Genomic DNA, 70,609 nt, shown 5'->3' with positions numbered 1-70,609 from the left:
CCGAACCCATTGATTTACATTAGCAAGAGACTTGCTGTTGAATTTGGCATGAATCTCCAGCCAATCTGGGACAGGCCTGTCTTTAGATTAGAAACCAGTGCTGTACCACGGTGCTGAGTCCCTTCCGCCAATCAGAGCCTCCAGCATACCCACCGGTCAGATGGGAGGGTTCTTCTGGTAGCCAGACTTCCTATCCGGTTCATCTCTCAAACGCCCTGCTACTCTCCTGTGGGCAAGAGCGTGTCACTTCGGCAGCCGCACCATGGTGAGTGACGTGATGTTCTCCACAGACCGGGGAGTGGCTGGTATTGGCGAGCGAGGGGCCGCTGTCCCCAAAATAGGTGGAGCGGCCCGCTGAGACTCGCGGCAGGTGTGGTGGGTCCTCCACTGGCTGGGTGGGAGCCAGCGGACAGACACAGGGTTTAGCTTCTTCCTGCCTCAGTAGTCCTAAGTGATCCTTGCAGCTCTCTACTGTCAGCCTCTGAATCCCTTCACTGCCCGGGCTGTGTCTTCACAGAGCAGAGCGTCGGAGCCACAGATGGTGGTGTCTGTAACGCTTATATCATCGCATGTGGAGAGATACCACCACATTCCCCAAACGCGAAAACTCATGGTCTCTCCTGGGTCTTCAGAAGTTCTGCACTTTTAATATTTAGGTTTGGGATCCATCTGTAGTTAATTTTGTGCGGCTTGTAAACAGTTTCTCCCTTGTCGAGTAGCGCTTCACTACTAAACTGTGATGTAGAAGAGTATAGTTGATAATAGAATTAATGATATAAGGATTTACCGGTTCTTAGGAGACATTAAGTCACACAAAGTAGAGTTTAAATGATGGAGGGCTGCATCCCAAATATCCAAAGATGACTAGTATGCACACCATGCCTGTTAGAGATTAGTATCATGAGATGCAAATGTTTGTTCACCAGGTTTAATCAGTCATTAAGGTATATTTCTATAACAAATGAGACAACCATGATTTACAACCAGCCAGAAGACCCATTTCCCAATCAAAGGCCTATGATCTGCTTCTCAGGGGCCATTATGGGGTCACAACTTTGTGTGCCAGGAGAGTATAATAATTCTAGAACAGTTGCATTTTTTAGCTTTTAGATAAGCAGTTTAGCATCAATGTCCCGTATACTGATTGAGGTGAACTTGAATCCTGTCTGCAGTACCACAGGGCATTGCCCTTGCTATCCTCCTGGCTAACCACCATAAATTTTTGGATTACAAGTATGCTGCACCACAGAGTTATAAAATTACTAGTTTGAGTCATATAGTGGATTGTCCATTGCAGTAACAGTAAAAGGATTTGCTTGTGGAGCATGACTTCTCCCTTCAAACCCAAAAAGCAGGAACCGTGTACTGTGTACACTGGAGGGGGTAAACACACTGGAAAATAGCTAGACTGAAGTTTAAGACTGTGGGCTGCAGGGGTATCCATTACAAAGAAAGACCTGATGGGGCACAGTGTGTGTCTTGGTTTATAATGTTTTTGATTTACCCAATGTTCCTCTTGTGCATTATTGTATGATTAGCCTCTTTCTGAATTTGTATACTTCCTTTTAAAACTGAACCCATTGATTTACATTAGCAAGAGACTTGCTGTTGAATTTGACTTAGTTCTCCATCCAATCTGGGATATGTCTATCTTTAGATTAGCAGCCAGTGCTGGGAAAACTGTGCTGTATCCCTTCTGCTTACCTGGTTCTGACATTCAGACCTCACTAGCCAATCTTAGCCTCCATCAGTGAAATGGGAGGGTTCTTCCGGGAGCAAGGCTTCCGGTTTAGTGCTTCATTAAGATATCACAGTCTCTCTCATGCACTGTGCCTTGGGCTTCCTTGTAGGGAGATAGTTTGTCAGCTTGGCAACTGCACCATGGCGAATGGTGCTCTAAACAGATTGGAGGAGCAGTGGGCCAAGGTGAGTAAGGGACCAATGTCCCCAGGTGGGGAAGAGGAGTGTCTGGCCTTGGTGTGTGGGGCTGTTCTCCCCAAGTGCCATGTGGGTGAGAGTGACTGGGCTTGGCGAGTGAGAGGCCCTCTGTCCCCAAACAAGGAGGAGCGGCCTGCTGAGCCTTGCGGCTGGTGTGGTGCATCCTTTCCTGGCTGGCTGGGAGCCAGTGGACAAACACAGAATTTAGTGTGTTCCTGCCTCATCCTAAGTAGTCCTAAGTGATCCTTTCAACACCCTGCTGGCAGTCTCTGAATAACTTCACTGCCTGTGCTCTGTCTGCACAGAGCAGAGCATTGGGAACCACAAATGGTGGTGCCTGTAGTGCTTATGTTGTCGCCTGTGGAGAGATATCACCAAATTTGCCAAACTCAGAGACTACTGGTCTCTCCAGTATCTTCAGAAGTTCTGCACTTTTAACATTTAGGTTTAGGATCCATCTGTAGTTAATTTTGTGGAGCTCGTAAACGGTTTCTCCTGTGTAGAGTAACACTCCACCACTAAACTGAAGTAGAGCATAATCGATAATAAAATTAATGGTATAAGTATTTACCAGTTTAGGAGGCATTAAGTCACACAAAGTAGAATTTAAGTAAGGGAGGACTGCATCCCAAATTCCCCAAAGATTAGTATGCTAACCATGCCTGTTAGATATTAGTATCATGAGATGCAAATGTTTGTTCACCAGGATTAATAAGCCATTAAGGTACATTCCGATAACAAATAAGACAACCATGATTTACAACCAGCCAAAAGACCTGCTTCTCAGTCAAAGACCTCTAACATGCTGCTCAAGGGGCCATTACAGGGTTACAACCTCTGTGCCATGAAAGTATTATAATTCTAGGACAGCTGCATTTTTCAGTTTTTAGAAAAGCAGTTTTGAGTCAATGTCCCCTATACTGATTGAGGTGGACTTGAATCCTGTCTGTAGCCCTACAGGGCATTACCCTTGCTATCCTCTTGACTAACCACCATAAATTTTTGCATTACAAGTATGCTGCACCACAGAGTTTTAAAATTACCAGTTTGAGTCATATCTTGGGGTGTCCATTGCAATAACAATAAAAGGATTTGTGTGGAACATGGCTTCTCCCTTCAGACCAGAAGAGTAGGAACAGTATACTGTGTACACTGGAAGAGGGGAAAAGAGTGGACAATAACTAGATCACACAAGTTTAAGGGACTGAGCTTCAGAGGTATCCATTACAAAGAGGGACCTGGTAGGGCAGTGTGTGACTTTCTGTGTAATTTCCCATCATACCTTAATTCCTTGCATGTGAATGAAGACAGACACCAGTGGGTGTACAGTTTAGGGAGGATAGCTTGAACTACTACATATTTAGTTTCCAATTAGTGAACGCTCCCATGCAGATGTGTTCAATCCTGGTTGACACAGTTAAGTCAGGTCAGATGTTTGAGACACAGGCCATTGACTGTAATTCAGTGTTTCAGCTTACAGCTCTCAGCAGCTAACATTTTACATGGGATAAAGTTTTGCGTTCTTGTACTAATGGCATTCTCCCTACCAGGGAAGGGCCTACTGTGTTTCAAAGTCAGTATAACTAAGTGTTCAATAATTTTTATCATTTTAAGAAGTCAATTATTGGTTATATTTTAGATTTTATTTCCTTCAAAGGCATTACTGCTATAATCTCTTTGTTCCTATTTTCCAATGTTTCCCAGGTTTTGAATTTCATTTCATTTTTAAGTGGTGTTTATTTATTCATCTTTTTATTTATATCACTTTATAGCAGTGATTCTCAAGCTGGTGGGTCATGACTCATTTTGGGGCATAAAATGAACCTATCACAGGACTGGTCTAATACCACCAGAAAGTACAGATATTTATATTCTCAATCATAACGGTAGCAAAAATATGGTTTTGAAGTAGTAGTGAACATATTTTTATAGGTCAGGGATTCACTACATCATCAGTAACTGTATTAAAGTATCACATGCCCATGCTACCTAGTGCTGCAAAGACAGTCCAGAAACTCCCACCTTGCTGGACCTTGACTGGTTTGTGTGAAGGAGAAATAGATTAGTGAATGAGTATCTCCAATTTCTATAGATTTTATTGTGAATTTACAAGTGAAGTGAACCTGTGTAAGAATTGAGTTCACTGACCAATTGTAAGGCCAGTGTAGTCGAAACAGAAAAAGGGATGGGCAAGAAGGAGGTTAAAAGATTTCCTGTTGTGATAGTAGTTACTGTCATTAGTAGTAAGTAGTGAGGTGATCAATTTTAGATGTTCAATAAATGTACTGACTGGCCATTACATGGGTCCACAGACCACACATACAAGAATCTATATAAAGAACTGAACTTATCATTAAACCTAATTACTGTAGTTACAGAAGTTCAAGTAATATAGAAGAGCTGGATAAAATGGTGTGACCCTGCCTACCATGATTTATTTTTCAGGTTTAAGATGTATACTCTGAGAGAAATGATGTGAGTAGTACTTGGTGTACTCTAATACAAATCCCTGGTCTCTGGAGCATATGACCAAAAAGCCTTTTTCAACTTTTAAACAGAATTTTTCAGGATTATAAATACATTATTTCCACTATCTCTTTCCTGCCTCTAAGCCCTCCCATAGACCCTTCATTGTGTTCTAATTTGTGGCTTTTTGTCTAACAATTACTGTTTGAATGTGATCTGTGTTTGGTTACAGGACCTCCCTGCTATGAAGTAAAGGGTTGGCAACACTGGACCTTGAGTGTGTAATGGAATATGTACACATAGAACCTGTTTTCTTGGAGGAGGAACACGAAGTGCTCTGGGAGAATAGAAGATTTTACTAAATTACAAATTTCCCAGATTATGATCTTGTCTGACCATCATGTGGAAGGACAAATCTGGAGGATTTTTGCTTACTGGGACATTTTATCTCTGCTCACCCAGTAGGGTAACTGCTAATGTTTTAAAGCCCAGCTGGGCAATTCTAACTAATGAGGGTAGGAGGTAGTTTACAGGTTATTTCAGGATTCTCTTGTTTTGCTCTAAGGAGCTGTAAGGAGGGCCACAAAGCCATGCCATGGTGAATGTAGAGGCCACTGTCCCCAGACCAGGAAGAGCTATTAGTTGCTTGGAAAGAAATGAACCATGATCCAGACAGGTTCTATTAGTTTGTGTCATGACCTGGGTAGTAGTCTTTGGCCTCTGAGTTTTGTTGAGTGTGCATTCTTTTGGGGAGGGCCGGCTCTGTCATATTGGTGTGGGAGACTATAAACTTATAATATTATTGTCTCATGTTATGTAATTGAAAATTGCTTTAAACACCTAATCTTGCCTTTGCTGCCCAGTGCTGGGTAGATAGTCCTGCATCTCCTTCAGGACTAGGCCTTGACTGGTCTGTGAGAAGGAAAAATAGACCAGCTAATGAGTGACCTTCAGTATCTCTGTCTTTTAATGCTTGCTTATAATTGAAGAGGGATCTGTACAAGAATTGAGTGCATATACCAAGCTTGAAGCTGATATATTCACAGTGCAAAAAGAGAGAGACCAGGACAGTGTTTGATAACTTTCCTACTTCAACAGTAGTTGAGATTAGCAGTGTATAGCGATGTACTAATTACCTAATTAGGAATTAGGTTACCAATTTTAGATGTGCCATAAATGTCCTGGTAGCCATTTCTTGTTGTCCACAGGCTAGGGCAATCAAGAGTCTGGATAAAGAGCTGACCTCATCAAACCAAATTGCCATAGTTACAGTAGTTCAACCAAAATAGATCTGAGGAAAATGTGGCCCTGCCTAACAGAACTGTTATTTTACTGGTTTTAAATATACACCCTGAGAGAAAAGGTTTCAGAAATCTTTGATGTGCTCTAATATAAATCCCTAGTTTCTGAAGCATATGGCCATAAAGCCTGTTTCAAATTTTCAAAATAGTTTTTGAGATTATATTATATCCACATTCTCTTTCCTGTCCCCAAGCCTTACCTTGACCCCTTATTATCTTCTAATTTATTACCTGCTTTTGTTTAACAAGAGTTGTGAATATTACCTGTGTTTGGTTGCAGGATTTCCCAGGTATAAGGCAATGTGCTGGCTATACTGCATATTGAGTGTGTAATGGGATGTGCACACAAAGGATCCTGTGCTTTGGATGAGGAACAGGATATGCTCTTTTAAAGTGGAGAAATGTCTACTAAAATACTAACTTTCTAGACTAAGGCCCTGTGTACTGGACTGGAAGGGCAGGGCAGAAAGTTCTGTGATATATGAGTAATTTGATCTCTTATACCCAGTAGGGTAGCTGATAATATTCTGAGGCTCAACAGGGTGGTATTAGCTAGTGAGGGACTCTAGGAAGTCTTAACAAGCAGGAATATTAGTGGGAGGTAGCTTACAGATTGTTCTTTCCATGATTCTTCTCTGCTTCTGTTGTAATGACTTGTAAGGAAGACCACAGCTATGCCATGGATAGTGTAGAGTGTTCAGAGAAGGTCTGTTGAGCTGTAATTTCTGCTGGGATTTGGATGGACCATTAGCCAGGCTATAGTTATGTTGGTCTATGTAGTGACCTGGCCATTGGTCCTTGTTTTCTGATCCTCCCTGATTATAGATTTTCTGGGAAGATGGAAACTCTGCAGCCCTGGTATGGTAGAATACTATACTTGTAACATAATTGTCTAGTGTTCACATAGGAGCGTGCTTTTAGTGTGCATTGTAAAGACAGATTGGAAAATTGGTGGTCTGGTGCCTAGAAGTTCTGAATATTGCATTTCACTTTCAAGTTTGCCTTATAAATATTTCAAATAGTTTAAAAGCTGGTAGAACTATGGTGATGTTGATTGTCTTTTGTCAATACATGATTAGAATGCTTCTAACTTTCTGCTATCACCAGCCACAATGATATGATTCAGTGATGTTTAGTGCCAGGGACAAAAGGAGCTACCAAGGTTTCTCAGGTGTGCATGGTGTTGGGGAGGTAGGTAGGGCAGAATCTATATCTTGTGCTATAATCCATGTGACAGGAAGCAGATATTAAATTATTCTATTTTTCTAAATATTTTTATAAATATTTATCCTAAATATTGTTCAAATTTTTGATTGTTATAGCTTTGTTGTAAGGGTTTTTTTTTTTTGAGTTTTGGGTTTCTCTGGCTTTGAACTCACAATGATCTGCCTGTGTCTGCCTCCTAAGTGCTGGGATTAAAGATGTATACCTCCACTTTCCAGTATGAAGTCATATTATGTCAATCTGTGTACTATTTTTTCATAATCTCATTGATCACTCTGAGTGTTTCCACTATGAATGTAGCTTTGTAATCAACGTTTCTGTTATAAATTGTTGGAAATTGTCATTGAATTGTATTCAGTTTATGCTGCAAATTTACTATACACAGCATAATGTTCCCAAGAATTAATTATATTCTTGTTCCTGTTAATCTGTTAAAGACTTTTGATTTATTGGCTAAAATGTCTTTGCAGGTGGTTCCTCATATATTCTGATTTCAGATACCAACACTCAAGTTGAGAGGCTCATAAATATCTACTATTCCAGATCCTGTATACATATATAGAGCATTCATTCTCATGTGCAACGATTTACAAAAAATAGCAATAAACTTATTTTAAAAGTGCTTGTGCCCAGGTGGTGGTGGTGCATGCCTTTATTTCTAGTACTCTGGAGGCAGAGGCAGGCAGATCTCTGTGAGTTCAAGACCAGCCAGTTCTACCAGAGCTAGTTCCAGGATATTTTCCAAAGCTACACAGAAACCCTGTCTCAAAAAACCAAAAGAAAAAAATGTTTGTGAATTATAAAACAATTATAAACTGAGTTGTTTAGGTATATACTGAATCTTTAAAAGTCTGTTTTCTTGTATTTTGTTTTAAAATGTTTTTATTTCCTCACTTTGAAATAGACTTATAGGCAATCATAAGTCAAAGTGAAGTGTCCAAGAATAAGAATATAAAAGTGTGGGTTCTAGAAATAGAAATGTAGAAATAAAAAAATATAAAGTTGTAAGCCTAGAAGAATGAGAACAGACTCTCAGCAGCTTTCTCTATAGCTTAAGATGATGTGAGAGTCCCCTCTGTATGCTGTGAATACCATTGGGTAATAACTAATATGTTTCAGGTACTGGCTTTGCAGAGTAGAGCCAGGCAGTAAATCAAACTGAATGTTGGCAAAAAGACTGTCAGAGTCGAAGAGAAGCCAGTCGGGGACAGATGCTGAAACTTTACAAAAAACATCTTGTGACAATATACAGATTAATAGAGATGGGTTAATTTATGATATGAGTTAGCCAGGAACATGCTTAAGCTATTTGACAAAGAGTATTACAAATAATAATCAGATACTTACATGGAGCTGACTGTGGTTGAAAGAATTGTTAGGGAGGGAGCTTTGCAAAAGCCCAAGGATCAAATGCCAAAGAGCAGTGCATAGGGTGCACTTAAGTAAGTTGGCACTATCTTTACTCTGTATCCACTCTACTATGATGGTTCAGCCTTCTCCAGATCTTCCACTATTTACTTTTTTGGCAACTCATGTAATTGCCGGTGTCAGCATGCTGCAGTCCCCATTTTGTCGCCTCCATGGGAATGTAAAGCTCTTTAGTCTCCACCCCATCTATTCCCAATACTTGTCTGCCTGGCAAGACTAAGAATTTTCCAAGATACATTTAAATTTCTCCCTTTGGCTACCAACTAGTGAAATAATACACACCATGAAATTCGAGTTTCCCTGGGAATTTTACTGGGGAAAAAGACTGACTCCTCCAGGTGAGACTGTGTCTACTGAAGAAACATTTACTCCTTATCTGACCACCTTACAGGAGAGACAGGAGCTGAGGTTTGGGGAGGGTTTTAGAGATGGGAATGTTTTCATTTTATGACTTAGTTTTATTAACTTAGTTGTGTATATCCTTTGCCATCTATCTAAACCTGTTAGGACCCCAAGGATAAATTAATCACCTTATATCTTCATCACTTTTCCAAATTAGTCACACCAAAAAATATCATGTTTATTACTTTTATTAATAATTTGCTCTTTTTTCTTTCCTATTTTTTATCTTAAATAATAGCCTGATTATGAATCTCTGGATGTCTTGGAACTCAGTGTATAGACTAGTATCTTGTAGATAATCAGAGAGATTTGGCCACCTTATCTCCAATGTACCTGGATTATAGTTAGGCACATCACAGACAACTAAATTAGTACATTTTTGTTGTTCAAGACAGGGTTACTTTGTGTATCTTTGACTGTGCTGCAACTATTGTTGAGGACCAGTCTGACCTTGAATTTATAGAGACCTACCTTTCTCACACTATGTATTTTAGAATTGTTTTGAACACCTAATCCTGCTTCTGTTGCTCGGTGCTGGAAAGAAAGTCCTTCAACTGCTTTAAGGATAGGCCTTAAGTGGTCAGTGAGAAAGAAAATAGATGATTGTCCTCCAGCTAATCTGTATTTTATTGTGAACTTGCAAATGAAGAGGGACTCACGTAAGCATTGAGTTCACTGACAAACTGTAAATCAGGTATAGTCCCAGCACAGAGAGGTATGGGCAAGAAGGAACATGAAAGCATTCCCCCTTAGACCATAGCTCAAATAAGAAATAGGTAGTGAGTCAATCAATTTTACATAATTGCTAAATGTTCTGACTGGCCATTTCTTGCATCCACAGAGTAAGGAATCAAGAATTGGGATAAAGAACCAAACTTATGAAACCAAATTACATTAGTTGCACTAGTCTGACCAAAATAGAACTGGATAAAATAGTGTGGCCCTCCCTAAAAGAACTGTTATTTTACATATTTAAGATGTACAGCGTGAGATAAAATGTGTTAATAATACTTGATGTGTTTTAATATAAATTACTAAACTTTGGTGTACATGACCATAAACCTGTTTCACCTTTTTAGATTAATTTTTGTGGCTTATAATTATATCATTTACATCATCACTTTCTTGACTCTAAGACATTACAGAAATTAGCAAAATCATGAATTTTGCTTTATCAAGGGTTTATGTTTGAATGTGACCTAAGTTTGTTTTCAGAATATCTGAGCTATGAGGGAAAGGGTTGATTACACTGGTCAGTGACTCTGTAATGGAACACACACACACACACACACATACACAAGGGACACCATATTTTGGAAGAGGAACAGGAAGTGCTCTGAGAGACTGGAAGTGTTTCTAGTAAAATACCAGTTTTTCAAACTAGAGCTCTGTCTTCCCCTAGGGTGGAATGGCAGAGCTGGGAAGGTCTGTACTGGCTTAATCATTTGATTTCTGCTCATCTAGTAGGGGAACTGCTACTGTCTTGAGGCTCAGCTGGGCAATTCTAGCTATTGAGGGATTCTGGGCAAGCCTAGCAATCAGGAGCACCAGTGGGAAGTAGATTGTGAGCTATGAGGGAGCCAATAGGGAGCCATGAGAGTTGTTTTTCTTTTTCCCTAAATTGTGTAGTTGATTTCTACCTCCAGTTCTTATCCCACTTTCCTCTGAAGAGGTAACACTAACTACCATTTTGGGATTGGGGCAATGACTGATCTGGTTTGTTTCAGCTGAATTTGGGGCATCAGGTGTTAGTATTATGATACCCTTCCACAGAGCTTCTTATAAAGACTAAACTCTCAGATGTAGACAGAGTTGTCTGGAAAGATGTACTGTTGTCTGGGAAGCACTGACTTATCCAAAGTCCATAAGACATTCTTGATGGGCTCACAATAGCTTCCATCTGTTAGAGGTTTCCATTTAACTTCTGAAGTTGGTCTTCAGACTGATGAGCCCACAACCAACTGTCACATCCTTTTATACCTGTTTCATCAGCCAAAAGTCAGCATGATGCTTTTCCCATGTGGCTTCTGGATAGGGAGAAGAGAGGTATTTAGCATTATTTAATTTGAGTTTAAAACAATCATGGGCCTGTCCTTCTTTGCTGTGTGCAGGTGCTCTAGGAGCCAAGGTCTGATGTCTCACATCTGTACAGAATCTTTTTATCAAGAAAATATTAGTGAGATTTGCTATTTAAATAATATCTCATGTAGACTTACATCTAATGTCTGTGGAGTGTGAACCCTTATGGTGTTACCAATCCTCTAATCCTTTGATTAAATTTCTTCTTGAGTACTGAACGATGTAGGTTGCCAGAATTAATCTTTCTTTTTGTGTTGTCAAGGCCAGTTGAGCATCTAGTCTTTAGAGGTCACTTGTCCTTGGAAGGAATCTCAGATTCTTCAAGTCTCTCTATTATCAGTTGTCCATCAATGTGAGGATAAGTCAAAAGCTTTGCTTTATGTACTGTGGCTTCCTTTGAAGCCTTGAAGAAATCTTTCCCACATTGAGCCTCCTTTTGTAGACTTGATAATGATTCCAATTCATTGAATGGGTTATCCATGGCCTCCATGAACAGCACAATAAATGATCAATAAATAGTCTTTGTTCCTAGGGACCTCACTGACCTTGTATAGAAATGAGAGAAATATTTTGCCTTTTGGTCCCTTTAATGACATTAGAATAGCCTCTAAAAATGATTATTAAACACTTAGAAGATCAGTTTTATACTAGTTTTGTACTTTTGCTACTTTATAATACTTCAATAGTCAGATACAACTTAGTAAACTTTGTTTGACATAACTTTTAGTCAGTCCTTGAAATAGCTGGAATCTGACCTTGCAAAGTTTAATAAGTATAAGATCCCTAAGTCTCATCTTATGTACCTTAAACAACTTACTCAGACCTTCATAGCTTGTAAAACCTTTCCAGTCTTCTTTATCCTGGAGCAATCCAGTCATAATCATGCTCATGTATCTAAGTTCTTTTCTACTATGGTCATTTATACATTTATATTATTCTAACATGTTCTTTTTATGTACGACTTCCTTTTACTAATACCATGAGAAGTAGGAACATTAACAAATATGTTTATGATCTGCTGTGAGAATTTTCTCCCCTGTGAAGTGGGAGGAAGCAATTTCTATCCTATAACCATAAGCCCCACTGAAGACACAAAGTTCAATTTCACCAAAGTCCATCCTGGAGAATCAATGAGTTTTTTGAGCTTTCTTATTGATCATGGTTCAAAAGGAACTTACAAGGGTTTTGATTCTGTGGTTGTTTGTATCAAAATGGCCCCCAAACTCCCATAGAGAGTGGCACTATTAGGAGGTGTGGCCTTGTTGATGTATGTCATAGTCATTTTCTGCTGCCTGCTGATTTGGATGAAGTCCTGATTAACATACTACTTTTCTTTGGAGTATTTCTGAGGCAGCCCTCCCTCAGTTAAGTTCTACTTGGTGTGACTCAATATCTCCTAAGCATTGGTCCATCCTTTATATTACCATTTCTACTCTTCTACATTGTGACTGAGTAGTGGAGTACTACACAGTACATGAGATGCCGATTATGACTTCCACAGATTAACTCCAAATGGACCTTACACCTAAACATCAAATGCTATGTGCAGAACTTCTAGAAGACACTTGAGACCAGGCCTCTCTGAGTTTGGCAACCTGCCTAGTCTTTGGGAGGTTTCTCTAAGGCCCTGATGTATAGAGCAATAGCAGAGCTCTGTCTCTAATCTTGGGAATACGCTGGGGAGAGCTGGTAAAGATGTGGGGCCAGGACTTTGGAAAAGGGTTGTTTCCAATCTTCAGACTCAGGACTTTCACAAAAGGGCGGAAACTGTGGTTATCAGTCCCGACACCACTGTGGACTTTGTTTATGATGTCCTTGAATTACCCAATGTTCTTCTCGTGTGGCGTTGTCTGATGGCCTCTTTCTTAATTTATATACTTCCTTTGAAAACCGAACCCATTGATTTACATTAGCAAGAGACTTGCTGTTGAACTTCGCATAAATCTCCAGTCAGCCTGTGTGGCACGCCTCATCCGCCAGCAGAAGAGACGACCACAACAGGATTCTTCTCAGAATGTACTTTTATTGGGAGTGCACAACTTGAGGTTGATGGCGAAGGACCCCGGACCCTGGCGCGCACGGTTTTTAAGCCGTGCAGAACAAAGCCTGAGATGTGTCCGAGTCTGAATGGCTCTGGCCGCTCCTAATCTTACGCATCAGCTCACGACTGGTGGCTGGATCGCACCTTTCGGGAAAGCGCACCAGGCATCACAATTGGTGGCTGGATCGCGCCTTTCGGGAAAGTGTGCCAAGCGCCTCGGGGCGGGGTCGAGGCTGCTTGGGAGGCAGGAAATGACGGCAGGGTTGTGGCGCCTTTGCGCCCTTCAAGCCTGGGACAGGTCTGTCTTTAGATTAGAAGCCAGTGTGGTGCTGAGTCCCTTCTGCTCACCTGGTCCCATCACTCAGACCTCAACAGCCAATCAGAGCCTCCAGCAGACCCGCCAGTCAGATGGGAGGGTTCTTCCGGCAGCCAGACTTCCCTTACAGTTCAGCTCTTTCAGGCTTTTCCGCTAGTGCACTCTTGTTGGCAGAGACCGTATCAGCTCGACAGCTGCTCCATGGTGAGTGAGGGATTGTTCTTCACAGACGGGAGGGGTGGCTGGGCTTGACGAGCGAGAGGCCAATGTCCCCAAATGAGGTGGAGCGGCCGCCGAGGCTCCGGGCTGGTGTGGTGGCTGGGTGGGAGCCATCGGATAGAGTTTAGAGTCTTCCTGCCTCAATAGTCCTAAGATAGCGTCTTTCTGCCTCAGTAGTCCTAAGTGATCCTTGCAATTCTCTGCTGGCAGCCTCTGAATCACTTCACTACCCGAGCTTTGTCTGCACAGAGCAGAGCACCAGGAGCCACAGATGGTGGTGTCTGTCGTGGTTATATCGTCGAATGTGGAGAGAGATCACCACATTCGCCAAACGTGGAGATTCATGGTCTTTTCTGGGTCTTCAGAAGTAATGCATTTTTTACATTTAGGTTTGAGGTCCAGCTGTAGTTAATTTTGTGTGGCTTATAAATGGTTTCTCCTGTGTAGAGTAGTGCTCCACTACTGAACTGTGATGTAGAAGAGTATAGTTGATAATTAACGTTATAAGGATTTGCCGGTACTTAGGAGACATTAAGTTACACAAAGTAAAATTTAAGTGAGGGAGGGCTGTGTCCCAAATTTCCTAAGATGAGTATCATGCGCACCATGCCTGTTAGAGATTAGTATCATGAGATGCAAATGTTTGTTCATCAGGATTAGTCAGCCATTAAGGTACATTCCTACAACAAATGAGACAACCATGATTTACAACCAGCCAGAAGACCCACTTCCCCATCAAAGGCCTCTGACCTGCTGCTCAGGGGCCGTTACAGGGTCACAACCTTGTGCACCAGGAGAGTATAATTAATTCTAGAACAGCTGCATTTCTCAGCTCTTAGGAAAGCAGTTGTATCTCAGTGTCCTTTGTGCTGATTGAGGTAGACTTAAATCCTGTCTGCAGCCCCACAGAGCATTACCCTTGCTATCCTCTAGGCTAACCACTATAATTTTTTGGTATGCTGTACCACAGAGATTTAAAATTACCAGTTTGAGTCATACAGTGGGACTGTCTATTGCAATAACAGTAAAAGGATTTGCATGTGGAGCATGGCTTCTTCTTTCAGACCAGAAAAGTAGGAACATGTACTGTGTACACTGGAGTGGGTAAACACTCTGGACAATAGCTAGATCTAAGACTGAAGCTTAAGGTCGTGGGCTGCAGAGGCATTCATTACAAAGAGGGGCCTGATGGGGCACAGTGAATGACTTTCTGTGATTTCCCATTGTACATTAATTCCTTCCTTGTGAATGAAGAGAGACACCGGTGGGTGTACAGTTTAGGGAGGAAAGCTTGAACTACTAAATATTTAGTTTGCAATTAGTGAACTCTCCCATGCAGATATGTTCAATCCTGGTTGACACAGTGAAGTCAGCTCAGATGTTTGAGACACAGGCCATTGGCTGTAACTCCATGTGTCAGGTTATAGCACTCAGCAGCTAACATTTAACATGGGACAAAGTCATGTGTTCTCTCATTAATGGCATTCTCCCTACCAGGGAAGTGCCTACTGAGTGTTCAATTATTTTTTATCATTTTAAGGAGTCAATTATTGGTTATCATTTTTTAGATTTCATTTTCTTCAGTGGAATTACTGTTATAATCTCTTTGTTTCTATTTTCCAATGTTTCCCAGTTTTTGAATTTCATTCCACTTTTTAAGTCCTGTTTATTTACTCATCTATTTACTTGTATCAGTTTAGAGCAATGATTCTCAACCTGGTGGTCCATGACTCCTTTTGGGGGGATCAAATGAACCTATCACAGAACTAGCCTAAGGTCATCAGAAAGTACAGATATTTATATTATAACTCATAACAGTAGCAAAAATATCGTTATGAAGTAGCAGTAAAAATAATTTTATAGGTGGGGAGATCTCTACATTATGAGTAATTGCATTAAAGAGTCACAGCACTAGAAAGATTGAGAACAACTGATTTAGATTAATGTCTCCTGTAGCTCATTCTTATATCATACTATGTAACTGAGAATTGCTGTGAACACCTAATCCTGCCTATGCTACCTAGTGCTGGAAAGACAGTTCTGCAACTCCTACCAGGCTGGACCTTGACTGGTCTGTGTGAAGGAGAAATAAATCAGTGAATGAGTATCCTCCAATTTCTGTAGATTTTATTGTGAATTTACAAGTGAAATGGGAACTGTGTAAGAATTGAGTTCACTGACCAATTGTAAACCCAGTGTAGTCACAGCAGACAAAGGATGGGCAAGAAGGAGGGTAAAAACTTTCCTGCTGTGAAGGTAGTTGACATTAGCTGTGAGTAGTAAGGTGATCAATTTTAGATGTTCCATAAATGTCCTGTCTGGCCATTTCATGGGTCCACAGACCACACACATGTGACTTGGAGTAGGAACAGGAAGTGCTCTGGGAGAATGGAAGATTTTACGAAACTACAAAGTTCCCAAATTAGGGTCCTGTCTGAATATAGTATAGAAGAACAAACCTTGAAGATCTTTGATTTCTGAGTCATTTGATCTCTGCTCACCCAGTAGGGTAACTGCTAATGTCTTTAAGTCCAGCTAGGTGGTCCTAGAGGGACTCTGGTTGGCAATTAGGAGCACCAGAGGCAGTGTACAGGTTCTTTCCAGGATTCTCTTCTTCTGCTGTATAGAACTGTAAGGAGGACCACAAGCCATGCCATGGTGAATGTAGAAGCAACTGTCCTCAGACCAGGAAGAACAGGTTGACTGAGCTGTCAGACCTGCTTGGACAGGGATGAACCATGAACCAAACAGGTTCTATTGTCCTTTGTGATCACCTGGGTAGTTGCCCTTGGCCTCTGATCTTTTTTGAGTGTGTGGGAGGCTCTGCCATCCTGGCATGGGAGACTATGAGCTTGTAATATTGTTGACTCACACTATGCAATGGAGAATTGCCTTGAAAACCTAATCCTGCCTCTGCTGCTTAGTTCTGAGTAGATAGTCCTTCAACTTCTTCAGGACTGGGCCTTGACTGGTCAGTGGGAAGGAAAAATAAACCAGCTAAGGAGTGACCTCCAGTCTCTCTGACTTTCAGTGTATGATTATAGATGAAAAGGGTGAGTACATAAGTCAAGCTTGAAGCTGGTAGATTCACAGTGCAGGAAGGGAGAGACAGGAAAGTGACTGAGAACTTTCCTCCTTCAACTGTAGTTGAGATTAGCAATGCGGAAGTAGATAATCAATTTTAGGTGCTCCATAAATGTCCTGATGGTCATTTCTTGGTGTCCACAGACCAGGCAATCAAGAATCTGGATAAAGAACCAAACTTACCATGAAACCAAATTGCTGTAGTGACAATAGTTCACCCAAAATAGATCTGAGTAAAATGTGGCCCTGCCTAACAGGACTGTTATTTTACTGGTTTTAAATATACACCCTGAGATAGAAGGTTTGAGAAATCTTTGATGTGCTCTAATACCCTTGTTTCTGAAGCATATGGCCATAAATCCTGTTTCTACTTTTTAAAATAATTTTTTGAGATTATAACTATATCATATCGACATTCTCTTTCCTGTCCCCAAGCCTTACCATGACCCTTTATTATCTTCTAATTCATGGCCCATTTTTCTTTAACAACAATTGTTAATGTGACCTGTGTTTGTCTGCAGGATTTCCCAGGTATGAGGTGATGGGTGGCTGCACTGCATATTGAGAGTGTAATGGAATGTGCATACAAAGGACCTTGTGCTTTGGATGAAGAACAGGGTATGCTCTAGGAGAGTGGATGAATGTCTACTAAAATACAAGCTTTCTGGACTAGGGCTCTGTCCACTGGACTGGAAGGGCCGAGCAGAAAGTTCTGTGATATCTGAGTAATTTGATCTCTGATCACCCAGTAGTGGAGCTGATAATATTCTGAGGCCCAGCTGCATGGCATTAGCCACTGAGGGACTCTGGGAAGGCATAGCAAGCAGGAATAATAGTGGGAGGTAGCTTACAGGTGGTTCTTTCTAGGATTCTTCTCTGCTTCTGTTGTAATGACTTGTAAGGAAGACCACAAGCTATGCCAGAGTGAGTGTAGGCTGTTCAGAGGTCTGTTGAGCTGTCATTTCTGCTGGGATTTGGATGGACCATGAGCCAGGCTATGGTTCTATTGCTCTATATAATGATCTGGGCAGTGGTCCTTGTCCTCTGAGTCTCCTTGTGTATGGATTTCCTGGGGAGAGGGAGACTCTGCAGCCCTGGCATGGTAGGATATTATGCTTGTAAGATCACTGTCCAGTGTAGAAATAGAGTCATGCTTTTGGTATGCAGTGGGAAGACAGATTTGAAAACTGATAATCTGGTTTCTAGAAGTTCTGAATATTGCATCCTACTTTCAAGTTTGTCTTATAAATGTTTCAAATAGTTAAAAAGCTGGTAGAACTACAGTGATGTTGATTTAGCAATGCAAGATTAAAATGTTTCTAACTTTCTGCTACCACCAGCTGCAATAGTGTGATTCAGTGATGTTTACTTCCAGGGAACAAAGGGAGTTTCAGAGCTGCAGATGTTTCTTAGGTGTGTATGGTGTTGGGCAGGTAGATAGAGCAGAATCAATATCTTGTGCTATAATCCATTTGACAGGAAGCAGAAATTATTCTACATTGGTTTGGGATTGGGCATCAGTATGGCTGGGTTTACCTGAAAACAGAAGGAGGTATAAGGACTTGCAGGACCATAGCAGTAGATCATCTCTTTTTGCAGAAAAGGCTCTGGAGCATGAGGCCTCTCAGGAAGAAATACCAGTAGCTGAAGCACCAGTAACAACCGTTTAAGGGTCAATTTGAGTTAATTTTGTGAAAATTGTGAAGTCTTTATTTAATTTCTATATACATAGAATCATAGGTAGCTGCATAACATTGGTCAAGATCACACGTTTCCTGACTAAGTTTCCTTTGGTCTTTTGATTAATACCTGACTATATTTTTCTACCTTTGTTCTTGGCTTTTTCTTTCCATTCTCTTTATTCTTTCCCAAATATCATACACATTCTTGATTGATCAGCTTTGTGGTATTTTTTTTTCTCTGAGACAGGGTTTCTCTGTGGTTTTGGAGCCTGTTCTGGAACTCTTTCTATAGACCAGGCTGGCTTCAAACTCACAGAGATCCTCCTGTCTCTGCCTCCTGAGTGCTGGGATTAAAGGTGTGTGCCACCACCACCCAGAAAGAAGTCATATTATGTCAGCCTGTGTACTATTTTTCTTTTTTTATTATCTTTTTTTATTTATAAAAGTTTATTAATTTATAAAAGCTTCCATTTCCACCCCCTCCTCCCAACAACCTCCTGCTCCCCCGACTCCCTCTCCTCCTCCCTCTCCATCCCCCAGAGCAGTCAGTGTTTCCTGCCCCTTGGAAAGTTCAAGTTCCTCCCCCCTCCCTCCAGGTCCAGGAAGGTGAGCATCCAAACAGACTGGATCCCAAAAATCCAGTATATGCAGAGGAAACAAGTCCCAGTGCCATTGTCAATGGCTTCTCAGAAAGTCCCCTTGCCAGCCACATTCAGAGAATCCAGCCACATTCAGAGAATCTGGTTGGATCACGTGCTCGTTCAGTCCCAGTCCAACTGGCCTTGGTGAACTCTCATTAGATCAGTCCCCTTGTATCAGTGGGTGAACACACTCCTCACAGTCCTACCTTTCTTGTTCATGTTCTCCCTCCTTCTGCTCCTCATTTAGACCTTAGGGGCTCAGTTCAGTGCTCCAATGTGGGTCTCTGTCTCAATCTCCATCCATCAACAGGTGAAGGTTCCCACTGATCTTGCCTTCCTTGCTCACATTCTCTTTCCTTCTGCTTCTCGTTTGGACCTAGGGAGTTAAGTCCACTGTTCCAATGTGGGTCTCTGTCTCTATCTCCATCCATCGCCAGATGAAGGTTCTATGGTAATATGCAAAATATTCATCAGTATGGTTATGGGCCAAGGCCGGTTCAGGCACCCTCTCTTCTGTACAGAGAATAATCTGGGGATCTCTCCATGAACCTGGGATCCCCTCTAGAATCAAGTCTCTTGTAAACCCTAAAATGACTCCCCTAGTTAAGATATATACTTCTCTGCTCCCATATCCATCCTTCCTCCCTCCCCCCATCCCAATCCCCCGAGCTTTCCCCATTCCTCCTCTACTCCCTTCTCTCTAACCCTCTCCCCTTCCAACAACCCCCCACCGCCCCATGTACCCAAGGTTGCCTGGCACTCTTGTCTACTTCCAATCTCCAGGAGAATAACTACATGATTTTCTTCAGGTTCACCTTCTTATTTAGCTTCTCTAGGATCATGAATAATAGGCTCAAAGACCTTTAATTATGGCTAGAATCCACTTATGAGTGAGTACATACCATATTCCTCTTTTTGGGTCTGGGTTACCTCACTCAGTAAAGCATTTTCTATTTCCATCCATTTGTATGCAAAATTCAAGATGTCATTGTTTTTTACCGCTGAGTAAAACTCTAATGTATATATGTTCCACACCTTTCTTAACCATTCTTCTATTGAGGGGCACCTAGGTTGTTTCCATGTTCTGGCTATTACAAATAGTGCTGCTATGAACATAGTTGAACAAATGCTTTTGTAGTATGATAGAGCATCTCTTGGGTATATTCCCAAAAGTGGAATTGCTGGGTCCTGAGGGAGGTTGACTCCCAGTTTCCTGAGAAACCGCCACACTGATTTCCACAGTGGCTGCACAAGTTTGCATTTCCACCAACAATGGATGAGTGTTTCCCCATACTCCACATCCTCTCCAGCAAAGGCTTTCATTGGTGATTTGAGTTTGGCTATTCTGACAGGTATAAAATGGTATCTCAAAGTTGTTTTGATTTGCATTTCCCTGATCGCTAAGGAGGTTGAGCATGACCTTAAGTGTCTTTTGGCCATTCGAAGTTCTTCTGTTGAGAATTCTCTGTTCAGATCAGCGCCCCATTTTTTAATTGGGTTAATTAGAATTTTAGTGTCTAGTTTCTTGAGTTCTTTGTATATTTTGGAGATCAGACCTTTGTCTGATGAGGGATTGGTGAAGATCTTCTCCCAGTCCAAAGGTAGCCTTTTTGTCCTTTGGTAGCCTTACTGACAGTGTCCTTTGCTTTACAGAAGCTTCTCAGTTTCAGGAGGTCCCATTTATTCATTGATTCTCTTATTGTCTGTGCTACTGGGGTTCTGTGCACAGGAAGTGGTCTCCTGTGCCCATGTCTTGTAGACTACTTCCCACTTTCTCTTCTATCTGGTTCAAAGTGGTCAGATTAATGTTGAGGTCTTTAATCCATTTGGACTTGAGTTTTGTGCATGGTGATAGATATGGATCTATTTTCATTCTTCTACATGTTGACATCCAGTTATGCCAGCACCATTTGTTAAAAATGCTTTCCTTCTTCCATTGTATACCTTTAGCTCCCTTGTCGAAAATTAGGTGTTCATAGATTTGTGGGCTAATATCCGGGTCTTCTATTCAATTCCATAAGTCGACTTCTCTGTTCTTATGCCAATACCAAGCTGTTTTCAATACTGTAACTCTGTAATAAAGTTTGAAGTCAGGGATGGTTATACCTCCCGAAGATCCTTTATTATATAAGATTGTTTTGGCTATCCTTGGTTTTTTGTTTTTCCATATAAAATTGATTAATATTCTCTCAAGGTCTGTGAAGAAGTTTGATGGTATTTTGATGGGGATTGTATTGAATCTATAGATTGCTTTTGGTAGAATTGCCATTTTTACTATGTTGATCCTCCCAATCCAAGAGCAGGGGAGATCTTTCCATTTTCTGGTATCTTCTTCAATTTCTTTCTTCAAAACCTTAAAGTTCTTGTCAAATAGGTCTTTCACTTCCTTGGTCAGAGTTATGCCAAGATATTTTATGCTATTTGTGGCTATCGTGAAAGGTGAAGTTTCTCTGATTTTCATCCCTGCTTCTTTATCCTTTGTGTATAGAATGGCGACTGATTTTTTGGAGTTGATCTTGTACCCTGCCACATTACTAAAGGTGTTTATCAGCTGTGGGAGTTCTTTGGTAGAGTTTTTGGGGTCGCTCATGTATACTATCATATCATCTGCAAATAATGAGCGTTTAACTTCTTCCTTTCCAATTCGAATCCCCTCGAATCCCTTATGTTGTTGTATTGCTATTGCTAGAACTTCAAGTACTATATTAAAGAGGTATGGGGAGAGTGGACAGCCTTGTCGTGTTCCTGATTTCAATGGAATGGCTTTGAGTTTCTCTCCATTCAGTTTGATGTTAGCTGTCGGCTTGCTGTAAGTAGCTTTGATTATATTTAGGTATGATCCTTGTATCCCCAATTTCTTCAACACCTTTATCATAAAGGGATGTTGAATTTTGTCAAATGCTTTTTCAGCATCTAATGAAATGATCATATGGTTTTTTTCTTTCAGTTTATTTATATGATGGATTACATTGATAGATTTGCGCATGTTGAACCAACCCTGCCTCTCTGGGATGAAGCCTACTTGATCATAATGGATAATTTTTCTAATGTGTTCTTGGATTCGGTTTGCCAGTATTTTGTTGAGAATTTTTGCGTCGATGTTCATGAGTGAGATTGGCCTATAATTCTCTTTCTTGGTTGTGTCTTTATGTGGTTTTGGTATCAGGGTAACTGTAGCTTCATAAAAAGAGTTTGGCAATGATTCTTCTGTTTCTATATTGTGAAATACCTTAAGGAGTATAGGTATCAGCTCTTCTTGAAAGTTCTGGTAGAATTCTGCATTGAAACCTTCTGGCTCTGGGCTTTTTTTAGTAGGGAGATTTTTGATAACAGCTTCTTATTCTTCGTGACTAACAGGTCTATTTAGATTATTCACCTGGTCTTGACTTAACTTTGATAAATGGTATTTATCTAAAAACCAGTCCATTTCTTGTACATTTTCCAACTTTGTGGCATATAAACTTTCGTAGTAAGATCTAATGATTCTCTGAATTTCCTCTGTGTCTGTGGTTATGTTCCCCTTTCCATTTCTGATCTTATTAATTTGAGTGTTCTCTTTCTGCCATTTGATTAGTTTGGCTAAGGGTTTGTCAATCTTGTTGATCTTCTCCAAGAACCAACTTTTTGTTTTGTTGATTCTTTGGATTGTTTTCTGTGTTTCTATTTTGTTGATTGCAGCCCTCAGTTTGATTATTTCCAGTCTTCTACTCCTCCTGGGTGAGTCTGCTTCTTTTTTTTTCCCAGAGCTTTCATGTGTGCTGCTAAGTCTCCAATGTGTGCTTTCTCTGTTTTCTTTAATTGGGCACTTAATGCTATGAACTTTCCTCTTATCACTGCTTTCATTGTATCCCATAGGTTTGAGTATGTTGTGTCTTTATTGTCATTAAATTCAAGGAAGACTTTAATTTCTTTCTTTGTTTCTTCCTTGACCCAGGGATGATTCAGCAGTTGACTGTTCTCCTTCCACGTGTTTGTAGGCTTTCTGGTGTTCGAATTGTTATTGAATTCTAACTTTATTCCATGGTGATCCGACAAGACACAGGTGGTCTTATCAGACCTAAATTCAGATACCTACCGTCAAGTTGTGAGGCTCATAACTCTACCATTTCAGATCAAGGGCATCTGAACCCCTCTTTTTTGTGTTACTTGTATACATGTGGAAGAAATTCTCACTCTTGCACAAACATATGCAATAAATGGCAATAAACTTGTTTTCAAAAGTGCTTGTGACTTATAAAGCAATTAGAGTAAAACAAGTTGCTTTAGGTGTTCACTGATTCTTTAAAAATCTGTTATCTTACATTTTGTTTTAAAATGTTTTCATTTCCTCACTCTGATTGAAGACTTACAGGCAATCATCAATCAGGGGGAGCAAAATGGTATCTAAGTGATCCTAACAGACATACTTTTCTTTACTATAAGATAATGAAATTTTTTTAAGTAGTCAAAACTATTTTTTATGAAGTTAAGGCACAAGAAGGTTTCAAGTGATTCTCTCCATTTCTGGTAGAACAGCCTTCCGCACCCAAGCCATTTTCTATTATTGGTAAAGGATAAAGAACTGAAGTGTATAGGACGAGTGTTGGTTAGTAATTTCTTAGAGTTTTATTTTGGTTAGAATCTTTTTTTTATTTAAAGGAGCATAATATGTCTTTGTCAGTGCTACCCATCTATGTTGTTGATTTTATTCATTATTATCTTAGTATATTGTTTGTTTTCTGGAAAATAATGGTCTCACCAATTTTGTTTTCAGAAGATTTCTCATGTTATGAGTTCCTTGAGTTTTTGTTGGTTTGGGAAGTTTCTGTGGAGAGACAGTTTTAGTTTTCTTTGTTTTAGATGTTTGCCTCTTTCCATTTCCTGGCATATCTATCTTTGTTTGTGTTTTTGCTGCTTAAGTGATTGATATGATTAATACATTGCCTTTGGGTCTTTAAAACCTTCTTGTATATTATTGTCTCTTTCTTGATAGCCTCAGCTATCAGCATGACATAGCTTAGACTGATCTGAGAAAATGCCAACTGAGAGTATGCCTAGATCAGAATACCTGATTAAGGTATCTGAGAGAGATTTGTTGATTTTGATTGATATAGGAAGGCTCTTCCACTGAGTTGGCAATATTTCTGGACAAGCAGCCCTGGGATAAATAGGAGAGCTAGTTGAGCACAAGGCAGTGACAAAGCAAGAGGGAAAGCCAGAAAACAATGGTTCCATATGTTTTGCCTTTAGTTATTAGCTTGAGTATCTATCCTACACTGTCATAAGGAGGAATTGTGAAATAGGGTTAACAATCAAATAAACATGTTCATTACCTGAATTGCTTTTGACTGCATAATTTAATAACAGCAACAGAGAAGAAAGTTGGAACAAAAATGGGACTCAAAGAGGATTTTGTTGCTGCAAAGGACCTGGGAATGTTTACTTTTATAAGAATGCTTAAGATATTAGAAAACTGTACAAAGAGCTTAATCATCTGTTCTGGTAGGACTTAGAAGATCGGAATGTTGCAGGTAATTGATGGAGGAGGGTTATCTGTCTATTGTGTTATTTTCATTGGTCAATAAAGAGACTGCCTTGGCCCCTTGATAGGACAGAAAGTTAGGTAGGCGGAGTAAACAGAACAGAATGCTGGGAAGAGGGCTATGAGGCAGAAGCCATGGAGCCAGCCACCAGGTCAGACATGCTGAATCTTTCCCGGTAAGCCACACCTCATGGAGCTATACAGATTATTAGAAATGGGTTAATCAAGATGTGAGAGTTAGTCAGTAACTAACTCTCTAGAGATAATGGGCCAGGCAGTATTTAAATGAATACAACTTATGTATTATTATTTCTGGGGCTAAGCTAGCCGTGCGGGAGCTGGGCAGGATGAAAAGCAGGCCTGCCCGCAGCTCCATTGCTACATATGGCGCCAAGACGTGGATAACTGAATCCACAGAAAGCCTGAGAAAGCTTGGGAAAGAATAGAGTAAAGCATGTTTTCTTGGTATGGTAGCAGCAATTTCCCATGTCTGCTCTGCTTGCTAGAGGCAAGCAAATGCTCTCATCTAAGAGAGGCTTCCTGACTCAGCTTTAGCTGCAAAACCCTGCAGCTCTTTTAAAAGGTCCTGCCACGAAATACTTAAATAGTATTGATGAAAAGCTGAACGCATGCTTTTCGGTTATCAGTCGTAGCAGGAAAAAAGCTATGCTGTTTTAAAGTGCTGGCTTTCTGGGCTGTCCTGCCAGGGCAATCTCTGACTCTTTCAAGCAGGCAGTCCGACTGAGTGTGGTCTGTGAGCAGAATGCTGCAGCTTGCTTGCTAGCAAGGACCTTGAAACGCCACAGAGTTGTGGCAGTGAACATAGCTCTGGCTGGTACCTCAGCCACGAGGATTTAGCCGTCAAAGCCACGGCTTTCATCCTCTCCTTAAAGACTCCTGTAGTCAGAAAAAGAGAGATATATAGTAAAAGAAAGATTCAAAGTTGAAAAACATCTCTAAATGTTTTACAGTGTGTTAAAAACATATGCAAGCTAAAAGTTAAAGTTCTTAAAGTTAAAAAGAAAAAGAATAGTTGGGTGTGGTGGTACACACCTTTAATCCCAATGCCTGGGAGGCATAGGTACATTGACCTCTGTGACTTCAAGGTGTGGTAGCATACACCTTTAATCCCAATGCCTGGGAGGCAGAGACAGACAGATCTCTGAGAGTTCAAAGTGTTATAGCATACACCTTTAATCCCAGCACTTGGGAGGCAGAGACAAGTGACTCTGAGTTCAAGGACAGCCTGGTCTACAGAGTTATTCCAGGACAAATATATACAGAGAACCTGTCTCAAAAAGTAAAAGTAAAAATAAAAGAAATAGAAGTTAAAATAAGGCGCACAAAGATGGAAAATACACAGAGAATCTTGATACTATATGTTATTGTGCTATCTTTGAATTGTTTGAATGCTGAGGAAGGAGCAACAGCTGATAAAAGACTTTTGTTTATAAATGCTGCTGAACTAATCCAAGATAGATATTTTGAAAATACCTTGACTTCAGAATTTGGATCTAATTATGATACTTTGGAAAGGAGGTTCTTCTTTTGTTTTCACAGAGGATGAGACCCTGTGGATTGCTTCTATCCCAATATGGTATGATAGACCACGTCCTCCTGAAAGGTTGCTGTGAACACCCTCAAGAAATTACTTCACTCAACTGCCAACTGAGATGAACCTGACAGACAGGTTTTACCATGAAAGACCTGATTAACAGTGCCCTTATACAGCAGGAAGAAGTTTGGAGAGAAATAACTACGCCCATATTCCCAAATATTGTTTATAAATGTTCTTTTACATTAAAAGGGGGATATGATATAGATATGAATAATTTCATTGGTATGGATTTTAAGGTCAATTTTGTTATATGTATATATATTTCTGATCTTGATTGAGGTATTGTGATTGTGTAGTTTAAAAATGTAATGTATAATTAAAAATATAGGTTGTTAATGGATAATCATCGATAATAGTCAAGCTTATAGTAATGTTAGTTTGATTTTCTAGATGTGTATAGATATATTTCAGATAGGCATTCTTCATATCTTTCAAAGATTACAGAATATGGCATTTAATGTTTTAATAACTTAGGATTTTTCATGACAATGAGACACGTCTGCTCCTGGCAGCACCAATCTACTTCAAGAGGAAGATGGGCATTGAAGAGGCTCCTTATGGAGTTTGATAGCCATTTGGGCAAGAAACTGCTCTTGCCTGGACTGTTGTATAAACTGGACACAGAGAACCCGCAGAGAGAGGACTGCTGAACTTGCCTAAAGGTGAGATGATCTTTCGGGGTTCCTGATTCATGAAAGAGTCTGCGAGACATTCTGCAGGACACAGCAGATAGTGACTGAACTGCCTTTGAAATTTCCTGCTTCATGGAAATGTCTCTGGATATTATGGGCCTGAAGGCCGAAGACGGGTGCCCCAACGATACAGAGGAACTTTGGGTGACTGTCCAGGCAGCGAGATGTCTCTGTCATTTCTAGAGTTTTGGAAGTTGCTTACTTCTTGTTTACTTAGGTAATACTATATCCTTCTGGAGTCTTTGATGGAGTTGAAGAATGGATAGTCATAGTTATAGTTTTCCATGATTATGATAAAGATATAGTTATAAATATTGTGACTGCAATTCTTGCTTGATAACTGTTTTGTTATATGTAATTTTACTATGTTAAAATGAAAGCCTTTCTTTTTTGTTTAAACAGAAAAAGGGGAAATGATGGAGGAGGGTTATCTGTCTATTGTGTTATTTTCATTGGTCAATAAAGAGACTGCCTTGGCCCCTTGATAGGACAGAAAGTTAGGTAGGCGGAGTAAACAGAACAGAATGCTGGGAAGAGGAAATTGAGGCAGACGCCATGGAGCCAGCCACCAGGTCAGACATGCTGAATCTTTTCCGGTAAGCCACCCACCTCATGGTGCTACAGATTATTAGAAATGGGTTAATATCAAGATATGAGAGTTAGTCAGTAACTAACTCTCTAGAGATAATGGGCCAGGCAGTGCTTAAATGAATACAATTTGTGTGTTGTTATTTCTGGGACTAAGCTAGCTGTGTGGGAGCTGGGTGAGATGAAAAGCAGGCCTGCCCACAGCCCCTTACAACAGGTAATGGCAGACAGTGGAGGTCAAGGTCATAGGATTTTACTGGACAGTAGGCTCTTGAAGGAATCATGGAGCTGGCCCAGCCTAACTCCCTTGAGAGACCAGGTTAAAGTCCATGGTTCCTGGGTCACTATATACCTCCCAGTTCCTGACAGACTGTTGCATTTCCTCAGGCAATGAAGCATTCAGGCTGATTTGTCCTTCTTTGCACAATCCCTTAGTAGTCAAGGAATCATAAATGCTTAACAGGACAATCAAACTTAGATATTAATCTTGTGTGTGCTGTATAGCTTGCAAACTTCATTATATCCTTTTATAGACATAGTGTGCTTGGTCATTTCCCCACTGCCCAGACTCATAATAATTATACAGAAATTTTATTATTTATAAGACTGCATACCTAATAGCTTAGGCTTCTTATTAAGTAACTTTTGCATCTTAAATTAACCCATTGTTATTAATCTGTATATCACCACATGGCTGTGACCTACTGGTAAGGTTCCATCCAGCATCTGTCTCCTTCAGTGGCTACATGGCCTCTCCCTGATTCTGCCTTCTTTTCTCTATCTCCATTTGGCATACCCACCTTGTTCTATTCTGTGCTGCCATAGGTCCAAAGCAGTTTTCTTATTAACCAATGGGAATAAAACATATTCACAGCATACAGAGGGGAATTGCACAATATCTCTCCCTTACTGTCTAAATAAAAAGAAAGGTTTTTAACTTTAATATAGTAGTATTACATATAACAAAACAATTATCAAGGAAGAATTATATTTACAATATTTAGTCCATTTAATTTGGCAAATTAAGGAAAGTACTCTATCATCTATTCTATCTTTGTGAGTCTAAAGTTTTATATCTAATCTATTATAATTATAAAACTGTCTTTCTTCAACTCCAGCAAAGACTCCAGAAGGATATATATTACCTAAGTAGTTATAAGCACTTCCAAAACTCTAGAATTGACAAAGACATCTTGCTGCCTGGACAGTTTCCCACAGTTCTTCTGTAACACTGGGGCATCCACTTTCAGTTTACAGGCCCATAGTGTCTGACAGACTTTTCCATGAAGCAGAAAATTTCAAAGACAGTTCCACCTATAATGGCCGTTTCTCAGTCACCTTTTTTTCTGTGTCCTACAGAATGTCTAGTAGACTATTTCATGAAACAGGTACTGTCTTACCTTCTTTAGGCAACTTTGACAGTCATTTTTTGTAGGTCCTGCATGTGCAGTTTATACAACATATCATCAAGCAATCCAGGCAAGAGCAGTTTCTTGCCCAAATGGCTATCCTTGTCACATTGAAGGCAAATTCCATAATGAGTTTCTTCAATGCCCATCAACCTCTCTCACATAATTGGTGCTACCAGAGGGAGACATGTCTCACTGTCATAAAAAGGCCTGTTTTAAAAACATTTAAAATGCCATATTCTGTATGTCTTTAAAGATCTGAAGAATATCTATCCATATGAAATATATCTCTGTACATCTAGAAAGCCTAACTAATATGACTAAAAGTTTAACTATTGTAAATGATTATCTATTAATTTGTATTTAACTATACATTGCATCTTTAAATGAACTGAACAGATACCTTAAACAGGAACAGAGATTCGTTTAGCAAAATTGACCTTAAATTTGTATCAATAGGCCAAAATCTATACAAATGCAAAGTATTATCTCTATATCATATCCCCTTTAAATGTAAACAAACATTTATAAACAATATTTGGGAATTAAGGAGTAGTTTTCTTCAAACTGCTTTCTGCTTTTTGTTGGGCTAAGTATTTTTGAGGGTTCATGGAACCTATCAGGGGATCTTGGTCCATCAAACCACCTTATTCTGGACGGAATCAACAGGTTCTCATCTTCTGCAGAAACAAAAGCAGAACCTTTTTTCCAAAGCAACATATCATTAAACCCAAATTTTGAAGTCAAGATACCTTTAAACTGTATATTGGTTTGGCTTAGCAGCCCATAAGATGAAATGTCTCTCTGTACTTACTCATTCACAGTCAAAAAACTCAAAGAAAATACAATAATACATGTAATCTATACTCTCTATGTATTTCCCATCTTTACATGGCTTATTTTTCTTTACTCCTTTAATCTATGACTGTATTCTCTCTCCCAAGCTTGCTTACATTTATATACTGTCTTTTAATCTGAATCTGTTTATTTGCACATTTGTAATTATTTTCTGACCAGAAGCACTTTTTAAAAATGCTAAACAGGCATGTCTAGGACCAACTCCTCAGCCCTGACTGCTTCCTCTACTTAGTCCAACATGACAGAGGTATGTTTATTGCCAACTCTGTGAGCCATTTTCTCTGCCCCAGCTCCAGGGACTTGGCATGACTGTCTCCATTAAGCAATTTGTAACATGGTGCACACAGACCTCTTTTCAGTGCAGTACCTCTGAAAAGAGTCAGAGTTATTTGTACCAGCACAAACCAGGAAGCCCTTCCCTAAAGAAGTTGTGCATCAATTGTTGCCAGTGCTGAGTCAGGAAGATCTCTCTGATAGGAGCTGTGACACCCTTGCTTGCTGACAGCAAACAAAGCCCATCTGGAAAAATATGTGGCTTCCAAGAAGTCTTACTTAACTCTGTTCCTTTATGTCTAGATTTTTTTTAACTCTCTCAGGTTTTTTTTGTTGTTGTTTTTGATGAAGTTGCCTCATTTTGACACCATTCTGTTGACAGAGGCTCTTTGTTTGTTTCCTGGCTGCCCAGAAATAATTACACAGAAACTATATAGATTACAATGCTGCTTGGTCAATAGCTTTGGCTTCTTATTTAGTAACACATCTTAAACTAACCCATTTCTATTAATCTGTGTATTGCCAATGGTTGTAGCCTACCAGTAAGGTTCCATCTGGTGTCTGTCTCCTTTGGCAGCTACATGGTGTCTCCCCAACTCTCCTTTCTTTTCACCTCTATCTTTGCTTGGAATTCCCACCTTGCTCTATCATGTGCTGCCATAAGCCCAAAGCAGTTTTTTTTTGTATTGACCAATGGGAATAAAACATATTTACAGCTTACAGAGGGGAATCCTATATCATCTTGGAAGCTAAAACTGTATTGATCCTAGAAATTGTCATTATCTTCTATCTTTGAAAAATTAGGAGCACTTCTTAAAATGCTAAGCTTTTCTTATGAACTTAAGGTGTGCCATTGGTAGAGCAAATATGATCTGCCTGATTGTTCCACATAGTACAACATGGCAGAGGCATATTTGCTGCCTCCAAGAGCCATGTACATTGTCCCGTTTTCAGGCATACACAGGGTCTAAGTTGCCATTAGCAATCTGCTCACAGACCCCATAGTCAGTCCTCCAGGAAGAGTCAGTGTTTGCTCTGAAGTGACTTGGTGATTAAATTATGATGTCTTTGTCATGGAATAAGTATGGGGAGCACCAGAATTATATGACTATACTGTCAAGGAAGTATAATTTACAGTGTTGTCAAAATCATACTTTCTGTTGTACACCTGTATGGAATATTTTAGAATTCAGTGACCTATGATGACGTGCATGTCGACTTCAGTTGGGAAGAATGGACTTTGCTGACTCCTTCTCAGAAGAATCTCTACAAAGATGTGATGGTAGAGACCTACAGAAACCTCACTACTATAAGTAAGGCTGTATTATCTTTCATGTTTCATATAAGGGGACAACTATTCATTGGCTAATGATGCTGTTTTGTAATATGATTGAGAAAGAAGAATGGGGCAAGTCAATCAGGCATGGTTGTAAGGTTTGCTTCAAATGGTAACTAAATTTTTTTACAATTCTTAATATAAAACATACACTTTCTGGCATTATATTTTAGGATACAGTTGGGAAGACCATACTACTGAAGAACATTTTCAAAATTCTAGAAGACATGACAGGTAATTTTCATGTATAAGCTGATACAAATGTACCTCTGAAGAATTTATAATTAATCTTATATGTTTTAAAGAAAAGCAACAGTGTAAACAATAAAATGCATTGCTGTTTATTAAATTCACACAAAATCATATACCTTAATTTCAGATAGGTGAATTACATTTGTAAGCCATTCTTTTAAGAAAGAAGAAAACAATGTCTTAACCTATATTACCATTTGAATCATAATACAATGAGAACTATACTGTAAAATTGTCAATCCACTTATCTCATATTATTCATATTATAAAAGATATACATGTTGAATAGGTGATAAGTAGATCTCTAAAACTATCTATTGCACTAATAGTCCATAGAAAAAATAGTTAAAATATATAGAAAAGTAGTTTAACCCATATACTTGTGACTGTGTTAAGTTTAGTGAGCAGGCATTTAGGGTTAGGAATCAAGGGGCAGCTGTTTTGGAGTTGCCTTAATCCATATACCACAAGTCTATGAGGACAGAAAGTCAAACTGGGTGGACTCAATGTAGAAACCTTATATTTGTTATTCTTTACTAGGTACATCATATATTAGTCTGGATACAAGCCACATGAGCATAGGGATGTGAAAAGATATAACATACCTCTCTCTCAGAACAAATAGAAAATATGTAACAGTCCCCATGTTAAGTATACTTGTTCAGTTTGATATACACGTATGCAAGTAATTGGTTTTCCAGTCTCATTGTTAATATATCAACAAACTCATGTTTCAGAAAAGCACCATGAGTACTAGAACTGTGTAAATACTTCTGTTTGTCCTAGTTCACTTAGCAAATGTAGCATCACTTGCAGTATAGGAAACGTTATGAATACAAAAAGAGTGGTAAAGCTCTGAATTTTTTCAGTTCTCTTCAAATACATGAAAATTCTCATACTGAAAAAAAGATTCTGTAAATGTGAACCACGTATTAAAGCCTGTTATCAGTTATCTTCAGAGATGAAAAGCAAGCCTTAATGAAGGGGAAAAAGCAGATTGTAAACATGGTAATAAAGCCTTAACATATAATTCCTCTTTAAAATAGGACTAAATTGTAAAATTAATTTATTCAGATAAAATATTCAACAATGTATTAAATGTAGTAATGCTTTCACATGTACCATTATCATTGTAGGCATGAAAAAAGTCAAACTAGAAAGAAAAGTTCTGCATATACTCAATGTGTTAAAACCTTTGTATGTGACCGTCATCTTCACAGTCATGAAAAAACAGATACTACATTAAAACCCTATGAAGGAAATGAGTTTGGTAATGCCTTTTCACATCACAGTCATCTTCAAATGCATAAAAGAACATGCACTGGAGATAAATCCTATGAACGTAATCGGTGTAGTAAAACTTTTGCACATTACAATGATCTTAAAAGGCATGAAAGTACTCATACTGGAGAGAAGCCCTATGAATGTAACCAATGTGCTAAAGCCTTCGCACAGCACAGTCATCTACAAAGGCATGAAAGAACCCATACTGGAGAGAAACCCTATGAATGTAATCAGTGTGGTAAGGCCTTCGCACAGCACAGTCATCTTCAACGTCATAAAAGAACCCATACTGGAGAGAAACCCTATGAATGTAATCAGTGTGGTAAAGTCTTTGCATATCACAGTCATCTACAAAGGCATGAAGGAACCCATACTGGAGAGAAACCCTATGAATGTAATCAGTGTGGTAAAGCCTTTGCATGTCACAGTTATCTACAACGTCATGAAAGAACCCATACTGGAGAGAAACCCTATGAATGTAATCAGTGTGGTAAAGCCTTTGCATGTTACAGTAATCTGCAAAGTCATGAAAGAATCCATACTGGAGAGAAACCCTATGAATGTAATCAGTGTGGTAAGGCCTTCGCACAGTACAGTCATCTTCAAAGTCATAAAAGAACCCATACTGGAGAGAAACCCTATGAATGTAATCAGTGTGGTAAAGCCTTTGCACTACACTGTACTCTCCAAACACATAAAAGAACCCATACTGGAGAGAAACCCTATGAATGTAATCAGTGTGATAAGGCCTTCGCACAGTACAGTCATCTTCAAAGTCATAAAAGAACCCATACTGGAGAGAAACCCTATGAATGTAATCAGTGTGATAAGGCCTTCGCACAGTACAGTCATCTTCAAAGTCATAAAAGAACCCATACTGGAGAGAAACCCTATGAATGTAATCAGTGTGGTAAAGCCTTTGCACTACACTGTACTCTCCAAACACATAAAAGAACCCATACTGGAGAGAAACCCTATGAATGTAATCTGTGTTGTAAAGCCTTTGCACAGCACAGTCATCTTCAAAGTCATGAAAGAATCCATACTGGAGAGAAACCTTATGAATGTAATCAATGTGCTAAAGCCTTTGTATGGCACAGTCATCTTCACAGGCATGAAAAAACACATACTGGAGAGAAACATTATGTAGTAATGTTTCTACATTAGTGTAGCAATGTAATTACTGTAGTAAAGTGTTTGTTTATCATAGTCATCTTCAAAGACGAACTAACACATGCTGGAGAGAAACCCTATGAATGTAATGAGTGTGGTAAAGGCTTTGCACTTCACAGTTCTCTTCAAATGCATAAAAGATCACACACTGGAGATAAACTCTATGAATGGAATCAGTGTGGTAAAGCATTTGCATTTATAAATAATTTAAACCATGAGAAAAAAAATCATACTGCAGAGAAACCCTATAAATGTATTCAGTGTGATAAAGTTTTGTACTTTATATAGGAGTAAAACTTTTATGTGCAACAATCTGTAAAAATCTTTGCATATTACAATAGACATTGACTACATGAAAAAGATTCTGAGGACTTCTTAGTATAAAGTATTTGGTAAGATCTTCAACCAAAATGCTTATAATCAGCTACATAATGATTTGGGATTCTCCTCTGTATGCTATGAATGTATTTTGTTGCCATTGTTTAATAAAGAAGCTGCTTTGGGCCTATGGCAGGGCATCATAGAACAAGGCAGGAATTCCAAGCAGAGATAGTGGAGAAAAGAAAGTGGAGTCAGACTCTATGTATTTGCTGAAGGAGACAGATGCCCTTACTGGTAAATCACAAATTTTGTGGTAAAATACAAAATAATAGAAATGAGTTAATTTAAGATGTCAGAGTTAGCTAATAAGAATTCTGAGCTAATTCTAGGCCAAGCAGTGTTTTAATTAATATAGATTCTTTGTGATTATTTCTGGTCTGGGCAGCTAGGAATGAACAAGAATTCTCTGCCTACAACACAAGACTATTTCTTCTGTAGAAATAAATTTGACAGTGTTAGCAATCTTTTCAAGCATCATGATGTCCTTTTTATACTGTTTGTACTTAAAAACTCATGGTAAAATGAATTTGTGAATTTATGAAGCCCTATGTGTAGGGAAAATGGGCCAGTCAAAAAAACACGTCTGGACCCTGAAACCAGAGCCAGTGAAGTACATGATTTTGACTCTGAAACTGGAGCCAAAGAAATACATTTTGACTCTAAAATCAAGACAAAGAAACACACTTTGTTCCTGAATCCAGAGCCAATGAGAGAAACACCTGACTCTGAAACCTTACTCACTTTATAAGTCTTCTCAAATGATTTATTCCATCAACTTAGAAGGATTGATTTCTCAGACTTCAAGCCTACCTGATTGCTTCATGGTGAAGAAAAACTCTGTAAGCCATTGGGTACCTTAACACCTGTATTATAGGAATGAATTCTTATAAGAGAAAAACATTCATGAGTGAAAATATGTTTAAAGAGTTGTTTTAATTGTGATTATGTGATATCAGTGTGTTTTTCTGTGGGTATGTGAATGTGCATACTGGTTTCTGATAATGCTAGACCCTTGGATTTTCTAGCAGAAGTTACAGGAAGTTGTCAAAAATTAGACCTTGGTCCTGGGATTGTACATTTCTTAACTGTCCAGCCATATTTCTAGTGCTCTAAATGTTTTAAAGCCTATGTGTTTCAATTCAAAGTCAGGAACTAGGGATAAACTCACACAGAAGAAAACTCTATATCTGAAAATGATTTTGTAAAGACTTTAGACATCACAGTTGGCTTTAGCTTCAAGAAAAAAATATTTCATATATTTATTTTTTATCATAGCCCCATGAAAATGCCATTAATAGCAGTAAGGTGTGATTGGTTGTTCTAAGTTAATTTTTACCTCAGCCTTGATGATTCAGAAGATTGATAACATCAGAAACTAACTTAGACTTGGTGCTTAAAGAATTTTCCAAGCCAAAATCTCCACAAAATGAGGGAAAAGTACAGTGAATGATCAGGAGAGAACTGACAATAAAAGTCGTTTAAAGATGGTTGACTGTTAACTATAGCCACAAATATGAGTTTATCTCCAATAAGGTACTGATATATTTTTATTTCAATCATAATGCATAATCTAAAAACTAGTTTTGATCTGTAAATCTCCATCTGCCTAAGTGGCTAGACTTGGATCCTGCTGTCCCTATTTAAACTGTTCAATGTATAAACTCAGGCCTGAACCTAAAAAAAAGACTTAAGGATGACAGTATATGTGGAATGCAAAATCTGGGCCAGGTTGTCACCACCATCGAATGCATACTGTTATTAAAGGAATTCATGTCTATTAAACTTTAAGTGTGCGAATGATTTATTCCTGGGAAGTCATATTAATTCTAGAATAGCAGTACCTCCAGCACTGTAGAAAAATGTTTCTGAGACAAACTTTTGTATGTTGGATAAGGTAGCCTTGATCCCATGCCATTGCTCCCCAGAGCAATGACCTTGTTTCCCTTTTGATTAAACTAAATTCTTAGATTAAAGAACTCAACCACCACTGAGCTCTAAAATTAAAAATTGGAGTCATATAGTCAAATGTCTATTTCATTAACAGAAAAAGGATTTGTATGTGGAGCATGTCTTCCACCTTCAGACCAGAAGAGGAGGAATAGTTTACTGCATACACTGTCAGTAAGCAAATAGCTTCTGGAGTCACCATTATGAAATAGCATCTAAATGTGACAGGATCAGTGATTTTGTAACTTCCTAGCATGTGTTAATCTATGTCATGTGAATGAAGGCAGAATAGATTTGAGGTGTACAATTTGGGAAGGTTAGCTTGAGTCAATAAATATTAAATTTCTAACAAGGGAACTTTTCTATACTTATATGTTCAATCCTGCCTGTCATTATATCCATTAGCTGTAGCTGTGTGTTTTAGGTCACAGGTCTCAGCAGCTGACATTGCTCATAGGGGCATGGTGAAGTAATATCTTTTTAATGTCAATCTCTCTACCAGGGAATGTTTTTCTCTTTTTCAAAGTCAGTATAACTGTGTGTTTTTAAAAATTATATTTATGTTTTTTTAAAAAAGATTGTAAAAGGAGTGGCAGGCTGCTTCCTGCCACCTGCCTAGCTAGCTTTACCTGAAATAATTACACTGAAACTGTATTCTTTTAAACACTGCCTGGCCCATTATCTGTAGCCTCTTATTGGCTAACTCATATATATTGATCTAACCCATTTCTAATAATCTGTGTAGCATCACGAGGTGGTGGCTTACCAGGAGGATTCTTACCTGCAGCTGTCTCAGAGAGGAGAGTCATAGCGACTACCTCACTGCCTTCTTCCCAGCATTCTGTTCTGTCTACTCCACCCACCTATGTTCTGACCTATCAGGCCAAGCAAGCAGTTTCTTTATTAATTAGCCGATGAAAGCAATACATAAAAACAAGACCCACCTACACCAAAAGATAATTCCTGTTTTCACTTTTTAAATTTTATTTACTTTATATGCATCACTGCTCTAATCTGTTTCTATTCCCTATTGTTTCCAGTCATTAAGAATTTCTTTCCATTTTCCTCAAATGCTGTTGATCATTTCTGTCTTTGGTAGCTGAGGCTTATCTCACACTATAGAGTTGAAAATTGCTTTGAACACCTAATCCTGCTTCTGCTGCCCAGAAAGCAAGTCCTGCAACTGTTTCAAGACTGGACCTTAACTGTTCAGTGAGAAGGAAAATAGATGAGTAAATGAGTGTCCTCTGACTGACAAACTGTAAAGCAGGTGTAGTCCCAGCACAGAAAGGGGTGGCCAAGAAGGAGCATGCAAGTTTCCCCCCTATAGACCATAGCTTACATTAGAAATAAGTAGTGAGGTAATCAATTTTAGATGATTATGAAATGTTCTGACTGGCCATTTCTTGAATCCAGAGAGCAAGGAATCAAGAATCTGGATAAAGAACATAACTTATCATGAAACCAATTTACAATAGTTACACTAGTTTGCCCAAAATAGAACTGAATAAAATGGTGTGGCCCTGCTTAAGAGAACTGTTATTTTACATATTTAAGATGCACAGCCCGAGATAAAATGTGTGACTAATATTTTGTGCTCTCTAATACAAATCCCTAGTCTCTGTAGCACATGATCATAAAGCCATTTTATGAATAATTTTTCTAGAATAATTTTGTGGATTATAGTTACATCATTTCCATCATCTCTTTCTTGCCTCTAAGCCCTTCTATAGACACTTCATTGTTTTCTAATTCATGGCCTCATTTTGATTTAACAAGAGTTACTGTTTTAATGTGACCTTTGTTTGGCTTCAGGACTTCTTAGCTCTGAGGGAACGGTTGGTTACACTGGTCAGTGACTCTGTAATGGAATACATACACAAGGGAACCTGTATCTTGGAAGAGGAACAGGAAGTATTCTGAGAGACTGGAAGACTTTCTACTAAAATACAAGACTAGGGCCCTGTCTTCCCCTAAGGTGGAATGGCAAAGCTGGGAAGGGCTGTGCTGGCTTAGTCCTGTAGGGGACCTGCTACTATCTTGCAGCTCATCTGGGTAATACTAGCTATTGAAGAACTCTGGGCAAGTCTAGCAATCAGGAACACCAGTGGGAAGTAGATTTTTAATTTTTTTACCCTAAATTGTCTGGTTGATTTCTACCTCCAGTGCTTATCCCACCTTTCTCTGAACAGGTAACACTATCATTGCAGTATTGGGGCAGTGACTGATCTGGTTTTCCTACCTGAATTTGGGTTATCAGGTGGCAGTATTGTGATAACCTTACAGAAGGATTATTATAAAGACCAAATTCTCAGATGTAGACAGAAAAGGAATTCCTTTACTGTTGTCTGGGAAGAACTAAAATATTAAAAGTCCATAACACATTCTTGATTAGCTCACAATAGTCCCCATCTCTTAGTTGTTTCCCTTTAACCTCTACAGTTGGTCTCCAGAGTGATGAACCCACAACCAACTTTCACACCGTTTTATAGCTGTTTTATCAGGCAAAGGTCAGCATGATGCCCTTCCCATGTAGCTTCTGAATAGAGAGAGAAAAGGTATTTAGCATCATTTCATTTGAATGTTAAAACAAGAAATGGCCTGTCCTTTGCAGTGGGAAGGTGTTCCAAGGTCTGATGTCTCACATCTGGATAACATTTGTTTTTATCAAGAGGAAGATATTAGTGAGATTTGTTATCTAAATAACATCTTATGTAGACTTACATCTAATGCCTATAGAGTGTGAACCCTTGTGTTGTTACTAATCCTCTAATCCTTTGATTAAATTTTCTCCTTCAGTACTGAACAATGCAGGTTACCAGAATTAATCTTTCCTTCTGTGTTGTCAAGGCCATTTGAGTATCTAGTCTTTAGAGGTCACTTGTCCTTGGAAGGAATCTCAGATTCTTCAAGTCTCTCTATTATCAGTTGTCCATCAATGTGAGGATAAGTTAAAAGTTTTGCTTTATGTACTGTGGCTTCCTTTGAAGCATTGAAGAAATCTTTCCCACATTGAACCTCCTTTTGTAGACTTGATAATGATTCCAATGCGACGCGCATCCTGACCAGCAGGAATGAACGCCACTAAAAACGAGAATTCCTTCCCTGGTCACGTCTTTATTCAGAGCATTCGATTGAGGAAAATTGGGGGAAGGGAAGATAGAGCAGGGACAAGAGAAAGCTTAGAGAGAGCAAGTAGAGCCCAGAGGCAGCTGCTTTTAAATGGTGGAGAGGCTTGAATGCTGATTGGTTGATGCCATTTGCTGATCTGAGCATGTGCAGGCAAGGGTGCTCAGCCCCACGTGGCTAAGCCAGGTATGGACTTGTATACCCCCAAACTGCAGGACCACCTGTGCCTCCAGGTGGCTTCCTACATCTCCCCCTTCTACTGTAAATAAAAGCAATAAGGCAAAACTATTTTCCAATCTGGTCCCCACCTCATGATGTGTGGACTGATTAAAGAAAAGAAAAACAAGACACACCCTTCCCGTGCAATGGGACAACTACCCTGGGAGTGCTAGGGCTGTGTCTGCACACCTTCCGCCTATGCATACCTTCCTCTATGTCGTGGGACTATCTGGTCCCTAGAGGGTGCAAAGGCTATGCATGGCTAATTGCCTATGAGCTCTTTTGAGGCTGAGAGCCAAACTTGGGGTGAGGATACACATACCAAGGCTGCCAAGGCCTGTGCCACAAAGACCTTGTCCCTCCTCACTTGGGCTAGCAGGTAGCACACCAGTCAAAGACATACAGCACTTCCACCTAGACACAGCATGCCAAGAATATCTCTGCTCCTACCCATTCCTAAGGAAGGAAAAGGCAGAATAGAGTCAGTCAGAAAATTGTTAAGAGAAAAGAGGTTGTACAGGGTGCTGCTCAAGTCGATGGTGTGAAACAGCTGCTCTTGACACCACCCAGAAGGTCATCTCTGCTGTCTCCACACGAATCTTCCACAGCAGGACACTCAGCATTCACTGGGTCATCTTTCTTCTTTATTTCTCTTGTCAGTCTTGCTGGCATCCAGATGTATGTCAGCATTCCTAGAAAAACATAAACAAAACTCTCCTCCCAAATTAACATTTAAGAGTATTAAAAACTCTCAGTGTAAAAATTCAGCACAATCAGTACTGGAAGTAGGCTGGTTTTGAACTTAGAGACTTGCAGGTCTCCGTTTCAAAGAGCAAATCTTGTTTGCCTGTGCCATTAAAGCAGGCCTTAGAATTAGACGGAATTGCTTTCAAACAGAGCGTCTCTGTCTGTTGTTGTTTTTCCAGCAAAATTTTGAATTAAAAATTAAATGTAAAGAATGCAAGAGAAATCCTTTCTCTGGGGGAAGCTATCACTGGTAGTCCCCCTCTATTGTCTAAAACTAAAACAGTTGTCACTGGGAATTGAACTCATGACCCCTGGAAGAACAGGCAGCATTCTTAACCATTAAGCCATCTCTCCAGCTCTATTCAGATGAAAAAAAAAACCTCTAGGTAGCATTGTTTATTCCACCCGTTGCTTGAGGCAATAGGTCCGCCTTTGTTACCTAGGATATCGGTAACCAGGTTGACACGCCTTTATTATGATAATTACGACCAGTTCTTTGAGGGAAAATGGGCGTCGACAATCGATCTGACTACTTCCTGCTGAAGGCGGGACGATGTGCATTTTTTGGGGAATCTGACTGAATTTTTGGCGACAAATGTTTTTATCTGACTGAATTCTTGGCGGCCGCGGCTGAGGCACGGCCCATTGTGGCCCATTGTGGCCCAAACAAAGGCATGGCCCCACCCCGGGCCGTGCGCGGGCTCGCCGTTTATCCTGTACCTGCGAACTGTGCACCCTGCCTCACCTCAGGCAATGAACTCGCACCGCCGGCCGTGAGTCTTTTCCAAGCTCCGGCGAGGGGGGGCATCCGCCCACCCGTGGGGGGGCCTCTCCTGCCCGGTCTGCCCGCACGCGGAGGGCCCGGTTAGGGCTGCGGGGGCTCCAGTCTCAGACCTTCCCAGGGGCCGGGGAGTGACGAGCACTCAGCACGTGGCCCCGCCGATGAGCTTCCTCCGCCCGCCCATGTTGCTATGGAAATGCGGTTCAGAGTTTGTGCTCAGAGCTCAAGTGCTGGGATTAAAGGCGTGCGCCACCACGCCGGCTACTTCCTCAATCAAAATTAAAGTTTTCTGTATGTGAGAGCCAGAGACTGAGCTCTCTTAACAAAATTAGGCGAAAATCACCTCAAAAACTGTGTGGCTCTTTAAGAACAGGGAAGGCAGTCTTCAAACATGATCAAGCCCTCCTCCCTACGAGACTGTTGCCCAGAGTCTCTAACAGCGAGTACGAACGGAGGAAGCCGCGGATCTCCCAAACGTAAACCTCGCTTTTTCTCAGCTCCACCTGCACTGAACTTGAGGGGTTTTTTCTTCCCCGTTGCTTTCTGTACCTTCTTTCAGATACCTTAACTTTGATTCTTTCTATTTTCTTTTCTTTTTAGGCCTATACTTTTTCCATTCTTTTTCCTCCCCTTTCTGGAGGATTTAACTGACGTCACTCACCGCTCCACGTGGCAGAGTTCTGAAATTCACGGCTCTCTGTCCGGTGTCTGATCTCGGCTTTTTCTCCCAGGCTTTCAGCACCAGTTGCTGGGCGCTTCCTTCTCAGGGTCCCCCGGCGTAGTTGTCAGGGTCCCTCGGCGTCCCGGGGTTTCGAGCACCAGTTGCGACGCGCATCCTGTCCAGCAGGAATGAACGCCACTAAAAACGAGAATTCCTTCCCTGGTCACGTCTTTATTCAGAGCATTCGATTGAGGAAAATTGGGGGAAGGGAAGATAGAGCAGGGACAAGAGAAAGCTTAGAGAGAGCAAGTAGAGCCCAGAGGCAGCTGCTTTTAAACGGTGGAGAGGCTTGAATGCTGATTGGTTGATGCCATTTGCTGATCTGAGCATGTGCAGGCAAGGGTGCTCAGCCCCACGTGGCTAAGCCAGGTATGGACTTGTATACCTCCAAACTGCAGGACCACCTGTGCCTCCAGGTGGCTTCCTACATTCCAATTCATTGATTGGGCCTCCATGAACAGCACAATAAATGATCAATAAATAGTCTTTGTTCCTAGGGACCTCACTGACCTTGTATAGAAATGAGAGAAATATTCTGCCTTTTGGTCCCTCCAATGACATTAGAATAGCCTCTAAGAATGATTATTAAACACCTAGATGATCAGTTTTATACTAGTTTTGTGCTTTTATTACTTTATAATACTTCAATAGTCAGGTACAACTCAGTAAACTTTTTTTGACAGACCTTTTAGCCAGTCCTTGAAATAGCTGGAATCTGACCTTGCAAAGTTTAATAAATATATAATCTCTAAATCTCATCCTTAGGTGTGGAGGGCCACAACCATTTTCTCCATTACTTTAAGGGACAGAGGTAGAGATTGACCTCTGTGACCTCAAAGTGTGGTAGTACACGCCTTTAATCCCAATGCCTGAGAGGCAGAGGCAGATTGACCTCTGTGACCTCAAGGTGTGGCAGTACACACCTTTAATCCCAATGCCTGGGAGGCAGAGACAGATCTCTGTGAGTTCAAGGTGTTGTAGCACATGCCTTTGGTCCCAGCATTGGGGAGGCAGAGACAGTGGGACTATAATGCACATGTGCTTGGTAACTTTCCACTGCTGCGTCCCTGCCTTCTCCTGAGGCGTCATCTGGGTTGATGTTCAGCAGACCAATCCAAGAGTGAGACGTCCGAAGCGAGGGCTGTTTCCTATATAAGGGATGGGTTCCCCTCATTCTGGGTCTCCGCTTTGTAAGCTTATGCTCTCTCTCTCAAGACGCATTAAAGCTTTTCTGCAGAAGGATCTTAAGTGTGCCGCATCGTTCTTGCTGGCGAGACGGTAGCGCAGGCACTTATGTACCTTAAACAACTTACTCAGACCTTCATAGCTTGTAAAACCTTTCCAGTCTTCTTTATCCTGGAGCAATTCAGTCATAATCATGTTCCTATATCTAAGTTCTTTTTTACTATGGTCATTTACACATTTATGTCATTCTAACATGTTCTTTTTATGTACTGCTTCCTTTTTGTAATACCCTGAGAAGTAGGATCATTAATAAATATGTTTATGATCTGTTGTTAGAATTTTCTCCCCTGTGAAGGGGGAGGAAGCAATTTCTATCCTATAACCATAAGTCCCACTGAAGATACAAAGTACAATTTCACCAAAGTCCATCCTGAGGAACCAGTGAGTTTATTGAGCTTACTTATTGAGCATGGTTGAAAAGGTATTTACAAGGGGCTTGATTCTGTGGTTGTTTGAATCAAAATGGCCCCCAAAGTCCCATGGAGAGTGGCATTATTAGGAGGTGTGGCCTTGTTGAAGTATGACGTAGTCACTTTCTGCTGCCTGCTGATCTGGATGTAGAACTCTCAGCTCTTTCTCTAGCACCATTTCTACTTGCATCCATCATGCTTTCTGCCATGATGATAATGGACTAAATCTTCTGAAAGTATAAGTCAGCCTCAATCAAATGATTTCCTTTATAAGTGTTGCTGTGGTCATGGTGTCTCTTCACAGCAAAAGAAGGTCTAAGATACCCAAAATCAGCCACACAGGCATGTCTCCATCTAGTATGTACAATGGCTCTTTCATAGCTGCAAATGTGGAGCTTACCTTTTCTCTACACTTCCACTGCCCATATACTCTCCATTACAATACATTTCTCAGTGAACATAGGAAGTAATCCTGATAGCACTCAAGGTTAATTCCCACTTTTAAAGATGGCTTTCTCATAGGTGCATACACAGAATATACATCCTCCCAAGTCTTTCCCAGGCTATGTACTTTAGCTCATTCCTAAAACCACAATGTCACATATCATGAGGGCTGAATTGCATATAGTTGCCTGGAAAAGAGGCTGTGTACTTAGATGGAGGGGATACTTTCTTTCATGATGGACTACTAACAGTCAGCAAACCTGGCGGTGGTCAACCTTTGTAAGTAGGAACAGCTGAACATAGGAAGATACCAATTGTTTGTCCTAAGATAGTGCTGAGCAACAACAAATAAAAGAAAGCTGAATAGAAACTGTATATGATAATGTAATAAATTAGTATTTTCTAAGTACAAACTGTTCAACTAAACCTTAGATAAAAAACAAGACATTATTCATATGATCATGGCATTGCTACTATAATCATGCTTTTGTATTTTAATGTAAGTATGTAGTTGATACCAAGAAACAGCAAATACATAACAAAATATCATGGAATTAATGCTTACAGCATCCAGTCCAACACAACTCAGAATTCTCTCTTAAAACTATGATGCCCCAGCTTACTCTAGAGAGTTACACAGGCAGACTCTCTATCCTTTCTATGGGTGAGCAGCTCATTTGCTCTTTTCACTACAGACATGTATACATGAAAGGTAAATAAACATTTACATTTTAGCATCCAAATTTCTAATAGTCCTGATTAAAATAGTACTTGTCTTTGGGGGTACTTCAGAGGCAGCCCTCCCTGAGTTAAATTCTATTTTGTGTGGCTTACTCTCTTCTATGCATTGGTCAATCCTTTATATCACCAATTCTACTTTTCTGCATTGCGACTTCGTAGTGTATTACACAGTACATGAGACCCATTTTCAACTTTCACAAATTAACTCCAAATGGACCTTACACCTAAATGTCAAATGCTAAGTGCAGAACTTTTAGAAAATACTTGAAACTAGGCCTCTCTGACTTTGGCAACCTGCCTAGTCTTTGGGAGGTTTCTCTAAAGCCCTGATGTGTAAAGCAACAACAGAGCTCTGTCTCTAATCTCAGGAATATGCTTGGGAGAGCTGGTAAAGATGTGGGGCCAGGGCCTTTGGAAAAGGGTTGTTTCAGATTTCACATAAGGGTGAAAACTGTGGTTATCAGTTCCAACACCACTGTGGACTTTGTTTATAGTGTTCTTGATTTACCCAATGTTCCTTTTGTGCAACATTGTCTGATTAGCCTCTTTCTGAATTTGTATACATCCTTTTAAAACCGAACCCATTGATTTACATTAGCAAGAGACTTGCTGTTGATTTTGACTTAGATCTCCAGCCAATCTGGGATAGTCTGTCTTTAGATTAGCAGCCAGGGAATGCTGTGCTGTATCCCTTCTGCTCACCTGGTTCTGACACTCAGACATCACTAACCAATCAGAGCCTCCACTAGTCAAATGGAAGGGTTTTTCTGGGAGCAGGGATTCTGGTTTAGCACTTCCTGAAGAAATCACAGTCTCTCTCATGCACTGCACCTTGGGCTCCCTTGTGGGGAGAGTTTTTCAGCTAGGCAGCTGCACTGTGGTGATTGAGTGGTTGCTCTCCACAGATTGGAGGAGTGGTGGGCCAAGGTAAGTAAGGGGCCAATGTCTCCAGGTGGGTAGGAGTGGCCGGCCTCGGTGCATGGGGCTGCTCTCCCCACGTGCAGAGGAGTGGCTGGGCTTGGCGATTAAGGGGATGCTGTTTTCAAACTAGGTGGATCTTCCTGCTGTGGCTCGTGGATGGTGTGGTGCGTCCTCTCCTGAGTGGGTGGGAGCCAGTGGACGAATACAGAGTTAAGTGTGTTCCTGCCTCATCCTAAGTAGTTCTAAGTGATCCTTTCAACACCCTGCTGGCAGTCTCTGGATAACTTCACTGCCTGGGCTGTGTCTGCACAGACCAGAGTGTTGGGAGCCGCAAATGGTGGTGCCTTTATTGCTTATATTGTCACATGTGGAGAGTTATCACCAAATTTGCCAAACTCAGAGACTGCTTGTCTCTCCAGTATCTTCAGAAGTTCTGCACTTTTAACATTTAGGTTTAGGATCCATCTGTAGTTAAGTGTGGAGCTCATAAATGGTTTCTCCTGTGTAGAGTAGCACTCCACTGCTAAACTGAAGTATAATTGATAATTGAATTAATGGTATAAGAATTTACCAGTTCTTAGGAGACATTAAGTCACACAAAATAGAATTTAAATAAGGGAGGACTGCATCCCAAATTCCCCAAAGATTAGTATGCTAATCGTGCCTGTTAGATATTAGTATCATGAGATGCAAATGTTTGTTCACCAGGATTAATAAGCCATTAAGGTACATTCCTATAACAAATGAGAGAACCATGATTTACAACCAGCCAAAAGACCCACTCCCCAGTCAAAAACCTCTAACATGCTACTTAAGGGGCCATTACAGGGTCACAACCTGTGTCCCATGAAAGTATAATAATTCTAGAACAGCTGCATTTTTCAGTTTTTAGAAAAGCAGTTTACAGTCAATGTCCCCTAGACTGATTAAGGTGGATTTGAATCCTGTCTGTAGCTCCACAAAACATTACCCTTGCTATCCTCTTGGCTAACCACCATAAATTTTTGCATTACAAGTATGCTGCACCACAGAGTTCTAAAATTATCAGTTTTAGTCATATCTTGGGGTGTCCATTGCAATAACAATAAAAGGATTTGTGTGGAACATGGCTTCTCCCTTCAGACCAGAAGAGTAGGAACAGTATACTGTGTACACTGGAAGAGGGGGAAAGAGTGGACAATAACTAGATCACAGAATGAAGTTTAAGGGACTGAACTTCAGGGGTATCCATTATAAAGAGGGACCTGGTTGGGCACAGTTTGTGACTTTCTGTGTAATTTTCCATCATACCTTAATTCCTTGCATATGAATGAAGACAGACACCAGTGGGTGTACAGTTTAGGGAGGATAGCTTGAACTACTACATATTTAGTTTCGAATTAGTGAACTCTCCCATGCAGATATGTTCAATCCTGGTTGACACAGTGAAGTCAGCTCAGATGTTTGAGACACATGCTATTGACTGTGATTCAATGTTTCAGCATGCAGCACTCAGCAGCTAACAATTTACATGGAACAAAGTCATGGTTCTCTTACTAATGGCATTCTCCCTACCAAGGAAGTGCCTACTCTGTTTCAAAGTCAGTATAACTGAGTGTTCAATTATTTTTATCATTTTAAGAAGTCAATTATTGGTTATCATTTTTTAGATTTCATTTTCTTCAGTGGCATGACTGTCATAATCACTTTGTTTCTATTTTTCAATGTTTCCCAGGTTTTGAATTTCATTCCATTTTTAAGTGGTGTTTATTTATTCATCTTTTTATTTATAACAGTTTAGAGCAGTGATTCTCAACCTGGTGGTCGATGACTCCTTTTGGGGGGGGGTCAAATACTGACCGTGAATGAACCCTTACTTGGAATGTCTCATAGGGTTGTAAGAGTTTCCTGAGAATCCTCAACAACAGTTCATTAGCACAGATCCTAAATCTGTTTTCAAATGTTTTGGCCTTCCTCCTATCCTGCCTCTTCTGTGTTAGTTCATAGACTGATGTTCCCCTGGTGCTTTAAATAAGAAATATTCTCACAGAACACTGGGAGGAGAAGGTGAGCAGTAGTGAGGGTGGCCACATCAGCCTGTTGAGAGGAAATGCTTAAGCAGGAATGAGACAGGCTGGACAAGGCCAGACCACAGGAAGGAGAGGCGTAAGAAACAGCTAGCTGATCCAGGCTAGGCTGCTGGGAGGAGAAGTGTAAGCAGCAATGTGACAGACCAGTCTAGGTCAGACAGCTGGGAGAAGAAACATGAGCAGTAGCACAGAAGACCAGGCCAGGCTGCTGGGAGAAGCATAAGCATCAGCATGAAGGGCCAGACTGTGTTAGGCTGCTGGGGAGAAGCATGAGCATAGTGGTGTTATTGGGACAGACCACTGGGAAGAAAAGTAGGAGCAGCAATGTAGCAGGTCATAATGATAGCAGTGGCCTCCAGACATTATCTGATGACTGGAGCTTCAGCTTCAACCCTGCCAACACCAGGATGTATGATCATCTGAGCCTTGGGCCCATAAGCACCTAGGGGAGCAGTCACCAAAAGGCTCTCCTCTGCCCACACCTGAAGAATCAATCAACAGAGCCACAGCCCCCAACTACAGCAGTTGGAGAAAATGGACCCCCTGAAACACAGACTCTGCCTATTCTGATTGGAGGAAGAGATGTGTAGACAACAGGGTTAGAATACACTCAACAACATAAACAGCAAGACAGCACCACCGGACACTAGTGGTTCTACAACAGCAAGGCCTGAACATCCCAATGCAGGTAAAGCAGAAGAAAATAACCTTAAAAGTAACTTTATAAAGATGATTGGTCTTTAAATAGGAAATAAAAATTAACTTAAAGAAATGGAGGAAAACACAAACAAAAAATTGGAAGAAATCAATGAATTCCTTAAAGAAAACCAAGAAAAAGCCATCAAACAAGTGAAAGAAATAGTTCCCAACTTGAAAACTGAAATAGAGTCAATAAAAAATCAACACAAACCAAAGGAAATATGGAGATAGAAAATCTGAGTAAACAATCAGGAACTACAAATGTAAGCATGAACAACAGAATGCAAGAGATAGAAGAGAGAATCTTAGGCCTTGAAGGCATGATAGAGGAAACAGATACATCATACAAGGAAAATGCTAAATCCAACAAATTCTTAAGACAAAATACCAGGAAATATGGGACACCAAAAAAAAACCAAGCCTAAAAATAATAGGAATTGAAGAAAATTTAGCTCAAAGGCACAGAAAATATATTCAACAAAGTCATAGGAGAATGCTTTCCTAACCTAAAAAAGTCATACCTATGAAAATGCAAGAAGTTTAAAGAATACCAAATAGACTGAACCATAAAAGAATGTCCCCTCACGTCATATCAAAACACTAAAAAGTACAGAATAAAGAAAGACTATTAAGAGCTACAAAGAAAAAAACAAGTAACATATAAAGGCAGACCTATCAGAATTACACCCAAATACTCAGTAGAAACAATGGAACTCATAAGGTTAGGCTAAGAGACCATGGATGCCATACAGACTACTATACCCAGCAAAGCTTTCACTCAACATAGATGGAGAAAACAATATATTCCATGATGAGACCAGATTTAGTCAATACCTATCCATAATCCAGCCTTATAAAATGTACTAGAAGGAAATACAAAAAGGGATGCAAGGAACATACCTAAACATAATAAAGGCAATATACAGAAAATCAACAGCCAACCTCAAACTAAATGGCGAGAAACTCAAAGTAATCCTACTGAAATCAGGAACAAGAAAGAACACTCTCCATATCTATTCAGTATAGTGCTTGAGGTGATAGCTTATAGCTAGAGCAATAAGACAAAAATTGAAGATCAAGGGAGTTCAAATTGGAAAAGAAAAGTCAAACTTTCATTGTTTGCTGATGATATTATACAGAAGTGACCTCAAAAATAACACCAGAAAACTCCTACAATTGATAAACACCTTCAGTAATGTAGCAGGATATAAGATTAATTCAAAAAAATTAGTAGCCCCCCTATATATAGATAATAAGTGGTCTGAGAGAGAAATCAGAGAAACATCAACTGTTTTTAGATGTTATTTATTTATATTTTATGTACAAGTACATTGCATGAACACCTGCAGGTCAGCAGAGGGTGCCAGATCTCATTACAGATGGTTGTGAGCCACTATGTGGGTACTGGGAATAGAACTCAGATCCTCTGGAAGAGCAGCCAGTGCTTTTAACTGCTACACTATCTCTCCAGCCCCCAAGAAACATAATCTTTTACAATAGCTACAAATGACATAAAATATCTTGGGGTAACTTTAACAAAACAAGTGAAAGACCTGTATGACCAGAACTTCATGCCTCAAAAACATTACTCTACTTCATATAGAAAAACAAAAACCCAGGATAGCCAAAACAATTCAGTATAATAAAGTAACTTCTGGAGGCATCACCATCACTGACTTAAAACTTTAGTATAGAGCTACAGTAATGAAAACCACTTGATATTGGCAGAAAGACAGACAGGAGGATCAATGGAATCAAATTGAAGGCCTGGAAATCAATCTATGTACCTGTGAACATACGATTTTTGACAAAGAAGCTAAAATTATATGATGGAAAAAAGAAAGCATCTTCAACAAATGGTGCTGATATAGCTGGATATTGACTCAAGTCCAAAGGGATCAAAGACCTCAACATAAAGCCAGCCACAGTGAACCTTATAGAAGAGAAAGTGGGAAGTAACCTTGAACACATAGGCACAGAAAACCACTTTTTCAATATAACCCCAGAAGCACAGACATACAGAGAAACAATTAATAAATGGGACCTCTTGAAACCGAAAAGCTTCTGTACATGGTCAATAAGACAAAACGGTAGCCTACAGAATGGAAAAAGATATTCACTAACCCCACATCAGACAGACGGCTGATCTCCAAAATACACAAAGAACTCAAGAGACTAGATATCAAAAGAACAAAAAATCCAATTAAAAAAAATAGGGTACAGACCTAAACAGAGAACTCCCAACAGAGCAATCTCAAATGACTGAAAGACATTTAAGGAAATATCAACATCCTTAGTCATCAAAGAAATGCAAATCAAAACAACTCTGAGATACCATCTTACACCTGAAAGAATGGCCAACATCAAAAATGCTGATGACAACTTATGCTGGAGAGGATGTGGAGTACGGGGAACACTCCTCCATTGATGCTAGGAGTACAAATTGGTACAATCAGTTTGGAAATCAGTATGGCAATTTCTCAGAAAATTAGGAATCATTGTATTTCAAGACCCAGAAATACCACTCTTAGGCATATACCCAAAGGATGCTCAATCAAACCACAAGGACATTTGCTCAACCATGTTTATAGCAACATTATTCATTATGTCCAGACCTGAAAACAGTCTCAATGCTCCTCAACTGAAGAATGGATAAGGATACATTTACGCAATAGAAAACTACTCAGTGGTAAAAGAAAGTCCCATCTTGAACTTTTCAGAAAAATGAATGGAACTAGAAAAAAAAAACATACTGAGTAAGGTAATCCATACCCAGAAAGATAGTTATAATATATACTCACTCATGAGTTGCTTTTAGACATAAAACAAAGAATAACCAGCCTACAATCCCCAACCTTGAAGGAAAACCTAAGGGAGAAATAAATGGATCTGACTAGGAAGGAGAAAAAGACAAGATCTCCTAAGTCAACTGGGAGTATGGGGGTCAGAAGGAGAGAACAGAAGGGGAGAGAGTGATGTAGGAGGGTCATCTGTCTATGTGTTACTTTCATTGGTTATTAAAGAAACTGCCTTGGCTTTTGATAGGGCAGCAGTATAGATAGGCAGAATAGACAGAACAGAATGCTGGGAAGAAGGCAATGAGGAAGACACCAGATCAGACATGCTGAATCTTTCCCGGTAAGCCATGATATCATGGTGCTACATGGATTATTAAAAATGGGTTAATAAAGATGTAAGAGCTAGCCAATAAGGGACTGAACTAATGGGCTAGGCAGTATTTAAAAGAATACAATTTCCGTATAATTATTTTGGGTAAAGCTAGCCGGGTGGTGGGAAGCAGCCCGCCTTTCCTTATGCAACAAGAGAGGAGGAAGGAAAGGAAGTAGGGAATATATATGTAGTCCAATTAAAAATAATAAAATATAAACTATATTTCAAAGCCAAGTGCCTTTGAGCTTGAGATAGATAGTAAAGGACATATATCTAACTTCAAGGTTACCATTCAGGGAAAATAGCAGAATAATACAAATTAAAAGAAGTCATGCAAATAAATCTATTGGAATATAATCTAGCACACAGGGGAGTTTAAAATGTACTATTAGTAAATATGTTGTTAAAAATTTCTTTCCCTCAAAAAAAGAAACAATCTCTCTCTCTCTCTCTCTCTCTCTCTCTCTCTCTCTCTCTCTATATATATATATATATATATATATATATATATATATATATATATATATATATATATATAGTCAGTGTTACTTTTTGGTGAGGTTTAGGCAGTGCAGCCCTTCCAGAGAAAGTATGTTAAGGAGGTGAGCTGTGATATTAAAAAGACTTGTCACACTTCTAGTCTATTTTCTATTTTTCATGCTCTCCACTGAGGATGTGAGCTCTTAGCTCCCTGATCTGTCTTCCAAGCTTCTCAGGCTTGATGGACTTATGCCGCTGGAATAGTAAGACCATAGAAACCCTTTATTCTATAAGTTATTTTCATCGTGCTATGTTGTCACATCAAGAGATAGTAACTAACACCCCTCCATCCCTCCTAACTTACAGTCAGGCCTTCTGCTTCTTGTACATGTAGATGGCAGAGGCACCGATTACCAGTAGCATTTTGGGTCCAAGGAACACAGCTACAAGGATTTCAGCAGTATCTGATGTCTTCAGTTCTGGAGATAATGTGGTAGGAGGAACCATTAGAGAGAACACATGGAGTTTATCATCAGAAACCTTTACCTGGGTAATTTGTGCACCCGAGCCCACCAAAACTCTGAGGAGTTTGAATCTTTGCCCTAGCCCAGCTTCAATATTTCAAAGATGTTATAGTAAAGATATTTCCAGTTCCCTGATGGCCCTACAACAGGTCACCATGTTGCCCTTCTAGAGAGACTAGGGAAGGATTTGTATTCAATGCCACATAGCACTTGCTTTTATGAACAAAAGTTCCCATAAAGAAGCTGAACCTTCAAACTGTACCTTTTGTGATTATTATTAACTTTTTGAAATTTATTAAATTGGAGTGTTTGACATGTAGCAAGTCCAAAGTCAAATTATCTTGGGCCATATTCAGCCCTCTTAATAGCCATATATTGCTTTCCTCTGTACTTGACATAACAGTTTTGTGAGAATTAGATAGATAATTTGAATGTACAAGCAGAATATTAGTGTCCCTTAGAATGTATTAACTTAGCAGACCATTAGCTTCCACTAACCAAGATACCAAGGTGTCATCAGATGGCATCTGAAGCCTCTACCAGAATTCTCTACTGTGTTGTAACCCACCTCTTCTGTGTTTCTACCAATGCAATGTGACTGTCTTGACTTATGGCTTTCTTTGTTTTGTTCCTGCAAAAATTGCTTAAAAGTTCTACAGTGAAATTTGAGGTGACCTAAATCTGTGTTCCTGGGCACAATCACCCATATTTTGATCTATTTGAACAATTGTGGTTTAAATATTACTATTTACTCTTCATTCTGGAAGCTGATCTGTAAGTAGGCTCACAGGGTTAGTGGGATTCAGAGAAGCTCCTCACTTCTGGTATTTAGGATTATCGCTGGGACACTGTCCTTGGACAAGACAGACTCAGTCTCTCAATTACCCAGCAATAGCTGTGACAGGACATGCACACAAAGATGGTCCATTGAAAGAAAGACAATTGACAGAGTATCTTGTTTATATAAAAGCATCCTGAAAGAAATCCAAATTTGCGGCATAAGGGAGCCTGGTCAAGTGGCAAACAGCCTGATCAAAGCACTTGCTGAAAACATGAAATGAAGGATCAAGACTCTGTAGATGAGTCTATGAGAATAGATGTTACAGTTTGTGGCCTCAGTCATTATAGAGCCCATGTCCACCCCAGTGTAGATGCCTTCTACATTTTTTTTTGTTATTCAGGAAAGAAGTGGTGTTTTTTTAATTTTGAAATTAATCAAAGGTTAAAATTTGGTTTTAGGAATAGAAACAGACTGGTTAAGTTGTATGTTGGTTGTAGTGATTCCTAACATGTAAGATTAGTTGAGTTCCTAGGTTTGATCCCCAGCACAACAGCAACTACAGCAACAACAACAAGCAACCAGTCTAGCAGTCAATGCCTATAATACTAACACTAGCAAGTTGTAAATAAAAGTATCAGATGTGTGAGTTCTTACTAGCCCAGGTTTCCTGTGACATTGTCTATAACTGGTAGTTGTAAATGTACACCTACCTCAAGCTAGACTTGCTTAGGAAGAACATTTCAGCTAAGGAATTGTATAGATATGGTTGCTCTGTTAGTGTATCTGTGGCGGATCATCTTGATTGTTAGTTGAGATGGTAAGGAGAATGTGGGTGACACCATTTTATTAGACACAGGGTTCCACACTGTGTAAGAAGAGTCCTTGGGATCAATACCAGAACTTCAGCCATACTAAGGACCTGCTCTGTTCCAAGGTGATAGCTGTGTTCCAGACACAGACATTAACTATTTATCATCCTTGCTTTGTTTTTTTCATTTTTGGGGTCATTTTTGGCAGGATTTGTCCTTCTGTTTTATCCCTTGTTCTATGGTTTCCAGAGTTTAGCAAAGATCCCCACCAGTAAATGAGGAAGGGCAAAGCCAAGTGGGATTGTCATTCTGGACAAAGAAAGGCAATTATCAATGTATTTTATATTTTCTATCATTTGCTTTGCTAGCTTCCTCTGGAAACTTTGCAAATCTAGGGAAAATATTTTTACATTTACTCAGGAAATAACATCACAGATGGGCCACAAAGCTGGAACCCTTACTGTTTCTCCCAGTCATTTGCTTTCTCTTATTTTACCTGCACACTAAAAGGTCTCATCTGTGCCAAGCCTGAGTTTAACATTGTGAGCTCACTAGTGTGCATCTCTAAATGGGCTTCAGTCAGATTTAGTTTGAGGTTGAAAACAGCGATTACCCTCTACAGAAAAAGCTAAAGGTGGTTCATGTCCTCATTGTTAATCGTAAGAGACACAGACAGAAGCTAGTTGAACAGACAGTAACACTTCCTGGTTGAAAACATACATTTGAGTGGACTAGTGGGAGGAAGGCAGTGTGCTGTGCAGATATCCTGTCCTGAGGTTATTATGTGTGACAGGCTGCATTTGAAAATATTATACACATTTGTATTTCTTCATATGTGGCTCCTCAAATGCGCATCAAACCAGGAGTGTAATCAAGTGTCAATTGAATTCAGTCTATTTAAACGTGAGCACACGTGATATTCCTATAGGTTTGAGGGACCAGCCACTCCTCATCAGGAGTGTTTTGGTCATCTTGACATTGTTCGGTTTCCAGTGACCAAACCTTTGGTAGGATTACTATCAGACTGCACATGGGTAGACAATTTACACAGGCCAAATGACAAAACTCATCTCACCCCAGCAGGTGATTAATTTGCATCCCGATCTTCATTTAATGTGCATCAATGTTCCTTTCCATAAAAACTGAATGAAAACATCATCATAGAAAAATGAAAATGAAGGTAGAATCCTATGTCTAAGTAGGTGTTTGCAAATTCTATGTATTACTGCAGCTGTTACTAGATGTGAGATCATATATTTATACTTTGCCACTGATAGCTGTAGCAAAGTCTATAAAGGTATAAGATGGCATGCCTGTAGATTGTCTCTGCCCCTACTCTGAAAAACCTATGTAAGGAGCAGAGCCTCTATCCTGGTAGTTCTCAACCTTCCTAATACTGCAATGCTTTATTTCTAATGTGGTGGTGGCCATCAACCATAAAATTATTTTTATTACTGCTTCATAATTGTACTTTCACTACTTTTATAAATCATAATATAAATATCTGATATTAGTCTGCTGTGAAAGTTCTGTTCAACCAGCAGACATGTCGTGAACCATAAGCTGAGAAACACTGTTCTGTACCCTGACATCCTCCTCTTTCTTAGTGATCTTACTAAGTTGTCCAGTGGCTTTTACAGCACAATCAGGACTGTAAACACTTCCTCCAGAGGGGCTAATTATAGAGAGCAGATGACCATGAGAAGGTTGAAGGACAGAGATCAACAACATACTATGTCATTGAGGTTGAGTTCTGAGTGAAAGAGAGAAATGTCGGACCTTAGAGATTGTTCTTCTGTAGTCCTGTGCAATATATGAGTGTTGTGCCCTGAAATTGGAGTTGAACAGTGTTCTGCCTTGGTTGGGGACCCTGGGGTCTCCTCACTGAGAAATGTCCCTGGCATTTCTCATAAGAGAAATGTTCATAAGAAATACCAATTACTTGGTCTCTAGGGTATTATGTGCAGCATGGTGGGCACTGCTATTCTGAAGCATAAGGGATGGTCCTGCCTCAGCTTGGTGATGTAACAGGTCTATCAAGGGACTAATCACGAGTATCTCCTGTTGTTTCATAAAATGTATCTGAGGAAATTTTAAACCCAAGCTTCATATTAGAACATTCTGGAAACATTTCGTATTTCAGATGCCGAAACCCATATTGGATCAAATAAAGAGACATGGATCTTAGATTTATCCCTGTTTCCCACATTATTCCAAAGAGAAAAGAGAAACCAGGTTGATAATCTCCAACCCCCTACCCCCAACTTAATTGATAACTAAGGCCTGGAGAGGGAAAGTAAGAGTCCAAGGTCACATGGCTTCTGAGTAACAAAGCTCACATTGATGAAACATTTCCTACAAGTAAGGAGTTTCTCTAAATGTGTTATATGACTTCACTCCTTCAGCATAGCAGGTCTATATACTGTGCTTGCAGGGAGAGTCTGTCAAGTGAGTCCCCAGGTGGAGGGTTGACTTCACTCCTTCAGTATAGCAGGTCTATATACTGTGCTAGCAGGGAGAGTCTGTGAAGTGAGTTCCCCCCCCCACCCCATGGAGGGTTTCCCTGGGCACACATGAGAGGGGAGAGTAATGGGATGCATATTGGGATGCCTATGCAGACACTGTCTCAGTCCTCTCCCCTGCAGACCACTGCACTATAGCTGCCTTGGAATGTCACTTATATCACCATCTAGAATGTGTCCATACCCTTGACCAGGGAACATGGCTGTTATCATCACAGGAAGTGATGATATTATCTCCTGATGCTAGTTTCTCAGTAATTCTTGGTGTAGTCATAGCACTCTAGAAAAGTGGATACAGGTATCCAAGTTCTACAGAAGGAGTAACTGTCATTCAAATCCAATAAATTATCTAAGTTGTACAATGATGATGTCATGTTGATTCTTGCTTGCTGCTTTGCCATGTGATATGCAGAGGGCCGAGCATCTCCCTCTAAAGGATTTGTGATCATCACCATGCCACACTGAGGACACTGAGGTTGGAACAGGGACTCTGTCCCTCTTCCCTACTGTGTCTCAGAGGTCATTTCCTGTGCCTCACTTTCATTTACCACAACAAAGTAACTGTCTTCATTTCTGTAATTCTGCCCTTGCCTCTTCTTCTGTAAGAATCAAACTTGAGGAATTCTAGCCCAAATTACGATTCCAGGTAACTCCAGAAAGGAGGATCTTTTCCAAGGGGCTCCTGCAGAACCTGATTTTCTCCTTATTCCATGGATAGCCCACATTTTTAAGACTGGACACAAGAGGCAACTATGTCATTCAGAGAGAATAGCTATGTAGAAGGAATGCCATGTATGCTGTGTTACTCTATGAGGCAGGGTGATTTAGTCAAACTTATATAAAATTATATAAATTATGCAAAATTATGTAAATAATTTTCTCAAAGTTCCATAATTTGTTGAACTGGAAATCCTAAATTCCTAGACCAAATTTTTTTAAGAAAAAATTTAAGGGCTGGAGAGATGGCTCAGAGGTTAAGAGCACTGCCTGCTCTTCCAAAGGTCCTGAGTTCAATTCCCAGCAACTACATGGTGGCTCACAACCATCTGTAATGGGGTCTGGTGCCCTCTTCTGGCCTGTGGGTATACACACAGACAGAATATTGTATACATAATAATTTTTTTTTAAAAAAAGAGACAAAATATTTAAGAAAATCATAGAGATTAAAAAGACCTAATTAGTTTTTGTATTAAGATGAGGTTAGGTCCAGAATTTGAAAAATGTAGCAACTCTCAAAACTTCGTGGACTGATTTAATATTGTATTTAAAAACAAAATTGTAACTTCAAATTTTATTGGTCTCAGATACTTTGTTCCCAACCCCAAGTGGGCACACAAACATCCAGGCCCAGAAATGCTCCATAGCCAGAGTTTGCACCTGCGGCAGGGCCCAGGAAACTGCGTTTTAAAATGGTGCAGCTTTTTTTCTGCTGGTAATGCTGGAACAGGAAATCTCTCTACAGCATGCCCTAGCAAACAGCAAAATCTGTGTTAAACTCTCCCTTATTTTTAAGCTCTCTCAGGTTTTTAAGTGGATTTAGTTACCACGTTGGGCGCTGTGGGGTGCCACTCTGTTGTTTAAGGTGCCGAGGGCTGCTTTCTCAGCCGGATCCCGGCTAGCTTACCCCCAAAATAATTACACGGAAACTGTATTCATTTTAAACACTGCTTGGCCCATTAGTTATAACCTCTTCTTGGCTAGCTAGCTCTTACATATTGATTCAACCCATTTCTATTAATGTGTATTGCCACTTGACTGTGGCTTACCGGGACGAGTCTAACCAGAGTCCATCTTGGAGAGGAGAGCTATGGCGACTGACTCACTGCCTTCTTCCTCCCAGCATTCTGTTCTGTCTACTCCACCCACCTATGTTCTGACCTATTAGGCCAATCAGTTTCTTTATTAATTAACCAATGAAAGAGAAGACTCCTACATCAGAGCTTGGCCAAAGAAATGAGGGCTTTCCTGAAAACCTTGAAAGAACAATCCATGTAAACTGTCTAAAGGACCGAAAGTCAGGGTCCACCCAAGTGAAGGCAAAGAGGAAGTATGAGTCCAGGTGTACAATAAAGAAGGCATCTTTTAGGTCTAGAACAGTAAAGTAGGAGGTGGTAGGAGGGATGTTAGAAAGGAGATTGTAAGGGTTGTTAACCAGAGGGTGAACTGGAATGATTGCCTCATTTATGACGCAGAGGTCTTGAACCAAGCGGTAAGCTTCAGAGGACTTAAGCACAGGAAGAATTGGAGTGTTGCAAGGTGAGTCAATAGGAATTAAAAGTCCATGAGATAGGAGAAAGATGATAATAGGCTTAAAGGCCTCAGCAGTGGGTTTTAGAAATAGGAAACCAGAGTCTGGAATGGAAGGACACAGGGTCTTTAAGGCGAACTAGCACTGGCTTGTGGTGAGTAGCAATCACAGGAATGTAAGTGTCCCATACTTGGGGACCTACTGGATCAGGGAGAGTAGGGACAGAACAGTCTGGGGTAGGAGTCTGTGAGGCAGTTAAAGTGAGAAGAAAGTGTGACTCAGGAGAGTATGGGGGGGCAAAGTGAGTGTGGCCCTGAAGTGGCTGGGAATATCTCAACCCAGTAAAGGTGCTGGGCAAACATCACTAAGAAAGAATGAGAGAAAAATTGCCCTGCAAGAATGTAGGACAGTAACAAAGTTTTAACTAGGGAGGAATGGGTCCCATCTACCCACATAACTGAAATTGATGAGGGAAACATAAGGCCCAAGTGAGATGTTAAAACAGAATAGGTAGTTCCCATTTCCAAAAGAAAAGTAATGGACTTGCCCACTATCTGTAGCTTTACCCTAGGCTTGGATAGGGTTACATGAATTACCAAGTTTGGGCTGTGTCAATTCTCTGCAAGGCTGAGAAGTTTGAAGGCTGGTACAGTCTTACTGGCTGATGTTGGTGAGACTGGACCTCTGTGGTGTGGCATAGAGGATGAGTCTGCATGGGGACATTGTGATTTCCAGTGTCCAGGTTGCTGGCAGTTAGGGCATAGCTCCGTAGGAGGCCCAGGGCAATATTGTGCCAAATGTCTATTTAGACTACACTTGAAGCAGCCTGCTGGTGAGGTTGACTTAGGTTGGGCTCTACCAGGATAAAGCCTGTGTTTGGATTTCTTCGTTCCCCTTCCAGTGTCCTTAGGGCAGCTGCTAAGGCTTGAGTCTGCAGAGTCACTTCCTGTTGTAGTCTTTTTTTCTCAAGAAGACTCATTTGCTTTTTCTCAGGCATTAAAAATTTTAAAGATCATTTTCACCAATTCCTTTTTTCTAATATCTGGTGCTGACTGAAAAATAAAATGGGTAGCCAGGACTGTGGTTCCCACTGGGGAGGCTGGATCTAGCCTGGTATGCTGGACTATGGTCTCTTGTAAATGATTTTAAGAAAAATGGCTGGATTTTCATCAACTAGCTGGGTAATCTCTTGAAGTTTGTCAAAATTAACTGCTTTTTCTGAGACCATTTCCATACCCCAAAGGAGGCAACGAACCATGATGTCCTGCCTCTGTCAGCACTTTGGCCAGGTTGGTAATTCCAGTGTGGTTCTGTGGGTGGTATAGCCACTTCTCCCATAGGGACTGTACTGTTTACCAAATGAGTCTGGTCTGCATATTGTCTCAGTGCTTCCTGAATTCTATGTTGCTCCTCAGGAATGAGAGTAGAAGCTTGGATGACGTAGTAGTCATACCAGGTTAGATCATAGACCTGGGACCTATATTATATTATAACTCTTTAATATAAGCAGAAGGATTGGTAGAAAAGGAACATAGCTACTTTTTATCTGAGAGATATCTGGAAGAGAAAAGGGAATATGGACTTTTATTACGCCATTGACTCCCATCACTTCCTGAAGAGGGCAGAGAAGGGCGGAGTTATGGTGAGATCTGGTATAGGAGGAGACAGGGGAGGATTGGGAGGGGCTATCTCAGTGTGAAGAGGGGATCAAAGGTTGCAAAGATGCTATAGGAGGGGGAGGGAGGGAAGAAGGGAGGTTAGGGGGAAGTTGACCTTGAACTTCCGGTTTGGCTAGGGAGGGGGTATGTGAGGGTGGGGAAGGAGAGAAATGTGGAGAATATTACTCCACAGGAGGGGGTGGGTAGTGAGGGTTTGAGGGAGTGGGGGACGGGCCAGTGCCTCTGGCTGCATAGTCCAGCTGGAATTATCAGGGTCCCAATTCCCAGAAGAATGGGAATTTGGAGGTGCCACAGTCCTAGCATCCCAGACCAGTGCTGCAAGACACTGGCTACTGAGGGAGGACAAAGAGTGCAGAGTCCCAAAGCCATGGATAGTGGAGAGCTCTGTCTATTTGTCCCCACAGTGACAAAAATTTTCTTGGTCTTGAAGGACGGTAAGCTCAAGGCTTCACTCTGGTGGCCAATGTGTCCCATTATCAAGATCTTATTGAAGCCAAATCTTAGTGCATAGGGAAATTAGCCATTAGGGACAGATTGTATCAGACAGTCCCAATTTATAAAGATTTTGTAAGAGGCATTCCAGGCACGTTAGTGGATTTGGCTTCGAATTGCAAACTCCAATTTTAAAAGTCTATGCCCAACTGTGTGACTCAAGACTATTACAGCTCATCTGCTGGGATAGCTTTTAGGCCAGAATGTGACTGTGAAGATTGAATGATTAGCGTCCCTAAAACAAACAAAATTCACCTCAGTGAAAGTCTATTTTCACTGCTTGGATCAAGCTCTTTGCACGGACTGTATCTTCATTAAAAGCCCGGTAATCGACAAAAGAAAACATGAACGGGTCTCCCAAAACCCTATAGCATGGACAAGAAAAATGGACTCACCAGGACAGAGCTACTATAGTCCAGGTGCCGGTTTTAGCCTGGCATGGATTTCTTTGCTTCTGACCACCTTGATCTCAAACTCTGAATGTAGCCCTGAAAAACACTTCATCTAATTTCTGTCTTTAGTCTTTTTCTGAATTTTTGTGATTCCTTTAAATGAATCACACTGATTCTTAGCTTATTCAGATCTCTAGACAACAACTGCCAGCATCAGTTTCTACCTCAGTTTACCAAACTGTTTCCATGACTGCAATGCAATATTTCTAAGTTAATTTCCATCTTCAGAATTATATAGTTGGGGGGTGGTTTTCAGTGGTAGAGCACAAACTTAACGTGTATGAGGGCTTCAGTTCAAACCCCAACACCAAAAGGGAGAAGAAGAAATTGGTTCTCCAATTTAAGGGTCCTCAGATCTTAAATCTGGGACAAATGGCTGAGGCACCTATTTAACATATCAAAGCCGACCTGGCTGCCAGGTTGTCCCAGCATCCTTCAGTCCCTAGATGTTCCATGTTCCCCCACCCAACCCTACCCTGAATGCTCTATCCAGCCCAGAGGCTGGGCTGCCCTCACTTACAGTTGCTTCTTCCTCTATAATTCAGCTATTTTGGCTATGCTTGTTCTTTTAATCCTCCCCCCTTTTTGGTATTTTTGCTTTCTGGCCTCTTGGCCTCCACATAAAGTTTCCCTCTCTCCCTTTCCCCCCATTTCTCACACAGTCCAGCTCAGTCAGCTGATCATGTACACCCTGGACTCTGTCATATGTGTCTGACTGTTTGGCTGTTCTCTCCCTCAGATCTACAATAAACCTTCTTCACCATACCTAGGTGCAATCATGTTCTCCTTTTATTTCTGAGTGGCTCCTAGTAGGTCAAACACTCCAATGATGGCAATATACCCAAAGGTGTATTGGTAATGCACTCAATGGCTTAAGAGAGAAAGAACAAAGCCGAACAGTTAGGAATCGGATGTGGATCTAGGAGCAGTTGGAGGAGGAGGTGAATAACCAATTCCCCCACATACACAACAACTTAATGGGTGGTCACTGTCCCTAAAGTTACAAATTCTGACACAATCCGAGCTCCTTTACTATCTTGAAGTGTAGAGGACTTGATGAGTCTATACTCAATTACTGTAATTCCTCATCACAGGCTTTCCTTATCTCCAGCACAATTCTGCAATGGTCTTTAGCAATTACACTGTAAAGCAGAGACATGCAACCCACTTAAAATCACTGCAGCAGCTCCCAGCCTCACCTGGGACCATACACTGGACTCATGCTCTGTACCAGTAGATACTTTTACTTCCCTTACTAGAAAACCAGGAGGGATGGGAGGGCTGAAGTAAAGACTAACTTCCAGCCTCTAGTGGGGCACTGGGTGATATCATCAGATCTGTACCCACAGGTGGCAAGGCCTAAATCCTTGATAATCTGACTGCTACAGCCCAGCAGGGGGTGACAAGAGACCATTATGGATGCTAGCACAGGTCTCTTGAGCTGATTTTGGAACCCAGGGTGGGGTCTTGCTGGGGCTAGCTAGCATCCCCTCTGTACCAAGAAACAGGTTAGGTTTTTGATCTCACACATCCTCTTAGATTGTTTTATAGATCATTAATTTCTTCTGCATTTTTCTGTTTGGTTTGGTGCTTGTAAGAGTAAAGATTTCTCTCTGGGAATTAAAATTACCAATAATCGGTTTACCTGGTAAGTGAAGCCACCAGTGGTGTCACTGTCACTCGAATGTTCTTTGCTCTGCCTGTCTCTGCATTTTCTTTTGTAAATCCCAGAGTGGGCTTAAATCCCTATGAAAGTGACGCCATTGAGAAAAAGTGTAGCTGAGATATTGGAGGATTTGGGAAATAGGAAGACCAAGGGTAGAGGGTGAAAGGTGAAGAGCAAGTAAGAAAATGATTATTATGTCTTGGCAGAAGGAGAAACTGAAGTAAATAAGGATTGGCAAATCGAATGTCTTTGTTTTATGCTGAGGCAACCCCAATGCTGAAAACCTTGAGGAAGGCAATAAAAAAAATTTGTATGAGAGAATAAAAATTTATCAATAGAAAACACCACGGATTGTTTAAGCCACATGTCAAGTATATGCAGAGTCATGCTAGAGATACCAGAATACAGAAGTAGATTTATCAATGAAGAGAGAGTACTGTTCTGCTTGAGGTAATGGTAGGTGTCATAATATTCTATGTCCATGTCCAGAACTTCCAAAACTGATATGAAAGGTTGTTTCAAAGTTCTTAAGGAGCATCCTTCTAATCATGTAGAAGGTCTTCTCAGGGCTCTCAGGTACAGCAAAACATTTGAATGATGAGACTACCTCCATGGAAATTAGGTCTGTGCTGCAGTAAGAGCTGTGCAGGAAGTCCTGTGCAGATGGAGCAGTGTCCTTCAATGACTGAGAATGCAGTCTAATGATTGTCATTGCATCTACTAATGCCTGGTGCCCTTTCTTTCCTCTGCTCCTCTTCCCACTTTTCAGTCATGTCCTTGTTCTTAAAACTTGTCTGTGCCAAAATCAGTAAGTTATAATTTGAAAGTGACTTTTGTCCTTTCAAAACAGGCCTTCTAATGCAGCTAATTATGCATTGCATTGAGGTCTCTACTGAGGGAAGTTCTGTGACTTGAACTAAACATTTTAAAATGTGAATTTTTTAAAGTAGTATTTAATATTGCTTCTCCTGAATGGCAAAACTGCCTATTCTGCTATTTAAAACCCTTATGAATTTATTTCCTAATGTTGCCTTTTCATGTCCAGCCAAATTAATTGTTTTAGTTAATTGTATTGTACAAGTGGCACCCAACACAAATATTTTTTTAAAATTACTAAGATTTTTGTTATAAAGGTTTAAGTTGACATTTTGACTTCTTTTAGTAAGGATGTATGTTGCGTGTTTAACCTTTATTAACTAATATTTGTAACATGAGGGGGCCTGCTTGTTTGTGTTTCTGTCCCCGCCCATTACCCCACAGCTGGCAAGCCCCAGAGAAAAATCACACTGAGATCCCTATAAGTTATAAAACTGATTGGCCTGTCCCGTGCTCAGCCTCGCCCGCAAGAACGACGCGGGACACTTAGGATTCTTCTGCAGTAAAGCTTTATGCGTCTTGAGAGGGAGAGCATAAGCTTACATGGCGGAGACCCAGAATGAGGGGAACCCAGCCCTTATAAAGGAAACAGTCCTCGCTTCTGACGTGTCACTCTTGGATTGGTCCACTGCCCATTATCCCAGATGATGCCTCGGGAGTAGGCAGGGACGCAGCGGGTAGAGAGTTACCAAGCACGTGTGCTGGGATTAAAGGCGTGTGCTACATCACCTTGAACTCACAGAGATCTGCCTGTCTCTGCTTCCCAGGCATTGGGACCAAAGGCGTGTACTACCACGCCTTGAGGTCACAGAGGTCAATCTGCCTCTGCCGCCCAGGCATCAGGACTAAAGGCGTGTACCGCCACACCTTGAGGTCACAGAGGTCAATCTCTACCTTTGTTCCTAGAAGCAATGGAGAATGTGGTCCGGCCCTCCACATTGGCCCATTAAGTCAGGCTACTTATTAGCTAACTCTTACATCTTGATTAACCCATTTTTCTGATCTATGTTAGCCATGTGGCTCAGTACCTTTTCCAGTGGGGCAGCTCACATCCTGCTGCTTCAGTGATCTGGGAAGGAGTGGGAGGAACCAACTTCCTCCTCCCCCGAATTCTCCTGTTCTCCTTGCATCATTTCCACTTCCTTTCTGGTTTTCCACCTACACCTCCTGCCTGACCAATCACCGTTTAGTTAAAACATGATTGACAGAATACAGACAATTCTCCCACACCACTTCCCCCTCTTTTTAAAAAAAAAAAACAAAGGAAAATATCTATAGTCCATTTTGGGGGAATGTGAGTGTAGTAATCCAGGCTACTTCCAGCTGGTTGGGGGCACTGATAATCTTATAGGAACCTAAAGAAAATTTAGAGTTATGATCAAATCCTGACTGAAGAAGTATCCTGTGAGTCTTAATCATCTCAGTCAGCAGTCTTGAACCTGTTCTGGATGAAGAACTCAAACATCTGGCCATCTGTTCCTATTGGAGATTTCTCAGGTGGTCTCCCTTGCTCAAACTTGATTTTTCTTAACTCAGAATGAATCCACAGCCTCTCATTTTCTGTGGAAACAAAAGCAAAATCTCTTCTCCAAAGTAACATACCTTTTGACTTCAATTTTGAAGTCAAGGTATTTTCAAAATACCTATCTTGGATTAATTCTGCAGCATTTTTAAGCAATTATCTATTAGCAGCTGTTTCTCCTTCCTCAGCATTCAAACAATTTAAAGAGAGCATAAGAGCATATGCTACCAAGATTCTCTGTGTATTTTCCATCTTTACATGACTTTACTTTAACCTCTATTTCTTTCATTTTTACTTTTAACTTTTGCCTTTTTGAGACAGGTTCTCTGCATATCTTTGTCCTGGAACTCCCTCTGTAGACCAGTCTATCCTTGAACTCCCAGAGATCCATCTGTCTCTGCCTCCCCAGTGCTGAGATTAAAGGTGTATACCAAAACACTCAACTACCCTCTTTCTTTCTTTTTTATTTTAAGGCTTTAAACCTTTTTATTAAAGTCTGCATATATTTTTAACACACTGTAAACCATTTAGAGGTTTTCTTACTCTTTTAATCTCTCTTTACTGTGTATCTCTCTTTTTCTGACCACATGGGTCTTTAATTTGCTAAGGAATATGGAGTGGATAACACTCAAAAGCTCCTATAGCATTTCAAGGTCCTTGCCAGGAAGCAAGCTGCAACAATGTGTCCATGACCACCTGCTTGAAAGAGTCAGAGTTTTCCCTGGCAGAACGGCCCAGAAAGCTGGCATTTTAAAACAGCACAGCTTTTTTCCTGCTGTGGATGAAAACTGAAATGCTTTACTCTAGTCTTTCCCAAGCTTTCTCAGACTTTCTGTGGATACAGTTATCCACATGAGTTCCATTCTGTAACATGAGGGCCTGCTTGTTTGTGGTTTCTGTCCCGCCCAGTTCCCCCAGATGTTTAGTTCCAGAGAAAATCACACAGAAATCTCTATAAGTTATAAGCTGATTGGCCCATTAGGTCAGGATTCTTATTAGTTCTTGTACCTTATATTAACCCATTGTTATTTTCTATGTTAGCCATGTGGCTCAGTACCTTTTTCAGTGGGCAGATCACATCCTGCTGCTTCGGTGCTCTGGGCAAGAGTGGAAGGAATCAGCTTCCTCCTCCTCAGAATTCTCCTACTCTCCTTTCATCATTTCCACTTTCTGTCTGGTTTTCCCAACTACACCTCCTGCCTGGCCAATCAGTGTTTATTTAAAACATGATTGACAGAATACAGACAATTCTCCCGCACCAAATGTTAAAAACCTGTGATATGTTCATAGAATATTACATATGCATGTTCATTAAGAATGGCTGTTGATAAAATAAAAATCAGGTTTTCATTTTATAAAAAGTAAAAGAAATGGAAAGTAGAAGTAGGAGCAATAAAGTAGAGTTTTCCCAAGACACTATCCTGGAGTTCTCATCTTTCTTGAGTTTTTTATGATGATTAATTCAACTTTGTGTCAAAATTATACAAATCCCACCCTAAATTTAGACTTGAAACATTCCAGATTATATTGAATGTGAAGTTCAAATACCAAGTTTATGTTATCTTCAGAATTGTCTCTGCCCTCTTACAACTGAATACTACTAATAATTATATAATAAAAATAATCAATAGTACCTATTTTGCCTTATATGCCTGACTAACTTTTCACAGGGATGTTCACAGTCCCATACTTTACCACTCATGTTCAAGTCTCAACAAACCCAACTACAGTCAGAAAGGAATTCGCTCTTCATTCCTCTAAGAGCAGCCCAAGTTAAAATGCCAGCATCTTAGCTAGGGTTACTACAGTTGTGATGGAACACCATAACTATAGCTGCTTGGGAAGGAAAGGGTTTATTCATCTTATGCTTTCACATCATAGTTCATCATCAAAGGAATTCAGGACAGGAACTCAGACAAGGCAGGAACCTGGAGCTGGGAGCTGACGCCAAGGCCACAAAGAGGTGCTACTTACTGGCTGGTCAGTATAATCATCAATGGAAACTTGGCTCTCTGCTAGAAGTGTTCTATAGTTTTGCATAAGAATGTTGTAGGGGACCTCAAAGTCTTCTCAAGACACCCACAAGACCAAGTTCTCAGCACAAAGGAGAATTTCCCTAGAGGGACAAAGAACAGGGAACAAGAGACAAAGACAGGAGATGGAGGACAAAGAAGAAGGGGAAGGAACAAGGGAGAGGGAGAAGGAGAAGGGACAAAAGACTACCTCAGTATAGAGAGGAGACACACATGTCTCATAGAAAAATGGCAGTTTATAAAGGTAAAAAGGGAAACCCTGTGTTAAGATGAGGTGCTTAGTTTTAATTGAGCATGTTAATTAGGTGAGTCAAAGGTGGCTTTTGTTTGTAGGACTTCAATACTTTGATAGCTGGACTTTGGTGTTCAACCTCAGAAGGAGGAAAAATCCAAATAAAGGAATGGACCTTGGTGTCTGACTTTAGGAATGTAATCTTAACAGTATTTTGTAAGAGAGCAGGAATGGGGGGAAGGGCAAGGCCTGCAGAGCCACCTTTGCCCTGCTCAAGCTGGCTAGGATCTCTTCAACAACCCTACAGATTTCTGGTTGATTAAAGTAGTAAAGCTACTGAGAGGGCTTCAAGTAGCTAACATACTGTAAACTACCAAACAAAAAGCTAGCTCAATTCCCTTCCCTTTGAAAACAGTGCTTTCTAAGGACCTCACAGTCCTAAAGAATTTACTCCATGCAGCTTACTCTCTCTGAAATTCATCTAAGCAGTCATATTTCTTAATAAAACAAAAGCTCGTGGCAAAGAACTGGATACTGACTTGAAAATTTGCTGACTGCAGACCTGGAAGAATCCTGGATTCCGATGGGAGTTAGGCTGAAAACTTAAGAAGGATAGAGTTGGCCGAGAGAAAGGGAATAATCCTTTGAAATCCTATTCAGCCATATGAGTTTAAATACCTGTGCCATGTTTTGATCTTACAGAACTATGCCTTTAATCAATTACCATGGAGTAATTTTTAATTTTGGTAGTATACTGTTCTCAGCAGAGAGTTAAAAATCAAATACTCAGAAGGGTGGCATTTTCTTTGTTCAAAACTCTTTACAGTATATTTAAAAGTTTAATCCTTAAAGACTTAGTCCTTGTTTTTATAGTGTGGTAGTTGTAAATTTAAATGCTTTGAAAGAGGGAACATTAAGGTAGAAAAAGTTTCTACAACAATGAGTCAGACAGTTATTATCTAAACCTTGCATGCTCACTTGTATACTATTATTTCCTCCATTCCTTCTTTCTGTTTTTAACTCTTTACTATTTCCTCCCTGATTTTTGTGTGTGTGTATAAGAGAGAGAGACAGAGGGAGAGAGAGAGAGAGAGAGAGAGATCTGTGTCTCTGCACATAGGTGCATACAAGTGCCTCAGGGACCAGAAGAGGGCACCCAATCTCTGAAACTTTTCCAAATCTACTTCTTTCACATTTCTGTACACATAGGAATTATGATAACTATTTCTATAAATTTGAGTATTGTGTTCAGCTATTGTAATTCTAAATTCATTCTATCTGGGTTGGGATGATTTTCGTACATACATGTCATTCTTGCAGTTCAACAGCAATTCCTTACAGACAGGTGACTTGCTACTGCTCATCTTTGTGGAGTCCAACTACCAATTGTCCTCTCCTCTGACTCTGCTAAGTATACATGGACACAGAACCCAGAATAACTGAACCTCCCACTAAAGTAATCTGTATATAAAAGCACCAAAGAAAAATGGAGGCAGTTACAGAGTTTACATGTACATCAACAACCTCCTCAACTCACTCTATAAAATTGACTGGCTCACAGTTTCTTTCTTCCAAATGGTCCCCAGAACTTCAAACTCTTTTACTTTTTGTCTCATTTCAACTATGTTCTGTCCTAGCTCCACACTGATATCTCTAACACAAGCATGATTTTTAACAAAATAAGTTTTCATCTAGGTCCCTGCAAGGTTGGAATAGTGGGGAATACCCCACTATGTCAAAACCTCTTTTCCCAATAAGGTGGTTTATTTTCCTGTTTTTGAGAAGGTAAACATGAAGGGCTTAAATAATTAGTCTTGTATACAATACATGTAAAATGTTAAAAAAACATCCTCTTAATGTTGCTCAAGAGACCATGCCAGTATCACAACCCTATTAAGTCCTGTTGTGCCATAAAGGTATATTAATTCTAGAACATTGGCATTTCTAGTCTTTTTTCAAAATTTTTTAAAAAATATTTATTTTTTATTTAAATATACAATAGTCTATGTGTACTTTTCTTAAGTACTGTTTATTTATTTATATATTTATATCTGTATAAAGCTGGGTTTCTCCCCCTTGGGGGTCATATTAGCTTCCTTTGGGGGATCAAATGACCCTATCACAGGACTGGTCTAAGATCAACAGAAATTACAGATATTTATATTAAAATTCATAACAGTAGCAAGAATATAGTTATGAAGTAGCAGTGAACATAGATTTATAGGTGGGGATCACCACATCATGAGTAACTGTATTAAAGGGCCATAGCAGTAGGAAGATTGAGAAAAATTGGCTTCTATTAATGTCTCCTATAGCTCAGGCTTACCTTCCACTATGTAATTGAGAATTGCTTTAAACACCTACTCCTGCCTCTGCTACCCAGTGCCTAAAGACAGCCCTGCAACTCCTACCAGGCTGGACTTTGACTGGTCTGAAGGAAGGAGAATTAGATCAATGAATGAGTATCCTTCAACTTCTGTAGATTTTACTGTGAATTTATAAGTGAAGTAAGACCTATGTAAGAATTGAGTTCACTGACCAATTGTAAAGCCAGTGTAGTCACAACAGACAAAGGATGGGCAAGAAGGAGGGTAAAAGCTTTCCTGCTGTGACAGTAGTTGACATTAGCAATGAGTATTGAGGTAATCAATTTTAGATGTTCCATAAATGTCCTGTCTGGCCATTTCGTGGATCTACAGACCATGCATGCAAGAATCTATATAGAGAACTGGATTCATTATTAAACCTAATTACTGCAGTTACAGAAGTTTAAGTAATATAGAACTGGATAAAATGGTGTGGCCCTGCCTACCATGATTTATTTTCCAGGTTTAAGAGGTATA

At 40.1% G+C, this 70,609-nt stretch overlaps 1 protein-coding gene and 1 pseudogene across 1 annotated transcript; one reads left to right on the top strand and one right to left on the bottom strand.

The window, feature by feature from the left end:
- Positions 1–13,210: 13,210 nt before the first annotated feature.
- On the top strand, positions 13,211–33,972 carry LOC125397620 (uncharacterized). Its single transcript, XM_087905111.1, is given in 5 exon segments — positions 13,211–13,399; positions 30,967–31,093; positions 31,290–31,350; positions 32,505–33,696; positions 33,698–33,972. Coding segments are annotated over 5 exon segments (1,488 nt in total). The 5' UTR covers positions 13,211–13,396; the 3' UTR covers positions 33,803–33,972.
- Positions 33,973–40,965: 6,993 nt separating this feature from the next.
- On the bottom strand, positions 40,966–41,206 carry LOC148122183 (Nuclear RNase P; annotated as a pseudogene).
- Between the last annotated feature and the right edge of the window lie 29,403 nt (positions 41,207–70,609).

The sequence above is a fragment of the Myodes glareolus genome, chromosome 4 (genome assembly GCF_982192425.1).
Source record: "Myodes glareolus chromosome 4, mMyoGla1.1, whole genome shotgun sequence".
Classification (NCBI taxonomy): domain Eukaryota; kingdom Metazoa; phylum Chordata; class Mammalia; order Rodentia; family Cricetidae; genus Myodes; species Myodes glareolus.
This window is presented reverse-complemented; position numbering and strand designations above follow the sequence as displayed.